The sequence below is a fragment of the Peromyscus leucopus genome, chromosome 8a (genome assembly GCF_004664715.2).
Source record: "Peromyscus leucopus breed LL Stock chromosome 8a, UCI_PerLeu_2.1, whole genome shotgun sequence".
NCBI lineage: Eukaryota > Metazoa > Chordata > Mammalia > Rodentia > Cricetidae > Peromyscus > Peromyscus leucopus.
This window is the reverse complement of record NC_051085.1, coordinates 3,693,007-3,765,095: the sequence shown is the minus strand read 5'-3', so window position 1 is coordinate 3,765,095 and position 72,089 is coordinate 3,693,007. Positions and strand designations below refer to the sequence as shown.

The following is a 72,089-nucleotide window of genomic DNA, read 5'->3' as shown; positions in this document are numbered from 1 at the left end:
ACAGTCGGGAGTATCTGGGAGGAATTGGAGGACATGAACACATGCTCAAAATGTATGGTATGAAAAAAATAATTCTGCTGTGGATATTGCTTTGTATAAATAAAATGCTGATTGGCCAGTAGCCAGGTAGGAAGTATAGGCAGGACAAGCAGAGAAGAGAATTCTGAGAAGTGGAAGGCTGAGGCAGAGAGACACTGCCAGCTGCCACCATGAGAAGATGTTAAGATACTGGTAAGCCACAAGCCACGTGGCAACTTATAGATTAATAAAAATGAGTTGATTTAAGATACAAGAACAGTTAGCAAAAAGCCTGCCATGGCCATACAGTTTATAAGTAATATAAGTCTCTGTGTGTTTACTTGGTTGGGTCTGAGCAGCTGTGGAACTAGCAGGTGAGAGATTTGTCCTGACTGTGGGCCAGGCAGGAAAACTCTAGCTACATAATTCAAATAAAACATTCACAAAATTTCACATTCAAAGATATTTTGTTACAATAGAAGCACAGATGTTATTGGACTAACCAACCACTTTGTAATTAGGTTTAAGGACCTCCTCCATGAAATGGAACCCATACTTAACTCTGCTAAAGTGGCCAAGAACCTGAAACTAGGTAGGTCATTGACCTAAGGAGAAATCTAAAATCTATTACCATTTTTCATCTAAAGGGACATAGCCACAAAATGACTCTTAATGGCATATGCTATACCCAGAAAACAAAGCATCACTCAGCCTTCAACAGAGAAGCTTCTTATTTCAGTAGATGGTGATTAACAAAGAGGTTCACAACTGGACAATGTGTGGAGAGTGAGAAACTTTGCTGCTCTCATTCCTAAATGTCTTTATCAAACCCTGCCCAAGAAGGCTCAGTGATCTATGCAGAAGAGGAAGGGTAAAGATTTTAAGATTCAGAGGTGGTGAGTCACTTGAAGGAAGCATGTATTTTAAGATATAACAGGAATGAACCCACAGAGACCATGACATAGCATGCATACGACCCATTCAAGTTCAATCAGACAAAATTCCAGCACTAAGAGAGAGAAGTAGACACAAAGTCCTACTGCTAACCAAGAAGCTCTTTGCAATTGATATCTGCTGGGAAAGGGAGATTTGTTTGTCTCCAATAGAGTGTCACTGGGAACACCAACCACACTCAAGGGCAGGCCCAGTGCCCAGAAACATCTGGCCAACTGAAAACAGACTATGTTGTGTTTTGTTTGGTGTGCGTGTGTGTGTCCATGTGTGTATGTGTGTCCGTGTGTGTGTGTGTGTGTGTGTGTGTGTGTGTGTTTGTATGTATAGGTGTGTCTGTCTGTGTCTTTCTCTTTGTGTGTATACGTGTGTGTGTGTGTGTGTGTGTGTGTGTGTGTGTGTGTGTGTGCTGGTTTGAATAGAAATGGCCCCCATAGGTTCATACATTTGAAACCTTGGTCACCAGGCAATTGACCAAAGCTTGGCAGGGATTAGATGTGGTCATGCTGTAGGTATGGCCCTGTTGAAGGAAGTGTGTCACTGTGAGTGGGCTTCTAAGTTTCAAAAGCTCAAGCCAGGCCCTGTGTCTCTCTCTTCCTACTGCCTATGGATCTGGATATAGACCTCTCAACTTCTTCTCCAGCACCATGTCTGCCTGTGTGCCAGCGTGCATGTTGTCAAGGTGATAATAGACTAAACCTCTGAAACTGTAAGCAAGCCCCAACTAAATGCTTTTTTTTATATATAAGAACTGCTGTGGTCATGGTGTGGAGCACAAATTCACAAAAAAGCTGCATGCCTGTGTCCTTGAAGTCCTTGGCTCAGGCCCGAGCTTCATACAGCCAGAATCTCCACCCCACTTGGGCTGGACTCCCTAACCTGCTGCTAAGTTTTTGTTGAAGCCTCTCTACAGCAAAATTCATAGGTTTGGGGGCTCAAAAAACAGCAGGACCTAGCCACTTGGATGGATCTTTTGTTTCTTTTCTCTCTTGGTGGGTTTTGGCTTTCTCTGGGCCCCCTCCTCAGGGTGCTACCACACTGTCATCTGAATCGTCACTGTCAGCTGATTTGGTGAGTCAAGTGGGATTTCTTAAAGGGAGGAATTAGTTAAAAAAAGTTTTTTCCCACTGTAAAAAATGGTAAATGTTTTTACAATGGAAGGCATTTGGTTTCTGTTTGACTATACATTAAATGGTCTGAAATGGAACAATTAAATGAGAGGATAATTAATGTTGATGGAATAGATATAATGTCAATTATAAATATTACTTGTTTAATCATTTTTGTTTCATCATTTTAAAAGTTGGTTAATATGAGTGCCTAGATAAAAGTTTTGGAAAAACTTGTTAAAACAGATCATAGGGATATTCACCTATAACAGAAGAATTTAAAGGAGAACCAACCTTAACATTGCATTATAAAGTTACAGAGGAACAGCCTAAGGCTTTCAAACAGTCAACCTTAATTTATCTAGTAACCATACAGGAACTGCCAAATGATAGATATCCCCAAGACAGGATACAAGCTGATTGGACTCCTATGCAAATGTTAGGTTTGAGGAGAGACAAAGAAGCAATAATCTCAAATGGCATCCACTCATTTTTTATGAAGAAGATGTTAAACTCATTGTCAACTTGTAATAGAATTATCCTTCAAGACTAGAGAGATTTGGTTACAGCTGTCTTAGAGGCTGGTTCCCAATTACAATGGAGGTTCTGGTGGAAAGATGAGGCTAAGACCATTGAACAATGGAGTAGGGCTACAGATATTGAAATTTGCCAAAAATCAACTTCTTGGAGAAAGCGATATGCTGATATACAAAGTCAATCTTTATATGATGACCACACCCTGGCTTTGTGCTGCATGGCAGCCTTGAATGCTTGGGACAGAATTGAAGAAGTAGGAAAGAAAATTCACTTATTTACTAAAGTTATACATTCCCCCAAAGAAACCTTCACTGATTTCTTACAAAGATTGACTTCAACAGTAAATTCCGAAGCTGGACAGATAATAATTGAATCTCTGGCTTTTGAAACTGCTAATGCACAATGCAAAAGGGTAGTTAAGCTGTTAAAGATGAGATCAGCACCCTTGGAGGAATGGATCCAAGATCAATTAATATTGAATCTCATGATCATGATAATGCTTGGATAGGAGAGGTGATGTCCAGAGGTTTGTAGAACAATAGTAATGTCAAATGTTTCAGTTGTGGTAAATGAGGTCACCTAAAAAGGGATTGCAAACAGGGCACTCTGAGCAACAATGTTTTTGCTAAGAATAATCCCAACAGAATGCCCCTCACTTCTGGATTATGCAGAAGGTATGGCAAACACAGACATTGGACTAAGAATGTAGATCAACAAAGGATGGACAAAGTAATCCTTTGCCTTTGCCATCAGGAAACTCCCTGAAGGGCTCTCATAGGCCTCCATGACAAATTTTATTCAGTCCTTTCCTGCCATCATGGAAGAAACTCCTTCCCAGCAATTAAAGAACCTAATGCCTATTGTTAAAAAACAAAACAAAAAAACTTGCTTCTTTGGATGATAGAACAGCTATAAAAGAGAGAACAAAAATTTCAAGAAAAAATATATATCAAAATTGATAAAGATTAGATTTGGAAACTCCGCAAAGTTAGGGTTAGGGAAGAGTTTTGTTTCTGTCTTTTCAGAAAAATAAAAAGAACAATTTTGAAGAATTTAAAGACCTTTAGACAAATAAGCATCCAAAGAAGAAGGGGGAGCTACCCTGAAAAAATTACCAAGAAAAGAAACAATCTGACCTAATGTGATCTTTAAAGTCTCCAAAAGGATGATGGGATGCCACAACAACAATTCCATATGGACTATGATAAAGCCACTAAACTGACAATCACCACCCAAAGATCAGCTTTGGACTACAAACTGCTCAGGACAATTTTGAAATGGCTAACTGAAATGATGCAGCCTCACCGAGTACTCTAGCCAAGACTTGAGACAATCTCTGTACTTTCACATTATGCAGAGACTGGACAACAAATGATACAGCTACCTCTCTCAGAACTTGACAATTAATCCAAAATTTTTCTTTTCAGGATCCCCTAAACATGCCTTCACCCCCAAACAGCAGGAAGTAATTTCAAGAACACAACACCCACATTCCCAAGAGGTAGAGTGGGTGGTTTTTTGGTCATTCAATGAGTTAATGGATAATTGTCATTGTTTAGGATGGTTGGTTCCAAGTTGCTATTGGTAATGGTCAGGAAAAAAGCTAAACAAAGAAGATTAGGTTCAGGGTTCTTGTTTGAAAATGAAAAAGAGAGAAATAGAAATAATAAGATAAAAGGATAGATTATTGAATCAACTCTGAAAAAAAGGAGAATATGGATACAATAAGATAAAAGGGTAGATTATTGAATCTACTTTTAAAATATCTTACATTGGATTGGATTTTTGTATGTTGTATATAAATTTTGTATACTGATTAAAAACTTGAGATTAATTTTGTTAGAATATACTGTACACATATTTCTAATTTTGTTCAAGGTATTGTGCCTATACAGCTCATTTAACAATGAAATGCAAATTGCTAGTCCTTAAAAGTTATTATTACCAACTAATCAGTATATAAAGGAATGCAAGTTAGTAATTAGTCATTACAGCTGAACTTTTAGTCAGGTTAGGTATGTTTTCAAGGTCAAACAGAGATATATTTTAGATAGACAGGTCATCTTCCAACACTTCAGAGATCTACAAAATATGGCATTTGAGATGATTTAATAACATAGATTCATTTTTTATGACAATGAGACATGTCGGCTCCTGGCAGCACCAATCTACTTTAGAGAAGATATGGGCATCAAAGAAACTCCATATGGAGTTTATTTTCTTTGTGGCAAAATTAGCCACTGGGCAAGAGAGTGCCCTTGCCTTGACTGCTAACAGTATGTTGTCCAAATGGACAAGCCAGGCACAAAAAAAAAAAAAAAAAAAAGGATTGCCAAACCTTGCCAACACAGGTAGGAAGGCCTATTAGAAAATCCTGCTTCACAGAAAAGTCTGTCAGGTATGCTAGGACTGTATGCCAAAGATGGATGCCCCAATATTTCAGAGGAACCTTGGGTGACTGTCCAGGCAGCCAGCTGTTTCTGTCATTTCTCACATTTTTTGGAAGTTGCTTGTTTGCACTTCCTGATTACTCAGTTAATATTATTTCCTTCTCAGTTCTCTGAGGGTGTTGAAGATGAGATAGTTATAATTATAGTTTTCTTTGCTAACAATTTCAGAAAAGACACTCACTAAATAGGTGTAAAGTAAATAAGTTTGAAAGACATCAAAAGATAGTTTGGGGTTGCTAATACAAGTTAGGATAGAAAGTGAATTAGGTACAACACTTTGGACTCACCAAAATAGGATAGATAATGGAGTATTTTCTCTAAATTTGTCAAATGTTTATGGAGTGGACATTGTTAATGTAATTCTTGACTATATATATTGTATATACTTATTGTACTTATTATATAGAGTTTTTCCTTACATTAGTTATAATCTTTTATTATTCTAGACAAAAAAAAAAGGAAATGTGCTGATATATTGTGTACCCTAATAAAATTTGCCTAAAGATCAGAGAACAGAACAAGCCACTAAATTAAACATGGAGGCCAGGCAGTGGTAGCACACATCTTTAATCCTAGCACTTGGGAGGCAGAGATCCATCTGGATATCTGTAAGTTCAAAGCACCCTGGAATGAGATTGACTCAGTCTAGGAAAGAAACAGAATCAGGCAGTGGTGGCACACACCTTTAATCCCAGCACTTGAGATATCACACCTTTGCTTGGGAAGCACACAAGGCTTTCATCCCAGCACTAGAGAAGTTGAGACAGGAAGTGATATGGCTGTGTAGATAAGGCATATGGAGACAGGAACTAGATGCTTTTCAGATTGAGGAGTCCTAGAGGTAAGAGGTGGCTTGTTCCTTTGTCTCCCTGACCTTTTAGCATTTACACCAATATCTGGTACTGGGTTGTTTATTAAAATACTTTTTAAGATTTGTATTACACCCACCCCTAACCAAGAAGCTCTTTGCAATTGACATCTGCTGGGAAAGGGAGATTTGTTTGTCTCCAATAGAGTGTCACTGGGAACACCAACCACACTCAAGGGCAGGCCAACGAAAAGTATCGGGCCAACTGAAAACAGACTCTATGTTTTATTTTGTTTGGGGTGTGTGTGTGTGTGTGTGTCTGTGTGTGTGTGTGTGTGTGTGTGTGTGTGTGTGTGTCTCTGTGTGTGTCTGTGTCTGTCTGTCAGTTTGAATAGACATGGCCCCCATGGGTTCATATATTTGAATGCTTGGTCACCAGGGAGTGGCACTACTTGACAGGGATTAGATGTGGTCATGCTGTAGGTATGGCCCTGTTGAAGGAAGTGTGTCACTGTGGGTGGGCTTTGGGGTTTCAAAAGCTCAAGCCAGGCCCTGTGTCTCTCTCTTCCTACTGCCTATGGATCTGGATATAGACCTCTCAACTTCTTCTCCAGCACCATGTCTGCCTGTGTGCCATTTGCATGCTGCCAAGGTGATAGTGGACTAAACCTCCGAAACTGTAAGAGAGCCCCAACTAAATGCTTTCTTTTATAAGACTTACTGTGGTCATGGTGTCTCTTCACAGCAATAGAACATTGACTAAGACAGTGTGTGTGTGTGTGTGTGTGTGTGTGTGTGTGTGTGTGTGTGCATTTTTTGTTTTGGTTTGCCTTTTTTTTTAATTTTTGCTTTCCTATATATCTTAGTTACTGTTCTATTGCTGTGAAGAGACACTGGGACCAAGGCAACTTTCAAAAGAAAGCACTTAATTGGGGCTTGCTTACAGTTTCGGAAAGCAATCCATTACAATCATGATAAGAAGCGCGGTGGCAGTCAGGCATGGCATTGGAGCCGTAGCTGAGGGTTCACATCTGATCTGCGCAGTTGTAGGCAGAGGGTGGGGAGAGACTGGGGGTGGTATGGGCTTTTGAAACCTCAGAGTCCACTCCTTGTGACACACCCCCTCCAACAAGTCACATCACACTTCCTAAATAGTCCACCAACCAGGAAACATTCAAATATATGAGCCTGTGATGCTATTCACATCCAAATCACCACAGCGTAGTTTCATGTAATTGAACTCATATATGAACATTCACAGAATGATCGCCTTCTTTGGCTCAGCCGATGGTTTTAAGAGAAATGTGGTTTTAAGTGGAAAGGTTCTTAGTTTCTCTCTCTTTCTGTTTCCCATCAGGTGGATCTATCCACTCTATGTGACTGGTTGTTTTCAGCCTGTCACACTAGCCAGTGGACTCGGTGCTTCCTGCTTTATTGACAGCTGCTGAATGTTGATTAGATGAGTCCAAGTGACACCACTCTGAAAATGTCCAGATGGCTGCACTGGCTACAGTGTTGATTAAACTGGCAAATAAAAAGTGACATTTAAAAACTCACAGTAATTGGGTAAAGTTGGACATGGTGTGACAGTCGGAGCCAGCAGTGTGCTACCACTGTTACGGCAGGTGCACTGTCTCCAGAATTCTTCTTATGAAAGCCATTCCATTTCCCCTCACAGATAAATTTTTCTCTTGCGTATTTTTCATGCTGCATTGGTGAATACAAAGTGATGGTAATGTCACCTCTGGCTTTTAAATTCTTCCTGGCCTTTACAGGTGGCGTGATACTTCCATGTTCTTGGGGACATGAGATTTTTTTTTTTATTAAAACAACAACAACAAAAATTCTTTCGTATTTGCTTGCTCTCCTCCAGCTCTGATCTAAGAGGATGACATTTGTGTTGTTTTTCCATTGGCTTAGCGGCTACACCTGAATCTACTGATATTTTAACTACCGTCCGTGCCTCCCCACGGCCATGGCCCCACGGTCAGTGCCCTGCCACTCAGGTCGCTGCCCGGCAGGACTTGATTCCCCCAGCACTGGCTCTGGTGCTGCCACCAAATGTCATTTCTCACTGTCTCCATTGTTCTATTTGCCAACTAATACTCAGGAGTCAGACATTGGGGTGAAAACCTACTAGCTCAGAGAGGCCAAGAAGCAACCAGCTGACCTTCCTTGTTTGGCTGGAGACCCAGCAAGAGATGGTCTCTCCAGCCGTGCCAAACCAAAAGACAGCAACATTCAAAGTCCCTCCCTCCTCCTTCCTGTGTGTCTCTATCCATCTTCCTGGGTCCTCTGTACTCTCTATGACTAACTCCTGTCAGCTAGCTGCTGGCTCTGCCCTGATCCGAGGTTGATTTTATTAACACAGTCTCCAGTTTCACAGTGTGATCAAATATCCCACAAGTTTGGTTTTAAGTCTGCTGGATGAGTTGGAAATTAGGTGTTATAGATTATAGCTTTTCAAATTAGCATTCTGAGTGGGTTTTTTTTTCATTTTTTATTTTCTTTTTAAAATGTTTCATGTATTTAATCTTTTAAATATCTCAACCAATAATTAAATCTGAAGATGGGAAAGGTTTGCTTTGGCTCATGGTTTCAGAGAGGCTCCAATCTGTTGTGGCAAGAGCTCTCAGTTGGTATCATGGGGAGCTGCTAGTGTTGACTGCTCACACGGCACAGACCAGGGGCAGACAGGCTGGGCCAGAAACAGATTCAAAGGTTCATCCCGAGTGTCTCACTTTCATCACCGAGCACCCACCTCTCAAAGGCTCCTCAGCCTTCAAAACAGTGCCACAAGCTAGGGACTGAGTAAGCATCCAAAGTGCAAGCCTCACCCCTCTCCACAGTCCTGCTCTCCCTCACCCCAGGTACCCGCTGTGGGACCGTGCACTGCCACAGAGGGGTCGCAGTGGAGCCCACTACTGCCTTTCTCTGCGCTGTCTTAGGATCTGCATTGACAAATGGCAGGAAGATGAATGAATGCCTCAGGCCTCTGACCACTGCTGGGGCTGCTGTCTCAGAAGCCCTTACAATGCAGATCCAGAATCAACAGCTTCTGACAGAAGATGCATTGCTCAGCAGGGGGCCACCAAGCCCATTGTGGGGATAGTCGCATGGTGAGGGTCCCACACCTACATCTCCCTGCCCGGCATGGAGCTTGACTGCTACTGCCCTCATTCCTGTGCTGCAGGGTGGGTCTCTCCAGCCTTCAGTCACAGTCAAAGAACCATCAGAAGACACAGAGCTGGGAACCAAGGCAACACTGCACAACGAGGTAAGGCAAGAAGATACATCTTTGCAAGAAAATTTGCTTACTAAGAAAGCCACCCTAGGGAAGTGGTAGAGATCCCTGATCCAGAAGCATGATGGATATGAAAAAAAAGCAATAAAGTGATTCTCCAGCAATGGATCCCAAAGAAATCAACAAGGATAAAGTGTCTGATGAAGAACTTAATTAAAAGGCTAAATGAGAGCCTAAGGAATATAGAGGATTCAAAGGGAACCAGCAATATCATGCAGGACACTAATAATAAATTTGGTATGAAATACAAATTTGGACAAAGAACCAAATACAGCTGAAATGAAAAATTTAGTAAATGGTCAGGGAAGGAGATGCCACAAAGTCAATCAAGCAAGAGAAAGGAAATATGAATGTAACAACAGGCCTTTTTCAAAAGACAGCTCTTTTAAAATGTCTCAGTCAGGCAAAATTAAAAAATAAATAAATAAATAAAGGACACATTTGAGATCTTTGGGACACCATTTAAAACAAGATACATGCCTGTGTGTTTCAACATCCACAGAGAAACACACATGTCCAGATTAGTGTAAGAGTATTTGTAATAGCCAAGATGTCCATTAACAGAAGTGTCCACTAACATAAAGTGGGCTGGAGAGTTGGCTCAGTTAATAAAGTGCTTGCTGCCCAAGCACAAGGACCTGAATTCAGTCCCCCAGAACCTACATAACAGAGCTGAGATGCTGTGGAGTGTTTCTTTCTTTCTTTTTTTTTTTTTATTTATTTATTTTTTTTGGTTTTTCGAGACAGGGTTTCTCTGCGTAGCTTTGCGCCTTTCCTGGAGCTCACTTGGTAGCCCAGGCTGGCCTCGAACTCACAGAGATCCTCCTGCCTCTGCCTCCCGAGTGCTGGGATTAAAGGCGTGCGCCACCACCGCCCGGCTGGAGTGTTTCTTTAACTAGGCAAGATTTGTTTAACTATGTAAAGATGTATAACATTTGTTTATGCTGCATTTGCTTAGCTATGTAAAGATGTGTTACATTTGTTTATGCTGCATTTGCTTAGCTATGTAAAGATGTGTTACATTTGTTTATGCTGCGTTTGCTTAGCTATGTAAAGATGTGTTACATTTGTTTTGCTGTTTTTGCTTGTGATGTTTTTTTTTTTTTTTTTATTTATGTGTTATTTGTTTTTGTTTGCTTCTATGTAATGTTTTTTTTTTTTTTTTTTATGTAAAGATGTGTTACATTTGTTTTCTGTTTCTTAGCTATGTGTTTTACATTTGTTTATGCTGCATTTGTTTAACTATGTAAAGATGTGTTACATTTGTTTATGCTGCATTTGTTTAACTATGTAAAGATGTGTTACATTTGTTTATGCTGCATTTGTTTAACTATGTAAAGATGTGTTGCTGTTTCACCTTTCCTGCCTAAGGCATCTGATTGGTCTAATAAAAAGCTGAACATCAAATAGCTAGGCAATACAGGGATAGGTGGAGTTGGTGGACAGAGAGGATAAGTAGGAGGAATCTAGGCTTAGAAGAAGAAAGAGAAGAAAACAAGGGAGGAAGAGAGAGAGAGACACCCAGGGGCCAGCTAGCCAGGCAGCCTTTAGCTAGCCAGATATGGAGTAGGACACACAGAATGAAAGAAAGGTAAAAAGCCACGAAGCAAAATGTAGTTGAAGAGAAACTGATTAAAATAAGTTATAAGAGCTAGTGAGACAAGGATAAGATAAGGCCAAGCATTCATAATTAATATTAATTCTCTATGTCATGATTTGGGAGCTGGATGGTGGCCCCAAGGAAAGCATGCCATACTGAGCAGTGCAGCATGCACCGCTAACCCCAGTACTGGAGAGGTGGAGACAGGTGAAATCCGGCTTGCTGAGAAGTCTAGTTCAATCAGCCCTGGGTTCAGCAAGAGACTGTCTCAAAAAAATAAGGAGGCGAGTGATTAAGAAGACACCCAACATCTACCTCTGGCTTATACACACACACACACACACACACACACACACACACACACACACACACACACACCTTCCCACTCTTTCCCATCTGTACATACATGTAAACATACACAAGCACATGCATACACACAAAAAAATACATAAAGAAAGTGGAGCTTTATGTTTGACTATGAAGAATGGAATCCTGCCATTTGCAGCAAAATGGATGAAGAGGACATTCTCATCTTACATGAACTAGTCCAGCCTCAAAATAACACGGACCCCATTTTCTGTCACAGGAGTAACTAAAGAAAGGTGACCTGAGAATAAACAGTGATTGCCAGAGGGTGGGAGCCGTGTAATGGTGGAAGCCAGACTGACTCGCTCACGCCACAGGCAGGTGGGGAAATGTCATGCCGAACTTCATTAATACTCAGAATTTTAAAATCTCAGTAGAGGGAACGCTATACAATACCTGATTAGTAGTACTCTGCAGTGCCACAGGAAGTCCGGGGAGGGGTCCCAGCAAGCAGACACCTGCAATGTGACCAATGGAAGTGCTGAAAGGGGGCGTAAGATAAAAACTTAGAAAATCTGAACAAAGAACATGGACTCCAGTTAATGCAGGGCTCGTTATTTCTGACTATTGTCAACTGTCGGGGGAAGTAGAGCTGGACTGGGCAGGACCTCTGCCTACCTTTACAACCTTTCTGTGCGCCTCAAACCATTTTAAAAGTACGTTCATTTTAAAAGGAGGAAGTCTGACGACTTAGAAAAGGAGATCACTAAAAATCAAGCACCAGGGCACACATGGCTTCTGCAGTCCTGGACGCTTGGCACAATGAGGCATGAGGATGGCAGGAGCCAGGAGTTTAAAGCTAGCCTGGGCAACACAGCAAAAAGCCAACTCCAAAATAAATAAAATAAAGACAGGAAGAGACAGGAGTGTGTGCCCTGACCACCAGGCCCTGGCTGGTAAGGATTCCCTTTCCCGTGCTGGTCTCTAGAGAAGAATTTTCTCATTTTCAATAATTCACTTAAATTTGATCAAAAATCCTGAGTCTTTAGTCTACTTTTCCTAAAGCTCAGTTTTTCATCGGTATACCTAAAGTGATGACAGATGGCATATGAAAAATACCTCACGCAATGATGAACACGACAGATTAGGTGTGGGGAGTGGCCTCCTGAGCTTGTGCTGTGGCGTTCACGTGCAGAAGCTTGATCTCCAGTGTAGATATACTGGAAGGTGGAAAAGCCTTAAATAGACAGGGCCTAGTGAGGGGTAACCAGGTCACGGGGCATTACACTTGAAAGGCATCGATGCTGGCCTCACACGGGGAGCGAGGTCCTGGGATTGTGGCTCGTTATAAAAAGCAATCCTGGGCCCTGCATCTCCATGACTTTGCATCTCACTTCACCACCTCCACCAGAACACACTATTTTTTTTTTTATTTAACATGTATGAGTGCTTTGCCTGCACATAAGTCTGTGCACCACAGGCATGCATGGCCCCCATGGAATCCAGAAGAGGGTATTGGTTCCCCTGGAATTGGAGTTACAGACAGTTGTGAGCTGCCATGTGGGTGCTGGGAACTGAACTTGGTGGTCCTCTGAAAGAGCAACCAGTGCTTTTAACTACTGAGGCTTTTCTCCTGCCCTACTATGACAACATCCACCATGTTGTGACACAGCCAGAGGCCCTCAACAGAGCCAGTAGATGGTGATCCCAGCTCTTAAATCTCTCTAGACTAAGTGCACTTTTCTATCAAAGCAAGAAAAATGTGTTAAACAACAGGGTCGTTACTGGTACACTAAAACTTCAACAGTGATGGGCAAAATGGATGTCCAGACACATCTTTTTCTTTTTAATTTCATTATTTGAGTATGTCTGGTTTTGCCTGTGTGGATATCAATGTACCATATGTGTGTACTGCTCGGTGGGTGTCCAATACCCTGGGGCTGTAGTTGCAGGTGGTTGAGCGCCTCAGTGTGATCCTGGGAATCAAACCTGAGTCCTCTGGAAGAACAGCCAGTGCTCTCCGAGACTGAGCCATCACTCCAGCCCCTGTCCACGCTTTTCACAGAAAGCCTAAACTGACCTGCAGCTGAGCACTTCCTTTGTTAGAGATCCCACCCTGTCTACTGGCAACTTGAGTCTTCCAGACAACATCGGTATTCTATAAGAAGGGCTCCCAGAACTGCTGCAGAGCCTTGTGAGGGAATCGTCAGCTCATCTGGGGGACACAGAGCTTTTTATCCTTGACAGTGTCATGGAAGGTAAATGGAAAAAAATCCATGAGTGGCAGGGGGAGAGAAGCAGAAAAATGTCAAACTAGCACCAAGAACGCTTAGAAAGGGCTTATTGTCTCCCTGCCTTGGACAACTTTCAGTGTGGATTCATCTTCTGTGGCTAGGAGACAGCTTGCAATTCATCAAGCACACAGATGAAAAGCCGTCCTGCCTCACTTTGTTTCCTTAGGAAATGAATCCTAACAGACCACGCTGAGGTAGGAGAATAACAAGGACGGGGGTGTGCACCTGCCGCAGCCCGAGGAAGCAAATATAGCAGCTAAAGGGACTCCAAGGTGTGAGTTTGGAAAAGAGAGATTAGAGAGAGCCAGAGACAGTGAGGGAGGGGGTAAACGGCAGTCCTGGCTGTTAGAAATTTATGAACTAATCAAAAATAACACACTAGAGAGATCCAGAACAATGCACATCCAAGTGTAGAAGAAAATGGCCTGAAATGTATGCAAATTTGAGAAGGAATTCAATAGCTTCTTTACCTGAGGGTTGTTGCATTCACTCTCCAGCATCGAGACAATGTCCAGGGTCTGCAGAAATCCCCACTAAAGGAGCTGTGGTCACAAGTGAAACCAGGGAGTTGAGCTGAGACACATTCTCATAGAGTCCATTTGTAGTTAGCGGCCTCAGAATTCAGTGGCTACATAAGCACCTGTGGGCTGCAAACAATGGGGAAGCAGAGGAGGAGACATGGAAAACCTGTCTGTGGCAATGGCTTCCAGGTCTAAGAACTGTGGCAGAACGGTGCCGCTCTGGAGTGTTGTCCAGAGCACCAGTTGGAGAGTACAGTTCAGTCCTCGGGGCTGTGGCCTCCCTGAACTAACTTTGTGCTAGAACTTAGATGTTTAGGACCCAAATCTTTCTGTATTTCTCACAATGAATTTCTGTTTAAATTAAAAAGCTCAGTTTTTCCATCCTAATACAGGGATGGCTCTAGGCAATGGAGCCCTGAGAGAAACGGCGAGAAATCTGAGGCTGCTCCCTTGACTGGTTGAGGTAAAAGGCAGCAAAGTAGGAGAGGGGAACTCAGTCCTCTCCAGACCAGCAGAGGTGAGACAGTCGACTTCTTGGCTTCCCTTGGTCATCAGATGACTTGTACCCTGAAGGTCTCATCAACCTGGGCTCTACTGACGGACATCCTGTGTGGTGGGGTTGCCCTGTGCATTGTGGGATGTTTAGCAACGATCCTGGCTTTGACCTGTAGGTGCCAATAGCTCCCTTCCTATCCTCACACAGTTATGATAGCCAGTAACACCAAATGTGCCCCTGGTTCAAAACGACTGCCGAGAAGAGAGAAGGAAACCGGTGACTCACAGGACTTTAGGGTGTGTAAGTTAGCACAGGATAACAGCTCTCCCATACTAGTCCAAGAGACAAAGACAGCCAGGGACTGAACTTGACTTTGCTAAATCCCTTTATCTCCCCGTGTACCTAGCTGTAACAGCCAAAGGCCCACCTCTCGTTTGAACCCGGCTCCCAACCCAGCGGAGCCTGTGGTATGCAAACCGCTGCAAACCAGGGCAGCTCTAACTGGTGGCAGGCGGTCCTTGAGAACTACTGCACACTTGTAGGGGGTGTGCCCAGCTCTGTTCAGCCATCCAGTCTCTTCGGAATCGCCACCACTCGAGGTGAGACCTAACAAGACACCCAGTGTCTGCCGACATAGCAGTTCAGGTGTCTGGACACTGCCTTCGAACTCCGGACATTTTAAAAAGGCTGCCCCAGCCTCTCAGCTCTTTGTGGATTCAGGTAAGGCCTTGCTCAATTGCGTTGCAGCTACAGGTGTGTTGGTAATCGAACTCTCGGGAAGAGGAGGGAAATTGATTTACAGTGTTCACTACTCTCAATACAAGCTAGCTCCAGTATGCCATGTACTGAACCTATCTCTCAGGCCCTCTCCACTTTCCTCCCTTCTCTTCTATGGGATTTTATCAGAGCATGCCCTAATAAATCCCTCCTTCCCAATCTCTGTCTCAGGGTCTGCGTCTAAGGGAATCCAACCAGCAATGCACATAGACTCAAAGTGGCTGAGTTCCGAGAGTGGGGGATCTTCCACTGAGTGGGGACTTCCCAGTTGATGTTCTTGCTGGGAAAACCCTTCTTGGGCACTCCAAGTCTTTAGAATTTGTCTTACAGATGACGAAGGAACAGTAAAAGGTTTAGAGCAGATACATGGAACACTGAGCACATTTTAGGATGATTTCTTGGAAGCAGAACACAGAATAAATTGGAACACCAAGAGACTGTTCACATAGTCCAGCTGGGACTCGGTACTCTGGGGAGACATGGTGGCTAGTTAGACACAGGGATGCAGGAGAGGCGGCTAGTTAGACACAGGGATGCAGGAGAGGCGGCTAGTTAGACACAGGGATGCAGGAGAGGCGGCTAGTTAGACAGGGATGCAGGAGAGGCGGCTAGTTAGACACAGGGATGGAGGAGGGGTGGCTAGTTAGACACAGGGATGGAGGAGAGGCGGCTAGTTAGACACAGGGATGCAGGAGAGGTGACTAGTTAGACACAGGGATGCAGGAGGCGGCAGAGACAGGATGAGGAGAGGCGTAGTTAGACACAGGGGAGTGCCAGGCAGGAGAGGCGGCTAGTTAGACACAGGCAGGAGATGGCAGGAGAGGCGGCTAGTTAAACAACAGGAGGTATGCAGGAGCAGAGGCGGCTAGTTAGACAGGGATGCAGGATGGGGAGACGAGAGAAGAGATGCCCAGCATTGCAATTAACTACTACTTTGGGAGGCTGACTTTATTAGTTCATGTCGGACAATTAGAAGAAAGATGGACTTTGATAATGACAAGTTTAAAGCACACCCACGTGGACTTTCAAAGGGAGATAAGCAGCAGGGATGCATTTGGGTAAATATGTTACATCATGTTACTTATACCCTGAGCAACTCTAAAGTAAAGCTATATAAGTAAAGTACGATATGATAAAAAGATAAAACTTTCAGTTTAAGGGGATCTCGAGAGACATTGGAGGGAAACTAACCAACAACTGCAGAGCCGGCCCCAAACCTGCCAGAACTTGTCAGCACCAAGCAGAGGGGATTGCTGTGATTTCCATCATCGTGGTTTCTTTCTACCCTGCCCTCAAGCCAGTCGGCCCAGGGACTACGGTTATTAAGAGAGCTCTTGGGTACTGTGGACTGGCTCATTTAAAGGAAACTTCTGCACAGGAAGGGAAACTCAGTTTATTCGGATCTATTGTTGGCTGTTAGGCATTCCTGGTTGGCAGCTGCAGAGTGAGTTAGGCTGGGGCCAGTGGCAGGACCATCAGACTCACTGAGGGGGAGCTTTAAACAACTTATAAGCTGGTAGTGCTGACCTGTAATCTCAACACTGAGAGAGCTGAGGCAGGAGGATCTTGAATTCCAGGCCATCCTGGGCTACAGAGCAAGTTTTAGGCTAGCCTGGATCACATATCAAGACCCTGTCTCAAACAACATCAAGAAACAAAAAAGTTAAGTAAACAACTTGGTGTCCAGCCTAAAAATGCATGTCGAGGCAGCAGTGTTCTGCAAGTCTGAGAGAGACACAAGCCCAAACTTCACTGAGCCTGTATTCAGCAGGAGCAACAGCTTGGAGAATCACCTGTTCTCTGCCATGAGCTCAGGGCAAGCATCTTCCAGGTGAATCAGCTGCTAGAAGGTCTGAAACAGGGACGGAGTCAAAGGGCACAGGGTGTGATGATGGTGATCACCAGGAGAGTGTCTAATGGGCAGAAAAGGACCACAGGTGCTACCCCAAGGAAGATGCTCTTTCAAAGGAGACCTGGGAAGGAGGGGAAGAGGAGTGGGGATCTGAGACCACACAGAGAATCATGGATGAAGGAATTGCAGATATTGTTCAGGAGTACCTGCATTTGCAGGTACTTATAATTCTGTTGTCTATGGAAATGACAGCAGCAGCCATAGTCCTGAGGCGGGGGGGGGGGGGGGGGGGGGCCGGGGGACACTACTGACTGACAGCCTTCAAATGTTTGACTGGGGGCAGGAAAAGCTCAGCCATCTTCCTTTCTCATCAGAGGCAGGACCACTTACCAGGCTCATTAACATAACCCAAATGTAAAGGACTATGAGGGCCTATCGGTGATAAGGCAATATAACTAGAAATACATTGGCAGATCGTCTCTGCAAGATATTACTAATAGTTCCTAACTCAACTCTAAAATAGAAGACATAATTCAGAAGTGATCAAAGCTTCAAGGGATATATGAATATAGATTTGGAGAGTTTTGTTTTTGGAGAGTGTCAGATGTAGTCATAGCTGGCCTCAAACTTGCTCTGTAGCTGAGGATGCCCTTGAACCCCTGACCCTCTCTCTTTCTTCCATTTCCTGAGTCCTGAGATCAGAGGCAGATCTCAGAAAAGATCATATTTTTTAAAACAAGTGTCTCTAATCATCCTTTCTTAAGAACATAAAAGTTTTGTTCATTGGTTTTATTTGCAAAGGGTTTTATTTCCCTCTCTATCACAGCAGACATATCACTAGGCTTATCTGTGGATTAGCTGATAAATGAAATCAGGTTGTCTGTGCCCTGAAGAAACTCCAGAGCTGCATGATCTCATGAGAAGGCAGGCTTGAAGGAATGAGTTCAGGAGGTCATGGCGGGCACTGCTTTCCTTCAGGGTATAGGGAAGACATGAAATACCCTGAGACACACAAGAATAATGCAAACAGAAATGCCCATATCTCCCAAATCCAAGCGCTATCTGATAAGTCTTTAATAGAAATGCCATGAAGAAAATCTACTGTTTTACCTTTGATTTTGAAAGGAAATAGAGAATAGAAGTAGGTACATCCTGTGAGAGAGGAAGGAACAGATGTGAACAGGCAACCACATGGGCAGCCCATTAGGAGAACTAGATGATTAATACACTACAAACAAGTTGGGACAGCATGATTTATCTCCATCTCAGAATGGAAACCCATGAAGCAGAAAATGAGGTTAAAATGAAAAATGTAGGAATCTTGACAAACAGCAGAATAATGGATAATCTATGTTTAAAGTAAGGACATAAATTAAGAGAAAGAACCAAAAGTCTCATAAAGAATTCAGGAATCCTCTAAAAAAATTTTCACAAGCAAGCAAGCAGAGGTTGAACACCTTCTCAGAAAATGAAGTCTTTCTTAGCACCAGTAGCCCCAGAAGGGAACAATCGATACCCTGCACTGCTCCGTAAGATGATGCTTTACTAGACAAGGAGTCAGGCAGGAAATGGAAGCCACTAAGACTTTCTTTATGGGAGACATGGGAATGTTCAGTGTTCCAAGAAAAGTTACACTTGGCCAGTGAGTCATGACAGAAACTAAGTAAAAGTAAATTAGGACCAAATTTGCAAGTTATCAATATTCTGATATCAATATTAATGATCAAAACCAAGGATTGCTTGCCCAGAGCCAGAGCAGTATGTATGCACCTGCAATGATTTTTGGCTTAGTGATATCTTGACTTCACAAGACACCAGGGCAATAGGTGTTCGGTTGAACTTTGGTCTTTCCTAGGCCAGAAATAGGTGTCACTCTTTGAACAGGAATGGCCCCCATAGACTCAGATATTTGAATGCTTGGTCATTAGGGAGCGGCACTATTAGGAGGTGTGGCCTTGTTAGAGGAAGAGTGTCACTGGGGGGAAGGCTTTAAGGTTTCAGAAGCTCAAGCTTGGCCCAGTGTCACTTTCTCTTCCTGGTGCCTGCCGATCCAGATGTTGAACTCTCAGCTCCTTCTCCAGCACCAAGTCTGCTTGCATGCCGCCATGCTTCCCCCCATGATGGTAATGGACTAAACCTCTGAACTACAAGCCAGACCCGATTAAATGTTTTCCTTTATAGGAGTTGCTATGGTCATTTCTTCATAGCAATGAAGCCCTAACTAAGACAGAAGTTGGTACCAGGGACTGGGGTATTGCTGTGACAGGCCAGGCCAGGCCATGCCTTTGTTTGGAGGAATAGGGACTTTGGATTAGAAAAGCAGTTGAATGCTTGAAGTGGGGCTTAATGGGAACATGGAAGACAGTGGTGCTGAGGGTGATTTGAACTGTGAGGGGGGGCTCGGCTCAAAAGGTTTCAGAGGGTGATACTATTAGTATGTGGCCTAGAGACTATACTTGTGGTGAAGAAGTGAAGTATTTTGGTGAAGAATGTGGCTGCTTTCTGCCCTTTTCAAAAAAAAAAAAAAAATCTGCCTAAAGCTAAACTGAAGAGTTATGGATTAACAGCTTTGGAAGAGGAGATTTCCAGCCAGCCTAGTATTGACTGTGTTGCTTGGTTATTAGTGCCCATGCTTTCGCAGATCTATAATGAAAAAGAACAAGCTGAGCAAGGAAAAACACAAATGTACAGGAGAAAGGAGGCATGAGAGAATGCAAAGGAACTAAGTCCTATGTTCAAGGAGATAAAAAGAGTAAAGAAAAGCCTGATTTTTTTCTGTTGCTTTTCTTTAATGGAATGAAGGGAGTGGTGACCTCAGGGCAAGATTCTATCCAGATTGTAAAAAGGAATTAAAGGATAGTTTAGGGCCAGGTGTGGTGCACGCCTTTAATCCCAGCACTCCAGAGGCAGAGGCAAGTGGATCTCTGAGACTGAGGCAGCCTGGTCTATAGAGCACGTTCTAGGACATCCAAACTTAAGTAGTGAAGGAAACCATTAAAAGCAGAAAGTTGATGAAAATATATTTGAATGAGGGAGGTCATGTTCCAACCCCAGCAAGCAACTGAACTTGGCAGCTTTGGCTACATGGTTCCAGCTTTAGAGTCAAGGATACAAGATATGGGTTATTGAATATCCCTCCATGACTAAGGAAAGCCTCTGGGGCCAGGCATATAGCCCTGCATGGAGGCCAAAAAAGGCCATTGTATGAAGCTGTGAAGGTGAAGCCTGGATTGTGTTAAAGACCCCAAGATGTTGGAGATGCCAGATTTGTGGGATACCTGCTGAGGAAAGCTGCTAACAGGGAGTGGAACCAGCCCAAGAGAGAGAAGTGTGCTGCAGTCAACAAAGCTGAAAGGAGTTGGAGATCTGAAGAATGCTTTGACATCAGACAAGGAGATGCAGACTTTGAAGTTTGCCCAGCTGGTTTTCAGTCTTGCTTTGGTCCAGTATTTCCTCACTATGCTCCTTTCCCTCCCTTTCTGAATGGTAATGTATTTTCAATGCCACTGTATATTGGAGATACATGATCTACTTTGATTTTGATTTTATCAGAGGTTACAGTTAAGAGATTGCATGAGTCTCAGAAGAGACTTTTTAAAAACAGAGTTGAGACTGATAGATTATGGGGACTTATGAAATTGGACTAAATGCATTTCTGCGTTAGGATGTGGGTAGAAGCCTTTGGGAGTCAGGGAGTAGAATGTGGTAGTTTGAATAGGAATAGTCCTCATAGGCTCATATATTTGAATGCTCATTAAGAAATGGCACTATTAAGAGGTGTGGCCTTGTTGGAGTAGGTGAGGCCTTGTTGGAGGAAGTGTGTCACTGGGGTTGAGCTTTGAGGGTTTTAAGTACATGTGTGCAAAATTGTATCTAATGTATAAATCTAGGAATAGAACTATTAATACATATTGATCAACAATTCAGTGTTTTAATCATTAACTCAATTTCTTTGTGACTTATTAAATACTTCATTTCTTTCTGAATCAATTTTTATTATCATGTACACATTGTCAGGAAATCATAACTTATAGTTAAAAATTGACCACAATTGATGGGGCTGGATAATGATGGGGGTGTTTATATGATTTGTTTCATTGCTATAAATGTTTGCAATTTTTCTCAACATTTTTAAGCTGCTAGAGGTGAAAACCATGACCTGCATATATTTTATTAATATATTTTCATCTATCCACTTTTATCTTAAAAAATTAATAAGTGAAAGCATCGTCACTAACATAAGTGAACACACTTAATCACTTGGGTACTGTTCATACCTGTGTTTGAAGGGAAATGTGCTCCAATTTTATCTTTGAAGACACTTCAAATGCTTTTTAGAATATAGTGGCTGTGAAGAAAAATACTTATGCTAATTGCTCAAACATATAACATTTTAAAAGTATAAAAAGCACCAGACTTTCTCACCTTCTTAAAAGATCAAATCTTTAAATTCTTTTCTTTAAATTCAGCCAGTTTCCAGCTGAGCAGACATCAGCACTCACAATAATCTCATGTTCCATTTCCTGCCTCGCTTCCAATGCTATGCACCACTAGAATGCATGGCACCCCCATCAGAACGTGGGTTCCCTGGGATTTACCTTGGGCTCAGGAAGCTAGCCAAATGCTGGCACGTGATTTGCACCCAATAAAGAGAAGGGTAATGCACTGCATTACACCAGTTACTACTCCGTCTCTAACTTGTGAGGCTTAAAAAGTCAAAGCCTTGAACAGTGAGTATCTGCTTGGTTGATCCTCTACCCCAGGCAATAAATAAGCTGTTCTCATCTCTTTTCCGAGAAATGGTTCTTTTTCCTCCTCTTCTCTTTTTGAGACAGGGACTCACTATAAAGCCCAAGCTGGCCTTGGAGTTACAGTCTTCCTGCCTTACTTTCCCAAACAAACCACCTCAGCCAGCTCTGAAAAAAAGCTTCCTGAAGTGAAGGAGCGGTCTTCACACACACACACACACACACACACACACACACACACACACACACACACGGGTACAGTCTGTTTTTGCCTCACAACTGAGGTAGGCCGGTCCTGAAAGTAAGGAAGAGGTTGGAGTCAGGAGGTACAAAGGAAGCCGGGGCTTGCCGCCATTCACAGCATCTTTCTTGGGAGGATATTCTAACTGAAACTCTGGCACTTTCGTTAACTGGAGAGAAAGATTGGGAACTGCATGGTGAGGTGCACCACGTTGTAGCTAAAAAACACAGAAGGATGAATCTGTTCTGGATTACTCTGTGTGGCCTTCCTTAACCTAGGGCATCTTCTTAAGTAGTTCACATCCTAATTGGAAAGACTACGAATCCCATGCTCCTGTCTCTCTCCTCTCTAGACAATGAGAGGAATTTTAGAGGTCACTTATTATTTCTGTAGTTTTCCCCACCTCCCTAGTGTTGTGGTTTGCATGCGAAACCTCCCCCATAGGCTCGTGTGTTTGGATCCTTAGTCCCCTGTTGGTGGCGCTGTCTGAGAGGTTGGTGGTGGAACCTATAGGAAGGGGAGCCTTGCTGGAGGGCAGACAGCGTGGTTTATAGCTGGTCTCCCTCCTTGCTTTCTCTCTGGCTCCTGACCACTAACTCATGGGATGAACTGGCTCCACACTCAGACTGCCACTTCTCCCTGCCCTGGCCTTATCTGCTGAGAATGTAAGTTGGAAGAAACCCTCTCTTCTCTAGGTTGCTTTGATCAGGTAATATGTAGCAGCAACGTGTAACAAAGACACATAGTAAGATAAAACATGAATGTATGAAACAATTAAATCCATTACATTAACAAGCACAAAAAAATACAATTGGTAGAAGTATAGAAATACTTAAGTTAAACTTGAGCTTGGTATTTAATGTCAGTTCATTATTTAAGTTGATCTTTCTGTGCAAGTCAAGAAAGTCTTCAGAATGGATCTCAATGGAACTCAACAGTTGCCAATACAGGGTGGATTTCTAAACGCCACTTAGAAGAGGCAGCCATTGGTCTAGGGTTGGCTCAATGAGTTTTTATGACCTCCTTTGTCTAGTAGATTCTTGCCTTCATATATGCTATAAGATGAGTGAATTCTGTGGTTTCATACCCAGAACCAGCTGAGGAGGAATTTTAGATTTTACTGTATTTAAGGTCCTACATCCACATCTGTCCATGCTACTACAGTGACACTTCTCTCTCTCTCTCTCTCTCTCTCTCTCTCTCTCTCTCTCTCTCTCTCTCTCTCTCTCTCTCTCTCTCTTGGTTTTTTGAGACAGGGTTTCTCTGTGTAGCTTTGGTGCCTGTCCTGGATCTTGTTCTGTAGACCAGGCTGGCTCTGCCACCTGAGTGCTGGGATTAAAGGCGTGCACCACCACCGCCCGGCTCACTTCTCACAGTTTACTGTGTGACTCTGACCAAGTTTCCCTATCCTGCAGGACCACAAGGGTACACATCAGTAAACCCTAGTGCAGAGAAGCCAATAACCAGTTCAGCCCTGCGGCTCAGAATGGAGAGGACCTCCTAACCCCCCATTGCCAAAATCAATTTACCATTTAGATCAATGGTCTCAGTTCCACAGGACTCATGCTCCAGACCCACCTCATATAATTTACCTCACCACCAAGGTGTTTTATAGGGAGTGTATCAGGGGCTGCCTACCTGTTGACGGGCTCCTTCCTTGTTCAGTAGGGAATTGGTGCTTCAGGGCTGTCCTCTGCCATCCCTCCCCCGACATCTCTGCTTCTAGGTCTCCTTTGTCAGCTCAGGGCTGGCAGAGAATTACCACAATCACGACAAACACAACACCTGACTGGTCTGCTGCTGCTGCTGCTGCTGCTGCGCCTCTCAGATGGAGAAGAGGGAACCTTCCAGACTAAGACCAGCTCATGTGAGTCTTCCTTCAGACACGGGATGACTCCTTTGTATTTTCATCTCTCTGTCACCCACTTTGGTCAGTGATCAGAATGTCACACAAGGAAAAATTCCTAAGTCCTAACATGGTGCGTGAATGTTTATGTTGCATGCTGTTGTGCATATGTGTTTAGATAATTTAGAAAAGCATACTGTCCTGGAAAGATGGGCCAGTAAGTACCTGGGAGAGATGTCTCATAATTCTGCTTCCTGTTGTGTTGAACATTTATTCCAATCACAGCTTGTCAGTGGCCAACAGAATTCAGAAACCAAGAATGCAAGGAACAGGCTATTGCGGTCCTTTCCAGACCTAGGAACAGCTTGGGGTGGCTGTTTCAGCAAAGGAAGCCTGGCTCCAGTGGAAGACTAGCCTGCTCATTCTGCTGATGAATTAGTTGTATTAGCATGCCAGAAACAAAACAACAATCTGGGGATGATTTCTATAAAACTTGATATTTCAGCCAAATGTGATTAACGTAGCCAAGGATTTCTGCCCTTGCTACTGTGAAAGAACTCGGAGCCACAGGCTGAGTTAATCAGGGCTAATTTTTTTGTTCGCCATTGCCGAGCACTGCAGTTGATTTTCCTTCCTTTCTGGATATCAGTGTTTGAAAGAATCATAAATAAGCCTCTTGTTTTTCCAGCCAGAAGTTTGTTTTTTTGTGTGTGTGAGATTCAGATCATGGAGTCTGCCGGGCAGAAGTTCATCTGGGGTTGCAGACTTCTCAGGAGAACTACCCAAACTTTTGTAATGGAATACAGATTAGATGGCTACTGGCCTTCAAGCTGCCAGGGGACAGGCCAGGTGCGGTAAACACAAGCTCGTCTTTAAAGCCTGGGAATCCATGGAGAAGCGTGGCTAGACGTGCACAGGGCATCAGCATGAGCCTGGTTCAATGGTCTTCCTTCAGGTTGTGCTGGAGGCTATACCTAGTCACTAGAGACTGCCTGTATGTCCATTTCCCATCAAACAACCTCAAAGTAGCACGAAGTAACCGCTCAACAAATGATGGCCATTGTTACTAGCTGCTTACGTCTCAAATCCTTCAGATGGTAATGAAGACAATGCCTCCAACTGGAAGGAAAGCTGAGAATTTATCTCATTTCAATTAGTGGTTAGTGTTAGCACACTGACCAGTTTTCTTCATAATTCAGACTGCCTTATTTATGCATACTTAGATTGAAAATTTTAAATTATCACTTACGGGCTGGTGAGATGGTGCAGTGGGGTAAAGGGGCTTGCCACAAAGCCAGACAACCCAAGTTTGACCCCAGGAACCACGTGGTGGAAGAGAAGAACTAACGCTTGCAACTTGTCCTCTGGCCTGGATGCATGTGCTGTGGCTGGCACACACACACACACACACACACACACACACACACACACACACACACACACACACACACGGCAGTGTTTTCATAAAATAATTAAAAAAAAATAAAACCACATACTGCATCTGAGACAGCTGGTCTCCAGGAAGCTTTCTGAACGCATGAGGATCCGGTGACAGGGCTGTGAGTCAGAAGGCGGCGAACAACTCAGTGTTTGGGTACAGAGTATGATTTCTATTTCAGACTCCCTAGGCATTCAGACCCCGGGTTCTTCACCAGCCGGGGTTTGAGATGAAAGGAGCAGGCGCGGTACCTGACTGTCCCGACTCTCTGTTAGGCGGTGGAGCCAGTAGTCAAGAGGGACTGAGAAGAGAGGGATTGAGAAGAGACAGTGGAGCCGGGAGAGGGAGAAGAGTGTCTCGGCGCGTGTGAATATGACCAAAGCACATTGTGCATATATAGAAACGTCATCATAAAAACCACCCTTTTGTACAACTAAAATATGTTTTAAAAATGATGAGTCATTTAGATACCAAAATATAATCCAGGGCAGCAGCACAGATGTGGGCTGTTTGAGCGCCTGAGTGGAACTCCACTGAGCTCCGGAACCCTGGGAGTCAACCCTTCCCGCCCGGGCTTCTTTATGTGGGAGACAGAGACGGGAGCAATAACTGCTCTCAACGTCCTCGGAAGATCAATGTCTTTATTCCGGGGGCCTGCTGACAGCCCTGCCCAGGCTACTGGGAGCAGTGGTGACTGCTACTTCACGTGTGGGAAACAGTCTAGGTTTTGTTTGTTTGTCTCTTTTTTTTTTGGAGCTGAGGACCGAACCCAGGGCCTTGTGCTTGCTAGGCAAGCGCTCTACCACTGAGCTAAATCCCCAACCCCTGTTTGTTTGTCTCTTGTTTGTGATACATTTACTTTGTAAATTTGGTCCTAACAGGTCTGAGTGTGCGCCTTTTATTTATTTTTTTTAACTTTCCACTTCAAAGAAATTTCTAGAGAAAGAAAAAGATATTTCTAAATCAAGACTATAAATATTAAATTATTTATCTTTGGGAGCAATGTATCCTGATTCATTTAGCTTTTTTTTTTTTAAATGAGTTCTAGAAAGAGTTTCATAAACCACTAAGATTGTAAGATTTAAGGTACACTCTTACCCAGGGAAATTGGTTCTGATCATGGATCTAAACTCAGCATCTAAGAGAAAAATTAAAGATAGTCAAATTGCCCTGGAAAGTTACAGTTCAGGAGAGCTGTTTTATATCAAGCCCACTAAAGCCGTTTCCTCTCCTGCCTGGATATCCTATCTTTTCTAGTGAGCATCCATTTAAAGTGTCTGGTTTGCATGGAGGACCTTTGTATAAAAAATAAGTACAACATAAATCCAGCACTTAAAAAACAAAAAACAAACCCAGCATTTCACTTACTACCCACAGTGGCCTTATTATGGGTTCTTGATCCCTTCTTACCCACCAATGATGGGAACAAAGCAGCAGAGTGTTGATCTCGGTTCTCTGGATGCCAAAGCCCTTATTTTCTCTTCACGTGTTTCCTCCACTTAGATCCACTATGACACAGCATTGAGGGACCCAGACTGGCCCTGGCCTGAGACTCTTCAGTGCCTCTCAGAGGAAAGTGACTTTAGAGTACCTCCCCTTCAATAAATGTGAAGGCATTGGAGACAGGCCAGTGAAGACCAAGAAGCCAGCTGAAGATGCCTGGGGGGAGATTTAGAGAGGGAGAGGACATTATTGCCTCTGCTGGGGCTTAAAGCCATAAATAAGTGATGGTGAACAGCCTGGAAGAATCAGTCATCCTTAAAGATGGAGCTGGGTGGATGCCTTCGAGATACTTTATATCTTACAGTTCTAGGAACCCACCCTGCCATCACTAATGGGGCACAGTGAGAGACCTGCACCATGCGAAGATTCTCAGAATGCCTCTGTAAGGGGAAACAGTCATGACTGCTGGACTCAACTTAAGATGAGGAAAGGAAACCCAGGGAGATGATTCACAGGAAGTGACTGTCAATGAGTGGGCAGCTCCAGAGGACCAGCTCATGTATCAGTTTCCCATGTATGACATCATTGAGAGAGGACACCACTTACTGTGTATGAAAGCGCTCAAGTCTATCACCTGGGCAGGAGGAGGGCATCACTTAGTGACTCCCAACTGGCAGGTTGGTGTGATCAGAGGGAAAGGCTGTCCAGTGTGCTGATGGCCGGTGTCACCTACCTGTGGCAATCTGAGTAGCCCACCTCCTCTCTACAGAGAAGCTTCTCAGAGTAGCTGGTCCACACTAAAGACAAGGTCCCCTACTTACCTTGTTCTTGCTAAAGAGTCCTTGGTTTAGTTGCTTTTTAAAAATCACAGTGCAATATATAAAAGAGAAAATGTGAGATAAACATCATGTCTACTAAAAAAAATCATACGTTCATTATATATATCCTTTTAAAAATATATGTTTAAGGATTTTGTGGGATGTGTGAGTGTGTGTGTGGGGGGGATGCCTGCAGAGGCCAGACGAGGTGTCAGATCCCTTGGAGTTGAGCCCCCTCATGTGGGTGCTAGGAACTAAGTCCTTCAGCAAGAGCAGCAAGCGCTCTCCTCTACTAAGCCATCTCTCTAGCCCATATATATAGTGATATGTATATATCACTACAAAATTCCCACATGTGCGAACCATAGTAACAATGACGATGGTGGCACAGTTTATGTCCCAGACTGAAGTGTTCAAGTCACTGAACAGTCCGAGAGAGAAATGCTGTACCTTCAAGGAGTCACAGACTTTCTTTTCTTTCCTTTAAAAAACCTAAAACATGGAATGATACTTAACACCTGAATTATCTGAATTATAGCCTCAGAGTTAGGGCCAACTGTGGAGAAGCAGTGAAGATTAACTCCAGTGATCCACCCCTAGCTTGCACTAGCCTGAAAATCTGATCATGGAGACCACACCAGGCCCAAGGTAGAATGGACAGCGCCATCACAGGACTAATGAGAGCCTCACCTTGGCCACGCCTGGTCTACTGACTCACAGCGAGAACTTCCTGGGGCAGCTCTGTGGCAGCAGGCTCCTGGCTATTAAAGATGATTCAGACACAAACACTTCACTGATATTTTTGAAAGCATAATTTTTCAAAGGTGAACGTGTCTGAAAAATAAAAGTTTCTTTTAACTGCAGTTTTTAACAGAATTTTGTTTAAAATATAGTGTAATATTGAACAATAATCAATAAAAATTTTAAAATCCATATGGAAAATCCATATGTTTCCATCTTCATGATTTCTCTTCACCTAATTGGTATATTTTTCAATTTTCCAGAAACTTTACACTTCTTGATTATCACTAACTTCCCATTAATTCTCCTTTCTGAACACAGATAATTTATGATTTAAAAGTCCTTCAAGGGCACTGAATTTACAAATGTACTTTCTATCAGCAACATTAGCAATAGTTCTTACTAAAAAGGCTTACTGTTATGAGCTGGGTTTGCATATTTTTGGTCTTCATTGTATCCCATTTCCAACTTCTCTGTAAGACAGAAAATGAGATGTGGGAAGATTTTTCTGTCCTGCCAGCCATCTCCCAAATATCTACACAGAGACTTTTTATTAATTATGAAAGCTTAGCTGATAGCTTAGGCTTGTTTCTAACTAGCTCTTATAACTTAACCCATTTCTAATAATTTATGTGCTTCCCTGAGGCTCGTTGACCTCATCTACATATTGTCCATGCTGACTGTTCTGTCTTCCAACATCTCCTTGCGACCTTGCCCTTCTTCTTCCCAGCATTCTCTCTGCCCCAAGAATCCAGCTAAGCTATTTTCCATTCAGCTTTTTCGTAAACCAATCTAAGTGACACATATTCACAGTGTCCAAAATGATTACTCCACAACAATGAGACACTTTGTGTCCACTCTTCCCCTGTGTAGAAATAGCTCTATCGTCACTTGGGGATTGGGTTTGATGTATGAGATGTCCGACAGTTCTAAGGCTAATCTGCTCTCGTTCTTGAATCTGTTTTCCTTGCACTGGTGTTTTAGGATGAGCTTCCAATCTCATGCTCGCAGCACGCTGTTGCAATGGCGGGGTTTGGGGGAAAGCAGATTTTCCTGTGAGCCAAGGCAAGAGACCCCCAAATCTTCCCAGGACCCATGAATGGTGGCGTCACCTCTCAGAGGGCTTCAGAGACAGGCTGTCGTTGAGGTTTTGCTGTGGAGCACAGGGAAGCCTCTTCACAAATGCTGGCTGACAAGGATCTTTTATGGTGAGCCTCTGCATTTTTTTTATAAGAACTTCTTTGATGTAAGTTAAAGAAAAGCTTGTTCCATGGTAGTTCTTTCTCCACTGATTTTTTGTTTTCTGAAAGAACGATTACTTAATATGGCATAAGCGTTAAGACTGTGTCCAAGTAGCAGCTACTTAGGTAATCCTCTTAATAAGATGGCACAAAGTGTGTTTTTCGGGTGGTTACAACACTATGTAAAAAGAGTTTAAGGGGCTGCTCAGAGTGCTCTGTGATTAGGAATACTTGTTGCTGTTGCAGAGGACCACGGTTCGATCCCCAGCACCCATAAGACAGCTCACAACAAGCTGTAATTCTAGTTTCAGGGGATCTGATAACCTTTTCTGACCTCAATGCCCACCAGGCATACATGTGGTGCACACAAATCTACAAAAATTAAAATGTGTTTAAATGTGCACTCACAAAACATTTGCACACCATAGTTTAAATGCACCATCAGTGAACTTCTGAATAAATTTCTTTACGGTTATGCTTCACTCACAGCATACTTTGTATTGACAATTGAAAGTTTCTTTACATCAGCTTTGTATTTGCTCACGTAGAATAAGAACCTTTCATATTCAATTCTTTTTGGCATTCTCATAGACCAGTGTTATCTGCCATCCATTCTCCCCACAATGATATTGTCTAGTGGTAACTATTTATATCAATCCATTGTATTTACCATTTTAAGAAAGAACTATTATTCAGCTGTATACTGAATTTCTTGAACTTTGGTCTTATTTAGCTCAAAATTTATGTAAAATGAATGATTGCATAATTGTGATGTAAAAATATAGGTATATATGGGGATTTATTTACCAGGCAACTCCATGTAGTTAAAAAGGAGGTTTATTTTGGGATAACTTACAGCCAGTAAAGGGGTTGGTTACAGGATCCGGGCGAGTGAGGTGCAGTCCAGCAGGGTTCTCTGGAGAACTATGACTCGGTCTGCCATCCAGCATCCAGGATCACCAGGAACCAAGGCACCTGGCACATCTGTATTTCGGGTCTTAAGGGCTCCCGTCTCTGCCCCACCCCAGGGGCAGGTCATAGGTAAGCGTGACAGTTACCAGAAGCCTCACTAGGGGTAGTACTTCCTGCTCAAATCCCCACATTACACATATACCTATATTTTTACATCACAATTATGCAATCATTCATTTTACATAAATTTTGAGCTAAATAAGACCAAAGTTCAAGAAATTCGGTATACAGGTGAATAATAGCACCGACTACACACGTGCTAGTTCAAGTGCTCTAACTTAAATCTGTTTCCGCTTGCATCAGGTAGCATGAGGCTATAAGAAGGGATGAAGCATGAATGAACATTCTGGAACTCACTGGGATGCTCCGAAGTTCTGGGTCCATCTTTCAGCAATCGTCTTAAGATGGATGTTGAAAAGTAGTAAAATTCAAAACCAATCATAGGCACATAAAATCCCCTACAACCCTGAACCTTCCATCTCCTATACATTCTGAATGCCTCTACGATGCCCTAGCCAACTCCCAGGGCTGTGCCTGCTGTTAAACAGAAAAGCTAAGGGCTGTGGGTGCGAGAGAGGAGAAGATGTCTTCCCTTGGGTGTCACGTCACATGAGACCTGGGAGTTCTCAGTCCTCTCAAAGGGCAGGATAACATGAAACAATCTCAAAAGGCAATGGGAGGCCCTGGAGAGATGGCTCAGTGGTTAACAGCACTGGCTGCTCTTCCAGAGGACTGGGGTTCAATTCCCAGCACCCAAACGATAGCTCACAACCATCTGTAACTCAAATTCCAGGGTATCGGATACCCTCTCTGACCCCTGTCTGCACCAGGAACAAATGCAGTGCACAGATATACGTAAAGGCATAACATCCATAAACACAAAAAAATAATAAAATGTTCTTAAAGGCAGTGGGAAACCAATGATGGGGGAGGGACAGACAAAGAACAGTGTAGAAACAAAATACAAACATGCTTCAGAGAGCAGTAGGAATGACTGTGGGTTCCCAGCTGCTGCTGGGGACAGACAAGCAGGCCGCTCTCCTGCACTGCAATCCTGAGCTGTCCTTGCCATGATGCTGCACTTGGTAGCATACTTGGCATTTATGTGGAAAATGTCAGCTTCTAAAACAAAATTGAAAAATTAAGGAAAAGGACAAAGGTGTTGTAGAATATTGTTTTAAGATGTGTTACACTTGTTTATGCTGTGGAACATTTGTTTAATGATGCAAAGATGTGTTTCATTCTTTTATGTTGCATTTGTTTAACTGTGAAGCTGTGTTTGTCTAAAACACCTGATTGGTCTAATAAAAAGCTGAACAGTTAATAGCAAGGCAGGAGAAAGGATAGGCAGGGCTGGCAGGCAGAGGCAATAAACAGAAGGAGAAGAAGAGAGAAGAGAGATCAAGGAATGAGAAAGGAGGAGGACACCAGGGACGAGCCATCCAGCCACACAGCCAGCACAGAAATAAGAGTGAAAGTAAGATTACAGAAGTAAGAGAAGGAAAAAGCCCAGAGGCAAGAGGTAGATGGGATAATTTAAGAAAAGCTGGCAAGAAACAAGCTAAGCTAAGGCTGGGCATTTATAATTAAGAATAAGCCTCCATGTGTTTATCTGGGAGCTGGGTGGCGAGCCCCTCAAAAGAACAAAGAGCAAAGAGTAAAAACAACCAACAACACAAAGGATAGTGAGGTGAACAAAAGTCACCCCTGAGGAGTAAATTTGCCTAAGTACAAGATTCATAAACTGAAAATGATGGAACACTGCAGAAAGAAATTACGAATGACCCAAAGAAGCCACCCATGTTCGTTCTTCTATTGGAAGACTCACTATCATGAAGGTGCCATCTCTGCGTGGGCGGGTCTGGGCTGTATGAGAAAGCTAGCACAACATGAGCCTGGGAGCAGCCAGGAGAGGCGTCTCTTCAGGATCTCTGCTTCAGTTCCTGCCCTGGCTTCCCCAGATGACAGACTATAACCTACAACCCAAACAAACTCTTCACCGCCCACCACAAAAAAAAAAGACGATGACATTACCAAATCACAATCCAACAACATAATCAAAACATAACAGCCATTCTGCAGAGATGGAAGACAAGAGAGAAAACAGAGTGGTAAGGCTCACAACCACTGATTTCGAACATTAAAAACAAACAAAAGCACCCGGCATCAAAACAGTGTGGCCCTGCCGTAAAAGATCCACACCTGGATAATAAAGATCCACACCTGCATCAGTAAAGAGCCACACCTGGATCAGTAAAGATCCACACCTGGATCAATAAAGATCCACACCTGGATCAGTAAAGATCCACACCTGGATCAATAAAGATCCACACCTGGATCAGTAAAGATCCACACCTGGATCAATAAAGATCCACACCTGGATCAGTAAAGATCCATACCTGGATCAGTAAAGATCCACACCTGGATCAGTAAAGATCCACACCTGGATCATAAAGAGCACACTGATCAGTAAAATCACACTGATCAGTAAAGATCCACACCTGGATCAGTAAAGAGCCACACCTGGATCAGTAAACATCCACACCTGGATCAGTAAAGATCCACACCTGGATCAGTAAAGATCCACACCTGGATCAGTAAAGAGCCACACCTGGATCAAAAATCACACTGATCAGTAAAGATCCACACCTGGATCAGTAAAGATCCACACCTGGATCAATAAAGAGCCACACCTGGATCAGTAAAGAGCCACACCTGGATCAGTAAAGATCCACACCTGGATCAATAAAGAGCCACACCTGGATCAACAGATGTAGTAAGACTGAACATCCTGATTCATCACTGACTCCAGAAAAAGTGGCGGACAACTCGGGGAGAACAGGGTATTCAAACACAACACTGGGACCACGGAGGTCTTCCTTAGAAAAGTGCAAGTGGCTTGCTACCTCACAAAAACTGAGGAAAGAGGCGGGCTGTTGCTTGCTGGCGGAGCACCTTCCAGTGTGTGCACGGCTCTGAGTTCCATCCTTAGCACCATCAAAAACAAAATTAATATAGACCAAAACCTGAACATAAAGGTTGAAACCACAAACCTCGAAACTCTTAAAACAAAACACATGGGTAAATCTTTATTACATTAGACTTTATAATAAATTCTTAGATATGACTCAAAAGAATAAAAGAAAAAAGCATGGGGAAAAACCTAGATAAATCAGATTTCAGTAAAATTTAAAACTTTCATGTATCTAACAACACTATAAAGAAAATGAAAACATGACACAGAATGAAGAAAATATTTGAAAATAAAAATAACCTGGTGTCCAAACTATGTAATGATATCCCTCCCCTCCTCCATGAGACAGGGTTTCCCTGTGCAGCCCTGGCTGTCCTGGAACTCACTCTGTAGACCAGGCTGGCCTCAAACTCAGAGATCTGCCTGCCTCCACCTCCTGAGTCCATGGATTAAAGGTGTGTGCCCCACCACCAGCACGTAAAGATAGATATTTTACAACCCAACAATAATAAACAAGCAAATGAAAATCCAGCAAAGGGTTTAAACAGTCATTTCTGCAGAGGAAATATACAAAATCCCAATTTAGCATATGAAAGCATATCATATAATGATTAATTACAGAGATGCAAATCATAATACCACCCATTCATATCTGCTAGGACAGCTTTCATGCTTTTAAAAGAGACTATAATGTGAGGTCCGGGATGCAGACAAATTAGAACCCTGCGTAAGCTGCTATAGAACAGACTGTGTGTCCAAAACAGTCAAGCATAGGTCTCCACTCGCACAACCATTGCTCTACCCCAAAGAATTGAACACTGGTATTCAATAAAAGCAGGTGTGTTCAAATGTTCACTAAGTGGACTAACAGAGTTTGAGCCACTATGAAATAGAATGTTACTCAGCTATAATAAATGAGTGAGGTTTTAGAGCTTCCTGTCCGTGAAAGGAACCAGATACACAGTGGCACATACCGTATGAGCCATTTATATGAAATGTTCAGAAGATTGGTGGTGGCCAGCGTCCGGGAGAGGGGGAAATAGGGAAACAAAGGCTTTAGGGCACAAAATCTCCTTCTATGGAGACTGAAAGTCTTACCACTACATAGTGGTGTGATGTTCGCACTAGTAGTTGTACTAATGTGTTATTCATGTCACAATCACCACATGGTTTGGTCACCCGAACAAAATTAAAACTTCATAGAGGCAAAAATGCAGTGGCAATTACTTTTAAATGCATATTTGCCTATTGAGATCATGTGGCATTTGTGTTTTAATTTTCTTTTATGATGATCTATATCCTGTATATGCTTGTTTTTTAACCTTTTTACCCACGAATAAACACTGCCCTTTCTCTGTCCTGTACTCTTATGTATCCCACTCCCCTCTGGTGATTTATCTTCTTTGGCGGGATGCAGTGTGGTGATAAGGTGGACAGCAGCTTTTCGTGCCGGTGCTCAGCTCCATCACTCTCTCCCTCTATGACCTGGCGTCTGGGCCGAAGGCAGGTACCCTGAGCTGAGCGCGTCTTTGCCAACTTAGGGCCTCGCGAGTCCTCCACGCCGGTGGCGCCCGCTCTGCCCGCGTGCCTCGGAGCGCGCGCCCGAGCCCGTCCCCGCCGCTGGGAGCGGCTCCGATCGGCTGCGCCCCGCACGGGCAGGCGCGGGAGGACGCGTCCGGGACCCAGGCGCGGCGGGCGGACGGGCAGCGAGGAGTGCCCGGGTCGGGCTCGGGCCCTCAGGGCCGCCGGGCCCTGCGCGCTCTGCCGGAAAGTTCTGCAGGCGCCATCGGGAGCGGCGCGAGGCTCGGAAGGTAAGCCGAGAGGCGGGGGCACGAGAGCCCGCCAGGCAACTTTGCGCGGCTGCGGGGAACAGGAACGGGGAGAGGGAGAGACCCCGGTGCGCGCCCCTCTACGCGCGCCCTGGAGCCGGGTACGCGCCCCGCAGCTCGCAGCTCCCGCCGGGGTCCGCAGGGGAGCGAGCGGTCGGCCCCTCAAGCCGCTAGCCCTGCGCTCCAGGTCCCTCGCGGGGCCCTAGACACCTGGCGCCCAAAGGCAAAGATTTCGGGTCGGGGGGAGCCGATCCCGGGGTCCTGGCAGGCGAGGGTTTCACCGTGGGCGAGTCGTGGCCCGCCGCACTTGACTTTCCCCGGACTAAAGGCCCGACTGGCGTCTGTGCCATTAGTGTCCAGGGCAGCTGGGCTTTGACCTGATCTCTGTACTTGAAGATCCCCTTGCCAGAGAAAGAGGGAAATTTATAAGCCCCAGATGCCCTCGCCAAGGTCGGTTACAGCGGTTTAGTTTTGAGAGACATTATTTTAGGAAAAGAGCAAAGGCACTGTATCAAAATGCCGTGCAAGGATCGAGGGGGGAAGCTTTAGCCAGGTAACATTTGGAAAAAGTAAAAAAAAAAAAAAGAAAGAAAGAAAGAAAAAAAAAAGAAAAAGAAATCTGTTAGTAAGTACTGAGAAGATGAAATTTAATAAATTACTGAAAGTAGATGTAGAATCCCATGTTTGAAGGAATACTGAATCAAAACAAAACAAAACTACCCACCTCCCGGGTGTTTCTTCTGTGTACTAAGTTCTTTTGAATCGCGCGCCTGCAAAGTTCAATTAAACTTCTTGACAACCTTGAAAAACATTGGTGTTGGATTTAGTGGCTATTTTGCTCCCCTGTTCGTTTTTTATTCTAAAGCCTGTCACATGAAAACACTCATTCCGTGCCAGTACAGTAACTTGCCGTTGTCCTCTGTAGAAGTAAAACCAAACAAAAAACAAACCAGAGCTACAGAATCGAGGAATTGGATCTCAGCTTCCCCATCTGCAAAATAAAGGGTTCATTAGTTGATTCCATCCCAAATAATCCGAGGTTCTTCTGTCCTGAAAAATCTGAGTGTGGTCTTCAAGAGTTTGGTAAACAAATCCAAATTGAAATCTACAGTAAGATGTTATTTGTTGTCAAAACTTTACAGTTTAATACGAGGTATTTGCTAGTTAAACTTATTAATCCAATTAGTCTCTCAAAATAGCTGAATCATTGTGTGGCCTGTGCTTGAGAACTGTTTCAGCCTGTGCTACTGAATACAAAGAAGTCTGGAGAACCAGAGATCCCAGAGTGCACATTGCCAGACTAACAAGGTAGACAGCCACAGCATCCGCGCCTGCTCCTTCTGAAAGTTGGCAGTGCAGAGCAGGAGCGTCAGGAAGCGTTTGCCACAGTGCAGGACAAGGAAGCAACAAAGCAGGAAATTTCAACCTGCTTTGGAAAATGTCTGTGATGGGCATGCAAGCCTGCAAACTGCAATTGAGGTAGCTTTTTTATAACTATACTGGTCAGCTAAGGGTTGTGAGTGATACAGAGTTTGACTTTACCTCTGGAATAAAGGAGCATATTGAGTCACTAATTACATTTTTTAAAGAGAGGGACTTCTTTTCCCCTTTTATAGAAAATGTATTAAAGTAAAAGTTACTATCGAGAGCTGACAGGTTAAATCACCCGCAGGCTCCTCCTCCAGGGCGGAGATTCCAGGATTAACTCACACAGACCTGCAATGATTGCTGACTTTTCACTTTCTGTTCTTCAACAGAGATAAGCTCCAAGGGGCTGTCACACTGAAAGTGGCCAGGATAGGACAACCAAGGAATGGGGTGTGATGAGTGACCCCCCCCCCCCAGCGTGTATACGAGAGTCCCTGGGACCAGTGTGCAGATACTCTGAAATCCAAACAGAAGAGTTACAAGTTGACTGCAATGAGAAAGGGCAGGCAAAAGCTCACCTCTGCGCATGTCAGTGATGGCATTCCGTGAGGCAGCTGCATCTTGAGGCTCTGACCTGATGAATCGATGAGCTCATCCCTGGATGGGCTCACTGTTGGCATTATTGGGAGGTGGTGAATGGTAGGAGATGGGCCGAGTGGGAGGAAGTATCGCTGGTGGTGTGTCCTTAGCGGCTGTGTCTTGTCCTGGCCTCTTCCTGTATTCCCCTTCCTTTGCACACTCCTCACCAGGACACACACTGCTTTGCCACGCCTCCTGTCGTGGCCTAACGCCTCTGAAAACATGAACCTGATACATTGTTTCTCCTTCAGGTTGTTCTCTCAGGTTGCTTCCATCACAGCTACATAGAAGGAGCGCAAACACTTCTGAAATTTGAAATCCTTGTAGTCTTAAGCATTCTAGACAAGGGACCCCGGATTGTAGGAATACTTGGATGATAGAACCGCTGATGCCTGGGGAGGCTGCTGCTTGAGATCTGACACCCACACTCAGCAGGACCGTTGTCTGCCCCGCGGCCTGTCTTCCTCCGAAGAAGGTGTTTGTCTCAGGAAATGCAGGCTAAATAATGAGTTCAGTGTTGCTTTTTCACAACTTGGTTGTGGAGACCTTGGTAGTTGTTGGATCTGGGTAATGGCTGTGTGGGGTCCTGGGTTTGATACATCTGTTTACTCTGTTTTCCCTTCCAGTGCTGGGAACCGAACCCAGGGCCTTTCACATTCTAGGCAAGCTCTCCACCACCTCAGCCCCTGTTTTAACTGTATAAAATTATTCGTCCAGGAGCTGCAGCGTTAAGTAGCTCAGTTAGTTGAGCTCCTGCCATATACGGATGAGGACTTGAGCTGAGGTCCCCAGTCTGTGAAGGGACCATCTGTAGCCCGACAGTGAGCACCAGTGGGGACAGGCCGGTCCCCGAGCTTCCTGGGCAGCCCAGGGTGAGCTCCAGGTCCAGCGTCAGATCATGTTTTAAAAGCTAGGGTAGAGAACAGTGGAGGAAGACAACTGCTATGGGACTCTAGTCTCCATGTGCATACACACATATGCAAACACACACATACAGACACTAAACACAAAACTTAAAAGTTATTTATCAAAAAAATTGAATTTGAAAAAATGAGGCATTTACTAACTCAGCATTTCATTTCAAATTATATAGGGATTTAAAATTGTATTTCAGGTATTTGAATGTAGATTAACATTCCTTATATATAGGGTATCTGCAGTCAGGGAAGGCATCGGAGTAAAAGCTGCTGGTGATCTTCAATGTTTTGTGGACTTAATGATGGAAAGATCTAAAGAAAATATGATAGCATTGACTTCTTTTAGTTCTGATTGCTGTGTTAATGCATTTTGCTATCTTTAAAATCTTCTAAATTATTTTTATATTTCATATAGTGTATGAGTATTTTGCCTGCATGTATGCATGTGAACCACATGCAAGCTTGGTGCCCATGGAGGTCAGAAAAAGCACATCAGGTCCTCTGGAACTAAAGTTGTGAACCACCGTGTGGGTGCTGGGAACAGAACCTGGGTCCTCTGAAAGAGCAGCAAGTGCTCTTAGCTGCTGAGCCATCTCTCCAGGCCCTGAGTTTATTTTAATGTAAAATCACCTTAGAGTTTTCTACATTATATAAAGAATAGAGAGTGCAGCTACTGCATCATAAAAGGGAAGAAAAGGTGTCCTGTCATGTGGGAATCTGCATTGTTACCATGGAGTGAAAGCTATCCTCTGAGTCTTTCTGTGCATTTATACAAATTGCATTCATAGAAGACAGAAACACTTTTAATTTAAAAAATGGTGTTTTTAAATAAACATGAGGCCACTAGTCTGAGTCCCGATGCCCTGCTTTGATTCTGTTATAACAAACTCAGCCTAACATCATAGTCAGTCAAATGGAAACCTAATTTACAAGAATGATTTCTGTAACAAATGGCCAGGTTTCAACCAGTCACAAGCAGCTGCGTTTCAGCCACCCATAGGCAGCCAGCTCACACCTCCATGAAAATGGCAGAGGCCTCAGTGGAACCAGCCAGGATGGAGAGTTTTTGTTTTATTCTTCTGTTTGGCATTTTAAAGGTTTATGGCTGAGTCTTGGCGGAGTCCTCTGAGTCCCTTCTGTTTTCAGTGCTGCCAGACTGACTGAGTTTCTTTGCTCACCTCTGTCAACTTGTCTAAAATTATCCTTCTCGTGAGATAATAATAGAGGTGGTTTGAATGAAAGTGGCCCCCATGGGCCCCTAGGGAGCGGCACTGTTAGGAGGTGTGGCCTTGTTGGAGGAAGTGTGTCACTGGGGGTGGGCTTTGAGATTTCAGCAGCTCAAACCAGGTCCAGTGTCTCTCTCTCTCTCTCTTCCTGCTGCCTGCCTATCCAGATGTAGAACTCTCAGCTTCCTCTCCAGCACCATGTCTGCCTGTGTGCTGCCATGCTTCCCACCATGATAATAGACTAAACCTCTGAACTTTGTAAGCCAGCCCCAGTTAAATGTTTTCCTTTATAAGAGTTGTTGTGGTCATGGTGTCTCTTCACAACAATAGAACACTAAGACATGTTTTTCTTTTAAAAAAAAAAAAAGTGATATTTCAACAGAAGAAAAGACTAGTTTTTTAGAATTTGACATCAGTATTGAGGTGGGCATGGTTGGTTGTATGTACCTGTAATCGCAGGGCCTAAGAGGCAGAAGAGGATCATGAATTTGAGGCCACATTGAGCTATATAGCAGAGCAAAGGGGTGAGGGGGAGAGGAGAAGAAAGCAGGAAAGGGAGATGAATGTTTTAATGTCCGGAGTGGTAACAGGTCCTTCCTAGTTGAAAAGGAGACGCATCTCCAGAGTAGACTGTGTGTGTGGCTCCCTGCTACTAGAAAGCAAGTCATTATGTGCTGGAAGTCCAAAGTCAGCATCCCAGTTTCCCCCAATGCAACTGACCTGCTTTTTCTGCCTATAGACCTGGTGTTTCCTTTCTATTCTTGAGATTGAGTAGTTCAGCTGGACTATGTCATGGTTAATATCTGTGTCAGTTTCTCATGGAACTTGTTGTGTTCTCTTTATTGGAATAATTTATTGTTCTTAATCTTGGGTGGTCTTATCATTATTGATATATTTCCCTGCATTTTGTAATTCTTTACTTTGGACATCAGTAATTCTTACAGTATCTTAACTTTGCCTTCCATATCAGTTATGCTGTTTATTTTTTTTTCTTGTTCTCTTCTATGTTCACTATGATTGTCTGAATGATTTAAAAATGTAACTCATTAAGAAGTGAAAATGAAGCATGGCAAAAGCAGTTGGTCTGGAGAGATGGTTCAGTGGGTAAAGCTTATTGCCGAGCATGATGATCTGAGTTCGGTCCCCGGGTCTCAGGCCAGGGTTGGAAGGAGAGAACGACTGCTCAGATTGTTCCCCGACCTCACACGCTACTGCAGCACGTGCACCGAACCCCAAATAAAGTGTAATGTAAAAGATGCGACAGTAGGTCACGAATGAGGATGTTAGGATGCTGACGTGGCCAAGTCACTTCTTCAGTGTGACACTGAGGAAAATAGTTGCCCCTCCCTCTTTCCCACAGTGTTCTTACATCTGTGACGATTCTGGCATAGAGTTCCTTATGTCAGATGTTAGCTGTCACTACTTATTATAGTCTCCACGCAGGAGAGGATGATGTAAAACTCAAGGTCCAATGTCTGTATGTTATGTTGTTATGTTGTGTTATGTTTGTTATGGTATGTTATGTTTGTTATATTGTGTTTGTTATGTTGTGTTGTGTTTGTTATATTTGCTATATTGTGTTATGTTGTGTTTGTTATGTTTGTTATATTGTGTTTGTTTTGTTATGTTTGTTATATTTGTTATATTGTGTCTGTTATGTTCTGTTTGTTATGTTATAATTGTTCTGGAAACTGCAGTACATGAGTAATGGTGCCCTTCTTCTGTTACAAAAGAAAATTGGGTTTCTATAGAAAAAGGAAAGAAAATACTTTAAGCCTTTTAGATTTTATCTTATAGAATCTAAGCTTTGCTTCTGTCCTTTGTGTTCATTTTAAAGTTGAAATGCTGGGGCTGGAGAGATGGCTCAGGGGTTAAGAGTACCGACTGCTCTCCTAGAGATCCTGAGTTCAATTCCAGCAACCACATGGTGGCTCACTACCATCTGTAATGAGATCTGGCTCCCTCTTCTGTAAAGTTGAAATGCAATCTTAGCAGCTAACCACAGCATTAACTAGTGGTCTGTCTTTGGCCAGTTCTTGGTCACATAGGCAAGGAGGGGTTAGTATGAAAATTCTGATTTCTTTGTCAAAGTCATTCCTGCCAAAGAAATTCTTCTTGGGAAATAAGAAAGCTAACCATAAAAAGATGTAAATTTAGCCATTCTGGTCTGGACTCACTCGACCCGATAGGGCCCTGTGCAGCTCTGAGCTGAGGCGGTAGACTGGCCACGTCTGACCTTCGGCGTTACGCCTTTTCAACTTTCTCTCTTGACAGGATTTATAAAACTATCACTTCACTAGCATTTCAGTGTCAGTGGAGTTCTCACAGATCTGGATTTCTGGCTGCTTTTGATCAGACAGTGATATGCCAGCACTAGGTTCCCTCACAGCCGTCAGCTGGAGCTAAGGAGGGTGCCCTGTGGATGTGGTGTGTGCAGGCCAAGGGCTCTCCTCACATTCCCAGGTTCACTCATGTACATTGGCTGTACAGTTGCTGAAGACGCCAGTGAGTATATCCCCTGACGAGTATACATATTAATCCTCATCTTTCAATCATTTTTATTGAATTTTTCATGCAATATATTGTGATCACTGTTTCCCTACTCCATCCCCTTTCAGCTCCTCCCCACTTCCTCACCTGCCCAAAGTCACACACCCCTTTCTTTCTCTCTCTTATTAGAATACCAACAGGCATCTAAAATAATAATAAACTAAGATAAGGTAAAATAAAGACAAACCAGAATAGGACAAAATGAACAAACAGGAAAAAAGAGACAAAGGAAAAAAACACAAGAAACATATAAGGACACTGAGACACACGGTCACACACAGAAAACCCAAAGAAATAAAATCAGAAGCCATAATATATAAGCAAAAGACCTGTAAGAACAAAATAAATGTCCAAACAAGGCATCATGAAACAAAACATCTCCAAAAATATCCCGTTTAAGCTGGCCGTCTACTTCTGAGCATGGGGCCCTTAGGTGTGGGTTGTGTACCCTGTGAGACTGCACTCGGGGAAACTGACCAGTCCTCAATTCAGGGAGCCCGCTGAGGCCCAGAGAAAAGTCTTGACAGAGTGAGGACTAGTACCCAGGTCCTTTAGTGTCTAGATCTCCTGTGCCTGCTGCCCACCGTTGATTACAACCTTAGCCTCACTAAGAAAAAGGGAGAGGATGTAATTTTCATATAAATGCCAGCCAACACCAGGAATTGGTTTCTGTGTAACCAAAAAGTCTAATAAAAGAAATACTTGACTATTAAGTACTAATATTATCTGAAATTTTGTGGGGGAGATGGGGAGATCAGGGGGTAAAATGTCACAATGTGAGAACCAATTTTAGATGCCCAGCACTCACAGAGAAAGCTGGGCACAGTTCTGTGTCCCTGCAATCCTGGTGCTGATGAACTGGATCCCTGAAGCCAATGACAGCCAGTCAAGCTGAATTAGTGAGCTGTAGGACCAGTGAGAGATCTTGTCTCAAAAAATAAAGTGGGCCAGTGTGGTGTGTACGCCTTTGATCCCAGCACTCTGGAGGAAGAAGCAGGAAGACCTCAGAGTTTGAGGCCAGCCTGGTCTATAAGGGCAGTTCCAGGACACCCAGGGCTACATAGTGAGGCTGTATCACAAACAAACAAAACAAAGGGGCTGGGAGATGGCTTAGCGGTTAAGAATACTTGTTCTCGCAGAGGCCCAGACTGGATTCCTAACTCACATGGCAGCTCGCAAGCACCCATAACTGCAGTTCCAGGGGCTCCAACATCTTCCTGCCTCCTTGGGCACCAAGCACATGTGAGCAAAACACTCATACACAAGTAAAATGAATAGAAAGAAGGTGATGAGCAGTTGCAGAAGACTCCCAATGTCAGCCTCTGGCCTCCATGTGCACATTCACACACACACAAATACACATGAGCACACATAACATACATACCGTGCACACATACACCAAGAGAAAAAGAGGAAAATCAACTCATTTGCTGACCCATTATACGTCAGTTTAAATTAATAGAAGATTTATGTCTTATTTATTCTGGCTGATATTTAACTAAGAAAAATACCCTTTCCAAGTTGGATGAGGTTCAGCAACAGTCACATTCATCTGGCCCAGAGTCTAACTCCCCTCAATAACTCTAATTTGAAAGTTAATTTCAGAAAATATGGTGGTAGAAGGACTGTGATTCTGTAGAATTGGGGAAGAGTTTCAGGAATAAGGGTCATGTATTTCCCCTACCCATCATGCCCAGCTGCTGGCTACTGATGAATTCCAAAAGGGGGAGTCACTGAGTTCCGTCATCTACCTCCTTGGGGACTTACCAGGCTCCAATGATCCTTCCAAACAGGTGGCCTTGGTTAAACTCGGTGATCACAAAACCAAACCAAAAGTCATGAATGTTGGAAAGGGACTGGGGGGAGGGGAGCAGGGACTAATAAGGATGAGAGGGAGATAAGAGAGTGTCGGGGAGAGAGTAAGCAGAATGCACTATATATACTGGATGACATCACGGAAGAAACATTTAAAAGTTTGGAACATTGTGGAACTGGGGCCTTAAAACATTGTTTAAAGCTATAGGTTTATCATAGCAAGTATTTTGAGTAGACATTGAATATTCATCGTAAAACGTGTGAGGCATTGTCAATGTGGTGAGGAAGGTGGGCATGCTGCTGACATGTCTTCATAGACCAGGTTAATAAATGGATAATAGTGCTGGTTATTGTTTAATTGTTTAATGAATACTTTAGTGAAATAGTGAATTTTTCAGTTTTGCATAACTTGTCTCTAAACTTGAGTCTGTGAGCAAAGGAGAGTCTTTACGATAGTATTTCTCTCAGGCATGACTTATCTGGTTGCTGTGGATGGGGGAGGTTAGGGGGAGACGAGGTCGACACAGTGTAGTTTAGCCCTGCGAAGCTTACCTGCCTGTGCTGTGCACACATTGTATTCCTCCCATAGCAGGCCCTGTCTTTCTAAAGGCAGTGGTCACTTAAAAATCAGTGTGTAAAGATTGACTCTAGAAGAGTCTCAAGGATTACTTGTACACATCTCATTTTAATTATGTAAATGGCCCTGTAATTTAGAAACTAGGTCTATATAGTGTCGACATTTGAATTTTAGTAAAATGCCAGCTTCCTGGGAGAAGGAATTTGAATTATTGCATATATCGATTTACTGGTTATTTGAGAGTTAATGCTATGATGCCCGTTTTGAACATAGGCCTTGTTCAAACACAACTGACATATTAAGGAACAACTTGAGCATATGCAACCCTCCTGCTTCCTTGTGGATGATTTATTACACAAGAAAGTGCTCGTGAATGCATTAGGCAGTGACCGGGTGACCTCAGCTATTGGGGGGGGACACACAAAACACCAACACACACATCAAATATGTACCAGCTGTTCTGACTTCATCACACATGGCCCTCCGATGTCAGGGTTTGCTGTCTTTTCACATGTTTGCCCTTTCCTGTATGAAAACATGTTCACCCAACATCCCAAACATACCCAAACAGCTCGGTCGAAAAGTGACAAATAGAGTTTGCTAATGGAAAGCCTTCGTATTGGAGAGAAGCTGGAAATAACGAAACACCTTCAAAGAGCCCAGGTACTAGGTGGCATCCCCTGAGGAAAAAGGGAATGGATGAATAATGCACTTTGCCAGTCATCAGAGCTGCCCAGAGAAAAGTCTGTGGCGGGGATAAAATGCAAGTCAGAGAAGAGGCTTAAAGAAGTCCAGGCGGAGAGAGCGTGGGGCACATGGGTGAAGGGAGAGAAGTCCAGGCGGAGAGAGCGTGGGGCACGCGGGTGGGAGAGAGTCCAGGCGGAGAGAGCGTGGGGCCGCGGGTGAGAGAGAGAAGTCCAGGCGGAGAGAGCGTGGGGCACGCGGGTGAAGAGAGAGAAGTCCAGGCGGAGAGAGCGTGGGGCACACGGGTGAAGGGAGAGAAGTCCAGGCGGAGAGAGCGTGGGGCACGCGGGTGAAGGGAGAGCACTAGCCATTTACAGACACCTTCAAAGGAGGCTGTTGCTTGCTACAAGAGGCTCTCTGATCATTAGCCGTGGCTGCCTTGAGGTTGCCAAATGCTGTTGGACAAAACCAAGAGTTCCCAGCCAGGACCTAGAAGCCAGTTGAGGAAAACTGCGCACTGGATCAAAAATGATTTTCTGACAAGACAGGCACTAATCTAAATGTATCCTTCCCCGGCTTACATTTTAAAGCAAAAAAGATCCTTCCAGGACTCATGGGAGATGGGTTCCTTCCAGCCGTCTTCCCTCAGCAACCCTTCCTGTGCATGCTACTTCCTGCCCCTCCAAGTATTTGGTTTTTATGTCATTTCTTTTAGAGTTTGGGGGCAGAGTGGTCTCACTACTGGGCAGGTTGAAGGTCTTCTTAGCAGTTAAAGCCCTATTTGTGTATTTTTAGCCACATTACATATATAAAATGATGCCATTATTTTTATTAAATTCCTATCCTTTTACAAAGGCCTGGTGAAGGTTTGGGGTGTTGCATCTCTAACTCCATTCCCCTCCCTGTGCTTCAGGTTGCAGTTTTGCATGGTACAATGATTTTTTTTTTTTTTTTTTTTTTTTTTAGGATCACATACATTGTGTTGTAGCAGAATTGACTCTAGTTGCTAAAAGTAGACTAGTAGTGTCTTGACATTTGATAAGGGTGACTCCTGGCATTTCCTATACTAAAGGTCCAGTTATGACCAAGGCTAAAAATGACTCCTCTGACCCAGGGGTATATGTACATATTCAGCTAGAAAAAGAAAAGATTATAGCCAACCAGCTGATCTTCTCAAAGCTATGAGAAAAAGGAAATTCATCTGGTCTGCAGAGGTCACTGGGAGCAAGAAGAAATGTCTGTGTGTGGAGGGGAGAAATTTATAGTTTAGAAAATAGGCCGTCTAATGGTCCAGCTTCTCTCCCTTCACCAGGAGTCGCCCTATGGCAAAACAGCTATGTGGCATGAGCAGGAAAGGAAGCGTTCCCATCTGCAGGGTGTAGGGAGCCAGAAGAGCAGCGGCTGTGAGTCAGGCACACAGCACAGTGAGGAAGGAGATCAGAGCAAATGGGCTTTTGTTGTGTTTTTTTAGTTAATTAGTGGACTGAATAACCGAACTTTTTTTTTGTTTTTTTTTTTTTTTTTTTTTTTTTTCGAGACAGGGTTTCTTTGTGTAGCTTTGCGCCTCTCCTGGAACTCACTTGTAGACCAGCTGGCCTCGAACTCACAGAGATCCGCCTGCCTCTGCCCCGAGTGCTGGATTAAGGCGTGCGCCACCACCGCCGGCTCGAACTTTTTTTTTTTTAATTACAAACTGTATGGCCTATGGCTTAGACTCAACACTAACTAGCTCGTACAACTTAACTCAACCCATCCCTGTTAATCTATGTTTTGCCACGTGGCTTCGTGGCCTTACCTGTTCTCTCATATCTTGCGTCTCCTCTGACCCTGCTTTTCTTCTCTCTGTGTCTCTCAAATAACTGAACTGTTGAGGCCCACCTCTCATCCTTTGTGGCTCAAAAACCATGGTTTCCTAACCAGACATTTAAAGTGCTCGCATCTAACCCTGAAGGGCACAAACAGGAAAGCTTTGGATTTAGCAAGTCCAAGGACACAGATTAAGATGATACACGGAGAGCTGTGTCGGGCAGGAGAAGAGACATCTGTGTAGGGTTGACTCAGGGCTCCATGGTTTGCACATCCTGAGGGAACCTGTTCACACTCTCACCTCAGCTTTCCCATATATGAAATGACAACAACAAAACTATCTACTTCAAGAAATCTTTTAGAGATTAATTAATATACTATTTTAAGATCCTTAAGTTCCTGACACACACACACAGTAAGCGCTGAATCAATGTGACGTGCTGTCAATAGCACCCAAGGGCAGAGAAGGGCGCTGGATCCTGCATTAGTTCCTCATTGGTCATCTGGCTTCATAATAATCCATTGTTTGGAGTCATACATGTTGAAGAATTACGGAGTTGTTGTTTTGTATCCTTATGGGCCAGATTTTGAGTGTTGGTCTCTGGGTGTGTATTGAACATCACGTATTTTTGCCTTATCTATATGGATGAGCTTTACAAGAACTGACTGAACTGAAAGCCATTCAAGAATTCAAGTCTTGAGTGGTATATGCACATCACAAGTATTCAACAGTGCAGGGCCTTCTGACCCCCTGAAGAGTGCTCGCTTTCATTTCTAGTGTCTCAGTGCCTCGTTTTCCAGATGCTTTGGAGGAAGAAAATATATATGTATATACATCATGCTAGATACTTTTCTACCACCTTGCCACAAGCTAGTCGTCTGAGAGGAGGGAACCTCAATTAAGAAAATGCCTCCATAAGATTCAGCTGTAGGGAGCACTTGTGTGGCCTGGGAAGGTGTCTCTATGACGGGTAAGGTGGTCTGCTGTTCCCACACAACCTAAGTCAGAAGCTCATTTAATAAAAAGGGGGACCTGTGGGCCCATGGCCCTGGCCCCGACTGGAGTGGCTGCGGCCTTGCTTGCTGACCTCGATCAGATGTCCTCCCTATTCAGATTCCCTGCCGGTATCCACCCTTCTGAATGCTTAAGGGAAGTTCCTTGTTGTGTATCCTGCATTTTGGGCGTTAACTACTTAGATGCAAGAATGTAGAACATTGGGTCTGGAATGTAGACCATTGACAGCGAACTTCTGCCCTCCGGGGGTTCCTCCATTTGTGCTGTAAGCCTGTATGTATTTAAGGTTTCTTCCCTCTTTCAATAAACGGCATTCGACATCCAATCGTACGGGAAAAAAAAAAAAATTCAGCTGTAGGGCATTTTCCTAATTAGTTATTGATGAGGGAGGGCCCAGCCCATGGTGGGTGGTGCCATCCCTAGACTGGTGCTCCTGGGTTTTATAAGAAAGCAGGATGGACAAGCCATGTGGAGCAAGCCAGTAAGCAGCACCCCTCCATGGCCTCTGCAAAAGCTCCTGTCTCCAGGTTCCTGCCCTGCTTGAATTCCTGACTTCCTTTGATGATGAACTGTGATGTGGAAGTATAACCTGAATAAACCCTTTCCTCCTCAGCTTGCTTTGTGTGTGTGTGTGTATACACATACATATAAGCAAAACCATAAGCTTACGGTCTTAGCCACACACTTATTATCTCAGTTTCTGTGGGTCAGGAGTTTAGGATGCTCAGCCCATGGCCTCACAGATCTGTAGTTCATAGGGCAAACACATTTCATTTCTCATTTGCAGTTTGCAGTCTTTCAAACTCTGAAGTAATTGGAGGATTTTGTTTCTCAGTGACTATAGGACTAAGGTCTTAATTACCTTACAGATTGTCTTGTTGGTTCAGGTCTTCTTTTATCTCATAGAGACCACTTGTCTTAGTTAGGGTTTTTATTGCTGTGAAGAGACACCATGACCACCGCAACTCTTATAAATAAAAACATTTAATTGGGATGGCTCACTTACAGTTCAGAGGTTCAGTCCATTAGCATCATGATGGGGAGCATGGCAGCATGCAGCCAGATGTGGTGCTGAGAGTCCTACACCTGCACTCAGAGGCAACAGGAAGTCCACTGGCTGTCACACCGAGGGAAGCTTGAGCAAAAGAGACCTCAGATCCTGCCCCCACAGTGACACTCGTCCTCCAACAAGGCCACACCTAATAGTGTCACTCCCTTCGGGGGCCATTTTCTTTCCAGCCACCACACCACTTGCAGTTCCTTTCCTTAGAGACTTCTCAGGTAGATCACAGCCTGGATGTTGCCTTTCTCTGGTTCTGCAGGAGCACAGCTCTGACCCGCACCCCTCCTAAATCCTCTAATCACGTCCCATATAACTTAACAGTCACAAGAGTGACCATTTCACCATCATTTCCCTTAGAATGTTGTCTAAGTACGGGACATTTATCTCATCCCGTTCACTCTGCTTCTCAACCTCCACAAGTGGGAATTATATAGATTTCCATAGCGGGAGCTACATAGAGAACACGCAGGGATGGGCAGGCTGAATGCTGAGGATTTATATAGTGGTGCTACATAGAGCACACACAGGAATGGGCAGGCTGAATGCTGAGGATTTATATAGTGGAGCTACATAGAGCACACAGGAATGGGAAGGCAGAATACTGAGGAATACCTTTGAAGTATGTGATAAAATGTGAGGACAGTTATGGCTCAGATACTCAGGGATGATGCCAACTGTGACATCGGGATCAGCGAAAGTATGGTGTTCTCAAGGGTACTCCACACTGTTTAGTAAGGAAGAGCAAAGGCACAGTCCAGCCTGCAGAAGAGCAGGACTTAAAGAGTCTCCTCCATGCCCTAAGTGAGATCCGTTGCTGGTGTGAACCCTCTGGAACTCAGAAAGGCACAGAGATGTCTGATTTCAGTATATTCATGCATTTGGTGAAGTATCATCAGAAGATGGGATAAAAGGATTAAGTCAAGTAATATAATTACTTGGGCGACTGAAACTCTCCTAATATAAAAGGAAAAATTATGTTTCCCTTGGTAGATTAGAGGGCCTCTGGCTGCAGGGTTGGCCATTCCTGGGGGCAGAAACTAGATGGCGACGTGAATTCTTTGAGTAGATCGCCTGTGGTGCATGATTATTGTAGCCAATATCTTCTACATTTGTGTCAACTCTCCGTTCACGATCTTGGGTAATTCTTGCATATTTATATGCTAATGCATTCATTATACATATGCATGGTTCCCCAGCATCTTGCCAAGTCTTTCTATCCCCTCTTCTTGCTTGAGAGATTCCCTACCAACATTGTTCAAAAGAAATGCAAAGCAAGAAAAACCATCATACGCATAAAATGAAAGAAAAAAATTAAAGACCATAAAAAAGCCACAACCTAGAAAGTGACTGTCAATTTACTTACTACAAAATCTCAAGTCTTAAGCTCTTTTAGAATGATCAGTGTGAGAAGAAAAAAAACACCTCCTTTCCTAAGCAAAGAAGTGAAATGCAAACACTTGTGTTAGCTTCCTTTTACTGTGACAGTTATGTGTCCAACTTACAAAGAGGGGTGTTAATTCACCACTTTGGAGAGTTCAGTCTGAGGTTGGTTTAGCCTTTTGTTTGTTTGTTTAATGGGGGGGGTGCTGGGTATGGTGGCTCATGCCTTTAATCCCAGCACTCAAGAGGCATAGGCAGGAAGAGCTATGTGAGTTTGAGGTCAGGCTGGTCTACACAGTCAGGTCAGGTCCAGGCCAGCCAGAACTACAAAATGAGACCCTGTCTCATTTTAAAAAGATTTATTTTATTTATGTCTGTGCTCATGTGTCTGTGTGTATATATCTCTGTGAGTGTGTGTATGAACATATGTGTGTCTGAAAGGAGTACCTGTGAAGACTGAAAGAACTTATGAGATCCCTCGATCTACAGTTACAGGCATTTGCATGCTGCCCAATGTCTTAGGGTTTTTATTGCTGTGAATAGACACCATGACCATGGCAACTCTTATAAAGAAAACATTTAATTGGGGTGGCTCGCTTACAGTTTCAGAGGTTCAGTCCATTATCCTCATGGAGAGGAGCATGGCTGCACGCAGGCATGTGGTGCTGGTTACATCTTGGCTTTCAGGCAACAGGAAGTCGACTGAGATACTGGGTGGTATCCTGAGCATAGGAAACCTCAAAGCCCACAGTATCACACTTCCTCCAACAAGGCCACACCCACTCCAACAAGGCCACACCTCCCAATAGTGCCACGCCCTATGAGATTATGAGGGCCAATTACATTCAAACTACCACACCCAATGTAGGCTCCAGGATGTAAACCTTGGCCCTGTGGTAGTTTGGATGAGAGTGGCCCCCATAGGCTTTTATGTTTGAAAACTTAGTCTCCAATTGGTGGAACTGTTGGGGAAGGATTAGGAAGTGTGGCCTTGTTGGAGAACATGTGTTTCCAAAGCTATTCCAGTCACCTGTCTCTGCTTCCTGATGTGAGCTCTCAGTTACTGCTCCAGCACCACACCTGCCTGCTTGCTGCCTTGCTTGCCACCATGATGGGCATGGGCTCCAACCCTCGGGAGCTGTGAGCCTGCCCCGCGGTAAACATTTTCTTTTATGAGTTGCCTTGGCTATGGTGTGTTATCGTGATGATAGAAAAGTAACCGGTACAGCCCTCATGATCGAGTAACAAGCAGTCTGAACTGCTGAATCATCTCTTTAGCTCCAGGCTGTTGCTGTTGGGTCTGCGGTGAAGCAGCATGGTAGGAGGTGTGTGCCAGTGTCCCTTTCTAGGGCACGCCCCTGATGACTGGGAGCTTCTAAGAAGTCCTACCTCTTGAAGGTCCAACCACCACCCTAGCAGTACCAAGCTGGGGACTTGGCCTTTGTGAGGACATTTCAGCATAGAAGGAGAGTATGTGCCTTGCCACTGCCTTTAAAACGAGGATTAAAATCCGAAGCTTGTTCTCTGAAAAATGTTCTGGTTCCCTCTCCTTTCCCTTAGATTAACCATAGATGTGTAATGTGTAACCAATTACACAACAAAATCCCAGGAAGTCTGTGAAAATGACCCTCAGCTGGAGCACACGACAGGCCTATTAACAGCCTTTGAAGTTGGCCCAAGCACAAACCTGGTGAGATCTTGAGTCTTGAGTCAGCTCTGCAAGTCAGTGCTACATTTTGACCAGTGTTTGGAATGATCTCATTCCACGTTACACCCAGTCACTTGTTTTAGATTACAGAGACTCATACTATGTTGCTCAATTCCTTGACTTATCAGCGGAAACCAAGGTTAAAATTGCATAGTACTTCTGATGAGCGGAAATGTACCCTGGCTGGCCCAGTCGCCATCCCCGGTAATCTTCCCACAGAGACACAGCTAGGGACCACAGAGCACAGCACCCAGTAGGCAGCATGGCGGGGCAGCAAGGATCCTCCTGGAGTGACCAAGCTGAGGTCAGCCAGATAAGCAAGGGTAATTCAGATGTCAATCATCAAACATTAGGGTGCCTAAAAGTCACCTGGGGGACTTGCTAGCAGGGGGTCTGTTGGCCAGTGAAGGGACAGAGTGGGGCAGTTGAGCTGCCAGGGTGACTCTGATATGAGTGATTTGGGAAGACTGCTAGGAATTACTGAACTAAGAGAGAAAACTTGCTGGCTTCCGGAGAGGGGCTCTCTGCCCTCTGGAAAGAAGGGTGGGCTAGTTATGGGTCCACAGGCTGAGTGAGGGGCCAGAACACAGGACAGAAGACAACAGCAAAGAGACCACTGTGGCAGATCTGCACCAACTCTACACTTATAATTAAAGATGGAGAGTAGACAGTGTGTTCCTGTCTTCAGGTGGAGTCCTCTAGGAAAAGATGGGTTTAAAAACTACACTAGTCCCAGTGGCCAGACTCTATAAAATACAAGCAATAAGTACAGTGGTGCTGTCTCTATATTTAAAATAATAATAATACGTGTGGGGAAACAGATTTCTTCACTTGAGCCATGTACTATTTATTTATTAACCGTTTAAGACACTATGCATTGACGTGTATGTAACGTATTCTGACCGCATGTGGTGGTTTGAATAGGAGTGGCCTCCCCTGACTCAGGTGTTTGAGTACTTGGTCCATAGGGAGTGGCACTATTAGAAGGTGTGGCCTTGTTGAAGGAAGTGTGTCACCGTGGGTCTGGGCTTTGAGGTCTCATACATGCTCAAGCTACACCCAGTGTCACAGTTCACTTCCTGTTGCCTGCGGATCAAGATGTAGAACTCTCAGCTCCTTCTCCAGCACCTTGTCTGCCTGCATGCCACCATGACAATAATGTACTAAACCTTGGAAACTGTAAGCCGGCCCCAATTAAATGTTTTCCTTTATAAGAGTTGCTGTGGTCATGGTGTCTCTTCACAGCAGCAGAAACTCTAACAAGACACCATATTTATCCCCTACTACCCTTTCTTATCCTCCCACAGGGAACCCCTCCTTCCCAACAAGTTCTCTTGTGTTCCTGTGTGTGCATGTGTGTGTCTCTGTGTATGTGCCTATGTGTGCATGCGTGCATGTGTGTGTGTGTGTGTGTGTGTGTGTGTGTGTGTTTAATCGGGGTTGATTGTATATGGGTGAAGGGTTGTTTGCTATAACATAGACAGCTTAACTTACTAGTGGCTACATCACTGACAAAATGATCAGCTGCCAATGCTACTCAGTTAGGAGTGGACCCTCAAGAGTCGCGTTCCTCGCCCATGATGGAATGTCTACGGGCCCAGTTTTGTGCAGCTAACTACAGCTGCAGTGATTTCACGAGAGCAAAGGCCATGCCATGCCTAGAAGACAAAATTTCTCAGCACTGTTCTCCAACTCTTACATCCCACAGTGTTCCATGAGCCTTGTGTGTGTGAGGGGTGGGGGGTGGTTGGGGGTGCATGGGTGTCCCATTTAGGGCTGAGCACTCAACAGTCACTAGTTCTCAGCACTCTGGTTCTAAGTCTTTGCATTAACCACTGCCCACTGTGAGGACAAGCTTCCTTGACCAAGGCTGAGAGCCTTAATCCATGGATATAAACATAATATTTAGAAGGCAGCTTGATAATATGTCCATTTAGTAAAACAACAGTTGTAGGTTTTCTTCTAGGTTTGTGTGTTTGCAGACACTGGGAAGCTGGAGGGGGCGGGGGCAGGGGGCTTGGTTTGGGCGACAGAACACATGCAATGTGAATGTAGACAAGAATACAAATGGTGGAAAGGTCTAAGTGGAGATAAGAGAGAGGGGGTTATAGTATACTATCCCAGGGGGCCTAGAAGAGACCCTACCAGTGGCACAGGAATGAATCTAAGCACACTGAGTTCTTTAGTCCATCACTTTGTTCTTCTAAGCCAATTTCATCCACAGTTTCAGTCCTGTCCTCACATTCAGCTCCTCTCTGTGCCCAGTTTTCCTGTCCTCATAGTTTTAGTAAACTCTTATGCTTTTGACCTGATCTTCCTCCTCTGTCCCTTCGTCCTCCGGCCCTTCACCCCTGGCCCTGATAAACTCTACAAGAGATCTGCTTTACCCTCCACTGAAGCTCTGTCTTCCTTTCCTCTCTCTGGTCATGTGGTTCTGTGTCCGATTTGCGCTCCAGTCCTTACTGCACCTGGTTATGTAAAATGCACTATTGTCCTCAGTTAGTCTCTCTGTCATGCCCTTAGGCATGGAGTAAGGGGATGGTCTGAGCTTCATTTGCACAAGAAACAAAGCTGTGCATCTCCAGCCAGCTTGTCTCCTAGGCTCAGCGAGGGAGTTAGTTACCTAGTTCAGCAGGTCTGAGGAGCTGAACAGTTTGCCAATTGGTCTGGGAATATTTGGGCACAAAAGAATTTCATAGCAGAAGACAGCTGAAATATTAAAAGCTGGATAACACCAAATATTCATAAGTGGCTTGCCTCTTGACAGACCCTTGGCCGGTCAAAGTACAGCTTTAATACACAGCTGAGTCTCTATGATATATTCTTGCGGCCTGCAAGAAGGGAGTGGGTGTAGGTCAGCCAAAACTAATGTATGAGAAAGAAATATGGAAACATAGTACTTTGTAGGCTAATGAAAAGATGTAATTTAAGAAAAGCAAGGGCTAGAGAAAAGACTCAGTGGGCAAAGCATTTATATGCAAGTATGAGGATTGAGCTTGTATCCGCAAAACTCAACTCATGCAAAGCCAGATGCATCTGTGTGTATCTGTAAAGCCACGGCTCCCCAAAACTCAACTCATGCAAAGCCAGATGCATCTGTGTGTATCTGTAAAGCATGGCCCTACAGTGGAGTGGGAGGCAGAGACAGAGTTCCCAGGAGCTCACAGGCCAGCCAGCCTGGTGTGTGCTGCAGAAAGCAGCAATGGGGGTCTGTTTCACACAAGGAGGTGAAGACCAAACCCTGAGGTTGTCCCCTAACTTCTGCACGTGTGCAGTGGTGCACGCAGGCACACACGCACGCACGCACACACAGTGAGAACAGAAGTACCCTGCATGGGTGGATAATGCTGTTCCTGAAGTTGTATGCTATTAAAGGAATATCCTAGAGCTATAGGTGACCAATCTTCCTGAGCTGTTGACCAGGGAGACCCCAGAAGCCCCCAAAACAATATGGGCTATTACCATTGCTCTTGGCTGTGCCCCAGGCCTCGATAACAAGACGCCCATGCTGGAGATGCCATACACTGTTGTTTCAGAACACAGTAAACTTAAGCGGAACTGAGCTGGAAGCTTCCTCCTGCTGGCCAGCTTTCATGGTACTGGAAGGGACTCTGCAGGCTGCTGGGGCAGAAGAGTCATCGGTTATCTTAGCCAGTTGTCAACACTGCAAGGTCAACACTGACCTGCCAAGCCAAATGTGCCCACTGGTACAATAGTGGCATTGCAGTTATGGGGGGTTAAGTGGCTGCTTTCTGATGATTTGAGATCTGCTTAGTAGGAGGGCATCCATGCCTAGTACTGCAAACCAGGTCACAAGCCCATGGCCCGGAGGTCATAAACAGACCCTGTGGGCAGCGGGGGTGGGGGGAGGGGGCGGTAGATACTACTGGTTGTTTATTTGCTATTTACTTTTTAGACCAGGTCCCACTAGGTAGCCTAGGCTAGGCTGGCCTCTAATTCGGCCTCCTGAGTGTTGGGATTTCTGGAGTGGCCACCTTACCCAGTTTCTGGTGCCGCTTTAAGTAGAAAGAACAGGTGGTGTTTCCCCTGCTTGTTGATGATTAAATGTTCCTAGGCTCCCATGGAGAACAGGAGGCAGAGTAAGAGCTGTGGCTTCTAAGTCTCAGTGATGTGTGGTGGAAGCAGATTAGTGCAGCAGAGAATACGGGTAACGTTTAAGCAGTTTGACCTTCAACAACTTATTTACCTTCTCTGAATTTCAAATTTCTCATCGGTAAACTTGACATAACATTACCTGCCTCACAGGGTTGTTCAGTGAGATAGTTTTAAAAATCTGCCTGGCACATAGGTACTCAGCAGTAAATATACCATCTCAAGGATAAGTAGGGGGAAAAAACAGCTCAAGAAAATGAGAACTTGGCATATGGAACACATACTGAAGTTGGGATCTGATTTTAATTAATGAGTTGAATATTGGAATTTTTAACTTGTGGGTTGCTTGGAAACCCAAACTAACTCAATAGCCTGGCACCAAACTAGTTGTTGTCTTAATCAAAGCAGTAATTAAATGTTCTTAAGCTCAAGGTTGTAGGTCAAGGATTCCCCTGTGAATTTGGCGTTGGTCCAGCCGTTTTGGGAAAAAAGAAAAGATTCCCCAAATCGTCAATGTATTTGTGCTGAAGTATCTCTGAGGTTTGGCTCTTTCCTGCATCTGTACCCCTAGAGCACCCAGAAGGTATTTCAACATCCCAGGTTAGGGTGGAATAGCCCAGCATATTCAACCAACACCCACTGAGTGCCAGGGGTCAGGAACACGGTAACATCCATCTCTTGCCCTCCTGCCCTTTAGAATTTCAGAACCTGGGGAAGAATCAGTCAGTGTTAAATAATACAGCAAACGGTTTCATGAGTGGCTGGCTGTGTCTCCAGAAATAGACTATTAGGAACTGAGCAGTACAGGCAGATAGAGCAGCTCTTACACATCCATTGAGAGCTGTTTTTAGTTTCCTGGCAAACCTGTTGCCCAATATTTTCACACTACCTGATCCGAAGCTTTGAGTCCTGGCCAGAGTGAAACTGGGCAGAGGGGCACTTGGGCATCCATGCTGCAGGATGTGACTAATTACCCTTTCACCAGCACCCAGGGACCTGAACAGCCTGTGCCCAGCTCCTCAGGGATTTCACCAGGCTGTGCCCAGCTCCCCAGGAATCCACCAGGCTGTGCCCAGCTCCCCAGGACTGCACCAGGCAGTACCCAGCTCCCCAGGACTGCACCAGGCAGTACCCAGCTCCCCATGTTTGGCATGATGACTTAGATTCTGCCTCCTTGGGCAGTGAGATAATAAACGAGATTGCTCTAAGCAGCTAAACACAGTCCTGGGCTAATCTTCATCAGTGTGCCACCAGAAGTGTGCTGCCTGCCACTGTGTACTTTTATCGTCATATGCATCTTATTCCTTTATAATTCACAGTCTTAAAGATTTAGGAGAAAAACTGGATAAACTTGGAGTGCTGTGTTAGTTGCTAGACTTTGTCTCCACTTGTAGCTCAGTGGGCAAGATCAGTTACTGCTGCGGGAAGGTGTCCACGGTGCTGCGTGGGCATCTCAGCAGATATTTACAAACAAAAATGCCAAGGCCTGGGGGTCTGTGAGGCAGGCAGCTGGTGGATGACTCATGTTCGGCCCTCAGAGCGATCGTGACACATGGCAGAGGCCCTTTCCTGCCCATCACCTGCTCCTGTCAGTTCTTCCTCCTCTAATAAAGTGCATCTGTTGTGGTGACTGAATACAAACACCAAGCTGGGTGTGGAGTAATTCAATCAGGGCAAGTCCACATGCTTGGCGGTACTGTGTCCAGGATGGAGAGAAGGCCGGTAGCAACTTGAGTGTAACAGAAGTAGGCCGGAAGCACAGTTCCTCCTAGGACTGCCCTGGATCACACTTCTGGAGCATAGAGGCCCCGACATACCCTCCAAATCAAGCATTTTAAGGGGACGATTCCCCTGTGCTCCCTTCTGAATCATCATAAACGTTTTATGTGGCCTTTCTCTTATCAGTATCATCTTAACATTTCACTGAGGATTATAAATTTTTAAGGGAGTTCAAACCAAAGTTCAGAGACATACTAGCAATTCTTTTCATATTGGTTTTTGTGGCTGTGTTGGGTATCCTGAAGAATTGATTGGTTAAAATGCCCCAGTTTCAAAAGTAAAACAGCAGGAGTGACATTTGCAGGCTGGTATTTGCAGTTCTCACTCATCCTTGCATTTTTAAGAGCCGTTCTTTGTTGTGAGAGACTAGTAGTACAGAATTTTGTGTGTTGTTTTTCCAAGAGCAGAAAGTGAGCATGCTCAGAATGCTAGTCTGCTTGAAGTGTGTGTGTCTCACAGACTGACTAGAATTAGGGATCTGCAAGATGCTTGAAACGTCTTTTAAAACAAGTAAAAATCACAGTAGCACTCTAAGTTGCATAACTAAGCCTTTTTTGTCCCTTCCCTCCTGTTCCCTTTCCTCTTTCTGATTCATCTGGCAGGGCTCTTGTTACTTGAGGAAAGGTGCATGAATGAGGAGCCTTCATTTCAGTCTCTGCTTCTGTGAGTGATGACCTGTGCCTTCCCACTCAGTAAGACATGTTCACTTCTGTGTGTGGAGTTTTATTTTTCTTTCTGAGACACTGCTGTGATACACGGTACTTTAACAGGTGTCCTGGAAGACAGTAAATACAGCATCCACATTCAAGGTCTTTGCATGTTAGTGTTCTTTAGGTCTCAACCTAAAGGACACTTCACAGTGAAACCACTGGTGGTGAGGAAGTGGTATGGGGAAAGGTGCACTGACCCTGGACCTCTGCCATCACAACCAGTTCTCTCCAGACCCAGGTAAAAATGTTAGCATTCTTATCACATTGTGGCAGGGTCCTGTGCTGTTGTTCCCTTTGGGGCTGGGTAAGTGCAGAGTCAGTGACACAGACTCTGGAGAATGTTGAAACAACAAGCTCAGTTTATTCAGCAAGAGGCAAGCCTTATATACCCTCCACCCCACCCTGGGGGAAGGTCTGATGAATATGCATCTGCTGGTGTGACATGGCTGCCTCTCCTTGGTCCAGGTCATCTCCAGATCATGTTTCAGCTGCTGTTGCTAAGACCCTTAGGCAGACCCAGGTTGGCTCTCAGAAAGTATCTTATTACTGGTTTGGGCTGCCTGACGCTCAGGCCTGTTAGGGATGAGTCATCCCACACCACATGGTTGAAAGAGTAGAGAATATATGAGCAGAGGTGCAGAGCCAATATTGTTGATCATCTGGTAAATATTTAAGAAACAGGAATTAATAAGTATGTTTATTTATATGGATTTGATATTAACCTGAACCACTGATATAGAAAATTATGCTATACTATACTATATATTTTCTTAAATTATCTGAATCTAACTTATTAAACATTTTCACAGACTATTATGTATTATGTAAGATCTGTCTCCTGGCCATGTGTTTCCTGATTTATTTAAGGTCCTTATAAAGTCAAGTTTAAACCATCTTCCATGAAAGACCGTGTGACTGGATCCAGCACATGGGCATTGGTGATGAAGCCCTGCTCTGCTTTGACTGTTGTATAGCTTGGATATATTCCTGGCTCCTCTGAGCCCCCATTTTTTCATCTATAAAGTGTAAATACTGTAGCATCAGACAGTGTCCCTCAAGAGAGGAGGAGCTTGGAAGGTCCACGGGTTCATCATAATTACATGGAGAGCTTGTTCAGGATACACATCCCTGGGATCTCACATATGTAACATGGGGACAGTCTGTGGCTCTCCATTTTTAGTCCTCATGTCATGTGATTCTGAGTTACACTGTACCACTGCTTTAGAGACGAGCAGACTTTAAAGGATTTAGTTACCCTGTGTCCTGGTTTGCTCTCTGTTGCTGTGACTGAAATTTGGGAGGAAAGGGTTGATTGCATCTTACAGATAGTGTCTGTCATTGAGGGAAGTCAGGCCCGGAGCTCAAGGCAGGAATCAGGAGGCAAGAGCTGAAGCGGAGACCATGGAGGAACGTGGCACTGACTTGCTCTCATGACTTCTCATGTAACTGCAGACCAGCGGCCCAGGGCTGCACCCTCCACGGTGGGCGGGCCCGTCCACATCCATCATTAACCAGGAAAATGCCCCACAAATTTGCCTTCCACAGTCTGAGGGAGGCAGTTACTCAACTGAAGTTCCTTCTCAGGTGACTCTAGTTTGTGTTAAAAAATTAACCTTCACACCCTGAAAAAGGAATAGCTAGCCAGGGCCGGAGAGATGGCCCAATGGTTAAGAGTACTGTCTGCTCTTCCAGAGGATCCGGGTTCAATTCTCAGCACCCACATGGCAGTTCACAGCTGTCTGCAATTCCAGTCACATGGTATCTAACAGCGTCACACAGATATAGAAGCAGGCAAAACACCAATGCACATAAAAGAAAAATACATGAATAAAAAAAGAAATAGCTAGCCAATTCTAGTAAATATGCTTTTATTAGAATTTTAAGTAATATTTGTGCCTGAAACATCCTGATTTCATAACAATGGGAAGTCAATTTGCATAAGTAGTGCTGTTGATTCATTAAGTTAAAGCACAATTCATTCCTTTTGCTGAATTAGATCCTCTGTCCCCTTTCTCTTACACAGGAAATAGCACAGTTTTTGAGGACTTGCCCTAACTCAGGAGCCTAGATGAGCTTAAAGACACTGGTGCTAAATCTGTAGTTTTTCGGCTCCATGCCCACTGAACCCCTGGTCATGCAGCTCCCGCGTGCCCTGGCCTGCGAGGAGTGAGCAGCAGTCGGTGATGGGAAAGCGAAGGACTCCAGGGCTGGCTTCGGTGTCATCTAAAGCAAACTGATAAAGGAAGCTGATAGTCCGGCCATGGAAAAGAACTCAAGTTTGTGGAGGAGCCTGGTGGGTGAACACCCAGTCTGCACGGCCTGGAAGGAAGAGGCGGAAGGCGCCATCTACCAGCTTGCCAGTATCTTGTTTGTAGTAGGTTTTATGGGCGGCAGTGGGTTCTTCGGGCTCCTGTACGTCTTCAGCTTGCTGGGGCTGGGGTTCCTGTGCTCCGCGGTCTGGGCGTGGGTAGATGTCTGCGCTGCTGACATATTCTCCTGGAACTTCGTGCTGTTTGTCATCTGCTTCATGCAGTTTGTTCACATTGCCTATCAAGTTCACAGCATCACGTTTGCCCGAGAGTTCCAGGTGCTGTACAGCTCCCTTTTCAAGCCCCTCGGGATCCCTGTGCCCGTCTTCAGAACAATCGCTCTGAGCTCCGAAGTGGTTTCTCTGGAAAAGGAGCACTGTTATGCCATGCAAGGCAAAACCTCCGTTGACAGACTCTCCCTGCTTGTGTCGGGAAGGTTTGTACCCTCGGCTGCCTGTCTGTCCCCTGAGGAGTTGTCCCTGTTTGTATTTTCCATCTTGGTGCAGCATAGGCCTGGGCGGCACTTAGCATCCTGAGACTTGGAGAAATCTTTGAGACAGGAATCATAGGTGTGGACATTTAGAAGACAGGGTATTGTTTACTTGAATCAGGAAATAATCTAGAGTCTTACTCTTTCCTCTTAGAAATAAAGTCCCCAGGCCTTAAAATGATGCATGAATTCAGTTCTGTGGATACAGTAACTGCATCGTAGCTAGTCACTGGATGTCGAGGAGGAGGAGGCAGCTTGAATGGGCACAACCTTCATTGGTATACAAAGGATTTTAGGCAGACTCTTCTGGCATTCTGTTACATGACTGGGAACTTCTAGTTTTATATTATCAAGTTTATGTAGTAAATTCTGTCATTTGCCCCCTCATGTGAAGTAGGAGTGAGGACTTCATGAGTAAATGGTACATATGTATAGACTCAAAACTTGGAACAGTTTGAGGGGGCAAACACTAATACGTTTTTCATGGAATTGAAAAGATTAAACCTGTAACTCACAGAGGTGCGTGTAGCAGATCTCCACCTGCTCTTAAACGCCCTCCCACATGATCAGAAAATCTGACTGAGTACACCAAGTCTTGTGCCAAAGCACAATAGACACACAGACTGGACTCACCTCATCCACGTTCAGCCTGATGACGTTTCGGCAGATTTCACTGACTGCTATTCCAGATGTTTAAGGGAGGAGTATCCGTGCACAAATCTCACAGGGTACTAAGGTAGTACGTGAATTCAATATTTTGTTCTTCAAAATTCAACAGGGCAGAAGTCACCAGAGGCCAGAAGGATATTCCCCCACAACATACCCCCAAATGTGCTCACACGTCCTTGTCCCTCACAGAAGATGCTCTTGTGTCTTGCTAGGATCCGAGTGACAGTTGATGGTGAATTCCTGCATTACATCCTCCCCTTTCAGTTCCTGGATTCTCCGGAGTGGGATTCACTGAGACCCACAGAGGAAGGCATTTTTCAGGTGAGGACCCAACAGGCTGCATGGTTAACACCCCAGTCTTCTGCACAGATGAATCTCAGTCCTGAAGCAGCAAGCATACCAACAGAGCAGCACACAGTGTGGCTTCAGTTTATATTTGACTTTGGGATGCAGTTTGTTTCATGCACGCTTCCCAGTTCTGAGTCCTGGGGACTGACGTTGCAGTCACAGAGAGAACTGGACAGATGTGGCAGGAAGGAGTCTGTGAATCCTCTCTGGACTTCCTGCATTGAACCTCCCATCTGGGGGGTTGATATGGAATAATAACTAAGATCTGACTTTGAACACTGTTGGCGGGTGTGATAGTTTAGAAAACGCCAAGAGAAGGAACTGCACTTACTACAGAAGAAATGGATTTTGAAATTTAAAATGCCGGCGGGCTTCCGTTTTCTCCAAACTTGCTGTCACTTCTGGCCGTCATGTAGAGGTGGTTTGAGGCAGTCATTTCAGTTGGTTCCATTTGTCATGCTGTTCTGTTTCCTATAAGTCAAAACGCACACGTATATGCAAATTCACGTAAGTGTGCAAAGGTGGTATTTGTAAATTCCATATTGTAGTAGAGAAACCAAGTTAGGGTTAAAAGCCCGCAATCTTCGTATTTAGGTATCTTTCTCTGCCATAGCCAGCTTTGCTCTTTCATTTTAATATCAAGTAGCTTTGCAAACTGCAAGACATAGTCAAGAGGAGCACTGAGATTAGATAAGTAAATTATGTCGTTTATTTTATTATTTAATATCTTAAGCTTTTACAGTATTTTTTAACATAAGAGGATAACAAGAAATTCAGTTGAAATTTGGGGCAGAAGAATGTGATTGAAGGAGCTGGAGAGATGGCTCAGTGGTTAAGAGCACTGGCTGCTCTTGCAGAGACATGGGTTCAGTTCCCACGCCACCCACATGGCAGCCCGCACCACCTGTAACTCCAGTTCCAGGGTATCTGGCGCCCTCTTCTGGCCTCTATGGGCACTGCACACATGTGGTGTATATACATACATGAAGGCCAAACACTCAAACACACAAAAATAAATCTTTAATAGCTGTGTTTGAGTTTCTTGCTTCCTAGTTTGATTTACGTGTCTCCGTGTTTTCAGGTGACTCTCACAGCAGAAACCGATTGCCGGTATGTGTCTTGGAGGAGAAAAAAATTGTACCTGCTCTTTGCACAGCACCGCTACATCTCCCGCCTCTTTTCCATCTTGATTGGCAGTGACATTGCAGATAAACTCTATGCCTTGAATGACAGGGTGTATACAGGGAAAAAACATCACTATGATATTCGGTTACCCAACTACTATCAAATGTCAAGTCCAGACTTGTCCAGATCACCCCTGACGGAACAGTTTCGGAATTCCAGACCACACTGTAACAAATGACATCACAACCTGAAGCTGTATGACGACTATGAAACAGACTTCATCATTCCCCAGACAAGTCAGCACACTGATATTTTTATAACTTAAATTCAGAGTCTAGATGCCATTGCCAGCTGTTTGATTCAATTTAACTTCTGCATTGCAAATAAAACTCACAAATTTTCCTGTATTCCTTGCTGTTATGATGGGATAGGAAGATGAATAATGATGGGCAGCTTGCCCTTTTTCTGCATCAGAACTGGGAGAATGTAATTTCTCATTTTCCAGTATTTTCTCAAACATGCTGTCTTGTGCTGTTAGCCCAGGAGAAGCAGTTAGAAATGATCTCAACATGAGAGCAGGTTGCTACTGTCCCATTTCTAGAATCTGCTTTTTTTGCGACAATCTCTGACAAATGTAAGTTCCACTGCTGGTGTGGGAAGCAGTTATTTCTTTTACATGTGAAGATCTTTGATGTGACTAAAAAGTAGAATAAATATGAGAAATGATAACACGCCGATTTGAAGGCTGCTTTCTTGCTACAAACAAGTCCTGCGCTTACGCTTTACAGTGACCATTTAAAAGAGGCAACTCTTAGAAAGCACAATTGCACATTAGTTGCCGAGTGAAAAGAACACCCACAAACAAATGGCAGAGTGCATGTCCTTTGAGCTCCCTGTGCTCAGCTGCAGAACTAGCCATTTGCCTGGGGCGGGGGGGGGGAACCCTGGAGGGGAGGTGGGGGGGGGAGAGCCCTGGAGGGGAGGTCACAGGGAGGGGGGGGGCGGGGCGGGGGAGCCCTGGAGGGGAGGTCACAGGGAGGGGGAGGGGAGCCCTGGAGGGGAGGTCACAGGGAGTTCTCAGCTCTGGAAGAAGCGCTTGAGAAAGAGATCCTTAGGTGCAGATCGGATCCCTATCTTTGGAAAACTGGCTTTCTGAAGCTCGTATGCAGTGGTCCTCGGTAGAAAGATCGGTTACAGATTTGACAAATAGGCCTTGTGCCTTGCTTGTGGCTCTGGGTTATAAATTGGGCCCTGATGATAGCTGTATCCAGTGGCAGAAGAGATTCATCCTTCACAGAGCTTACATCCTGGGGGCAAGAGAGAAGATAAACCAGAAAGCTTCTGGATACCTAGTGATGGGGTCGGGTCAAGGGAAACCAGAGGAAGCAGATGGGGGAGGGGTGCCGTGTTAGGGTGAAGGTCTCAGCAAGGAGGCCATGCTTCCTGAAGACCTGGAGGAGAAAGCCTTCTATTGCAGATGCCGAGGAAGGGTAGCACATGCAGGCTCCTAGGCAGAGCATGGCTGGCCAGGTCAGGGCCCGTGGGAAAGCCAGCATGCCTAGAGCAGAATGAGCACAAAGAGGAGAAGGTAACTGTAGGAAGGGTGGGTGGGGACGATCAGTCATGGGGACTTGGACTTGTATTCAGCAGCACTGTGGGGTTCGAAACAGTGATGTGTTCTGCCCTGTGATCACCTGATGACCTGCTGAGGACAGGGAAGATCAGGAGTGACAGTCAGATGCCCCGGAATCTGAGTCTGGACTCAAGGGATTGGTCTTGGCTAGAGATACTGCTCTGAGATGCTTAGCAGTGGATGGTATCTGAGCTCACCAGGAGATGCCAAGTGAGAGTGGATCAGGACAAAAGTGGCACCAGGATCTTACCTGTGAGATTTCCTTAGTGAACAGGGTAGGGACGTCAGCAGAGGGCATGGAGGAGCAGCTGGTGAAGCCGCAAGGACACCAAGGGAGCAGGAAGTTCCAGAGCCACGTGAAGACATTGGCCCACAGACCCATTTCTAGAATCCGCTTTTTTTTTGTGACAATCTCTGACAAATGTAAGTTCCACTGTTGGGTGTGGGGAGCAGTTATTTCTTTTACATGTGAAGCTCTTCGATGCGACTAAAAAGTAGAATAAATGTAAGAAATGATAACACACCAATTTGAAGGCTACTTTCTTGCTACAAACAAGTCCCGAGTTTTAATTTTAAAATTTCATTCCTGCTAATGTCTCACCTGGTGTTACATTACCACTTGGTCTTAACATCTGAAAGACACAGAGACCCGACTTCCCCCAGAGCCACTGTGCAGAAGGAACAATGAGGCGTCTTTAATGTGGCTGAGAGACTGCACAGTAGGAGGTCTGGAATAAACCAGTGAGCTGAGCAAGGAGGAAGGATGCTGAGAACTTCCCCAGGACACTGTGGTAGAGTGGTGACAGGTAAGAGCTGGGTGAAAATGCACCCAAGAGGAATGGGAGGCAAGACACAGGAAGAGCAGAAACAGATGGGCTCTCCAAGCACTTCTGATCTGAAGAGACACTGACATGGTCAGTCACCTGAGCAAGAAGTGGGGTTAGAAAGAGATGGTTATCGCTGATGAAGACATGAGAACAAGGCACCTGATGGAAATGGCGTGATCTCCAAGTGGGGTGCAGTGCTTGAGTGCTGCTCTTGAGTGGGTGAGTGAGGAAGGGGACCAGAGTCCTTAGACAGGACCGGAGCCGTCACAGACAGACAGGAGGCATGACTGACGGAGCACAGATGTCGGCAAGCGGGCGGGATAGGTGGTACAGGCCTGACATTCTGCTTCCTCAGACACCTCCAACGTAAAGCCAGGAAGGGGCTGGGGAGAAGTTCGCCAAGAGCAAGGTCTGTGTCACCCGTGGGAATGAGCTGCTGGATAGTGCAAGTCCAGCATGAACTAAGAACAGCATAGGATGCTCTCCTCTCTGGCCACACGTGGCCATGGCCGTTCTTAAGCAAACAGTCAGACACTGTGGCAGCCATGTTCTGCTGTAATCACACCTTCACCATAGCTCTGGGAGAAGTTCGGGTCTCTGTGTCTTTAAGACTTGGTTGCAGTTAAGCAACAAATTCCCGCCTTACATTAATCCCAGGCCATAATGTAATACCTTGGGTTACACCAGGTAATAATTTAGCAGGAATTAATTATCAGCTAGCCTTTTAACTACAAAACCACAACGATCAGATCACACAGCAGGAAGAGAACGAAATAGCTTATAGACGAGTTTCCCAGAAATCTGTTTTTATGAAAGGACACAAGGGAGCTGGAGAGATGGCTCAGAGGTTAAGAGCACTGGCTGTTCTTCCAGAGGTCATGAGTTCAATTCCCAGCAACCACATGGTGACTCACAACCATCCATAATAAGATCTGGTGCCTGCTTCTGGTGTGTAGGCAGAACACTGTATACATAATAAATAAATAAATAAATACATCTTTAAAAGAAAGAAAGAAAGAAAGGACACAAATGCAAGGGGATGGGGGGGTCTTAGAGGGAGAGAGGGACAGTGCAGGGACCCTCGCCACCTCCACTGTCACGGAGGGTTGGTACCAACCCTCGTACTGACACATGTGCTGTGATCCAACACATTCGTTTGTTTACAGGCTTTCTAACCTGGTAAAAAATAGAAGCAAAAGACTCCATGGTGACCCCTTGTAGCTGGAGTTTTCTCCAGTCCTGCCCAGCACCACGGACCCTGCAACCACTTACAAAATAATCACTAAGAAACTTACATTAATTAAACTGCTCGTCCATTAGCTCAGGCTAGCTCTTAGACTTAACACAGCCTACTTCTGTTAATCTATATGTCACCACGTGTTCCGTGGCTTTACCTGTGTGCCATTACATGCTGCTCCCCGGACGGCGGGGCTGGCGTCCTCCCGGCTTCCACCTCCCAGCCTCTCTTCTCTGTTTGTCCCCCATATCCCATACTTCCTGCCTGGCTGCTGTCCAATCAGTGTTTTATTTATTAATCCATCATAGCAACATATATTCACAACATACAGGACATCCCACAGCAACCCCCCTTGTAACTACACTGTGTGTCTAATAGGAAATGTCTAGAAAACAATATTGTACTATCTCAAAATATCCTGATCAGCGCAGATGGAAAGCAGAAGTGGGATCCTAGAAACTAGAGAAGCCCCCATGCACTGTGGTGCACAGAGAATTTAATTTCTATTAAAGCTGGGCGTCTTTTCACCTCTGTCTCCCATTGCTTGCAGTGAGAGGAGGCACAGAGTGTGCTCCCGTGTTAGAAAGGCCTTACAGCTGTGGGTAGAAGATCTGCGTGTGTGAAGATAAACGAAGCCCTTCTTCAAAAGGCAAGAAGAATTTCAAATCAACAGAGCGCTAAACAAGTTCGGGGCTTGCAAGCTGGAGACCCTCTGTAATCCCCCATGTCACATGCTCAGAAAGCCGGCGCTTGCCAAGCAAGGGTCAGCCCGACTCTAAAGAATTGGTGTGACTGCCTTAAGATTTTTCTGTCCTTCGTTTTGTGGCCAAGAGGGACTCTGAAGGGCAGTGAGAGGAAAAAGGAGAGCCGTGACACTAAGGGCCCAAACCACCACACCACGCTCGCTCGCCGGTGCAGCCCCGAGGCTGCAGGAGCCCCGAGGCTGCAGATCGTCTCACAGGCCCACTTCATTCCCGTTCCCCCAGAGCTGTTCGCGGGAACTGATCTGACCCGTGCGCCCCGACTCCATAGCCTTGGAACTTGCTCCCAAGATCGCTCTACTGTGAAGAACAGCAGCTGCATCTCTGAGCATTGGTGCTTTGTAGAAATCCTCTCCCCTCTTCAACGGTGGTGGGGCGAAGGGAAGTTTGTGCGCTGTCCTCGGGATGAGCCCGGGGTGGGCCAGGCTTACATCGCACACGCAGAAGGGCAGAACCAGTAAAGACGGCCCACCACCCCGATCTGTCCCTCCTTCCCTTTCAATCTGTGTTGAACCTTCTCTTGTGGTGGTTTATTCCCATAATCCCAGCACTTGAGAAACTGAGGGAGAAGAAGCATAAGCCTGGGCTGCACAGTGAATTTCAAGCTAGCCTGGGCTATGGAATGAGCTCTTGCCTACAAAACAACAACAACACACATACACACATACACATACACACACACACACATCACACATACACACACACATCACACACACACATCTCACACACACACACACATCACACACACATCACACACATATATCACACACATCTCACACACACATCACACACACACATCTCACACACACATCACACACACATATCACACACACACATCTCACACACACATCACACACACACTCACACACACACATCTCACACACACACATCACACACACACATCACACACACACACATACACACACACACACACACACATCACACACACACATCACACACACATCACACACACACATCACACACATCACACACACATACACACACATCATACACACACATCACACACATCACACACACACATACACACACATCATACACACACACACACACACACACATCACACACACACATCCACACACACACATCACACACACACATCACACACATCACACACACACATACACACACATCACACACACACATACACACACATCACACACACACATCACACACACATCACACACATCACACACACATACACACACACATACACACACATCATACACACACACACACACACACACACACACACGGGGTATGGGGGGAAGAACCAGCACTATTTGGGGATATAGCTCAGTGTTTGCCTAGCAAAGTCCTAAATTCAATCTCTGGTTCAAAAAAAAGCAAAACAACAACAACGACGACGACTCTCCTGGCTTAGCTAAGAAAAGCCCTAGGACAAACAAAACACTACAAAAGATGAGGGACGTGACAAGTTTGGTTTGACAGGGACACACATCGTCATGTGGGACTAGACAGTGTTTCCTGATGGGCTCCATGTTTCCACAGACAGTGAGCTGTTTAAAATATGAACCTTCAGCAGAGTATAGCAGTGCATGCCCTTGTTTCCAGCATTCAGGAAGCAGAGGCAGAGGCAGGCAGAGCTCCATGAGTTTGACACCAGCCTGGTCTACACAGCAAGTTCCAGGCCAGCCAGGGCTACACACAGAAACCCTGTTTAAACAACAACAACAAAAACCCTCCAGAGATGAAGTTCAAAATTAATACTGTTTTTATAAAAGATAGTTTTAGTATATTCTAAGCCCAATCGATTCTATTTTTTCATTCTACTAAAATGTTATTCATGTGTAAGCACAAATAAATATAGAGTTAATGTGATAGACCAACACCATATATTTATGAAAAGATGCAGCAAAATTGTAACATTAATAAATTTTTATCATCTACAATACCACTACCATTTTAATAACAGCCTGCATATTTGTATATATATCATCATGATCCGAGCATAATTTGAAGTTTTATTATCACGGTAACTTTGATTACCTTAAAAGCCTACTATCTATATTAAAGACTGACAGAGGATATCAGCAAAAGTACATGTAATTCCATTTGCTTGCTCCTTGAAAGAATACCATTTTATGTGTACAGGTCAGAGTCTGTGGGTAAATGGTAGCAGTCGAGCCTAATTCTTCTAGTCCTCCATTCTCCACAGTTTCCCTGACTTAGAGAGCATCAAAATGTCCCCAATCTGAATTGAAGAAAAAGTCAATGTCAAAATGCTAATAACACATCTTCTGAATTTGTCAGTGATTGCCAAAAGACGTCAGCCAACCAGGCGCCTTTCTCCTAAATCAGCAGCCCAGCTAGCTCCAGCTCAAATCAGTCTGCAAGTAAAATGCATAATAACAGAGAGTGCTACGGAGTTGGCCAGAATGAAAGAGCATGGCCAAGTTCTGTAAATTTGAGGTGGTCCGTTTTCACTTCAGATATTTCCAGGGCTCATGTGCGGCGTGTTTTCTAAGAGGCCTCCCTCGTCTCATGAATCAGCCTTTGCGTGCCACCCATCCCTCCCTTCGTAGAGAAAAATTCATTCAGTGTTTCTCATGGTTCTCTTTCCTTCCTCTTCTCTGGAGTAACACTTCATGCTCAATACAATTTTGTCAGCTGGAGCTTTTTCCAATAGGAGCTGGTGAGGGCTGCGAGACACAGCAGGTATTTTCAGTGTGTCACAAGCGGTTTCCAAGGAACAGGATGTTACAGAGATGGAGCTGTTTCCCTTGAGGCAAAGGTTCATCCAATGCACAGGCTTCACATCCCTGCTCCTGAGAAAGGGACCTCCCTTAATTTCCTCCCTGAGCCTCGGGGGAGTGGTACCTGGCACACGACGGCAGCTTTGCCAGCTCTCTGCCTCACAGAAGGAAAGCAACTGTACCTGCTCTTGCATCAAATCCTTCCCCAGTCAGACCTCAACTAAGCAGTGCCTCCGGCAGTTTCATCATTAAGTAAAATGGAAGGCCCGTGAAAATGCCGTTTACACACACCTTCCCCCCACTACCACGGTTGGTAGTTTGAACAATGTTTATTCTGAATGCGGAGCCCCGAAGCAGTTCCTGCATTCCAAGGTAGAAAACCTGAATACTGATTTGCTAAGAGATGTTTTGTGCTGGAAATATTAAAAAGATAAACATAGGCACATTGAAATTTTTGAAGAGTATTTGAGCAACTCCAGACCATAAGCAGTCCAGCCCTTCCCTGGGGCTGGGGCTGACAGAGGTGGAAGAGACAAATGGAAAGGATACAGGATTTGAGTGGTAAGTCCCTACTGCCTGTTAGCTGGTGGTGTCTGGCTGCATTGTGTACAGTGGCCTTTGATTTGCCACTAAGGAACTCAGGATCCTGGCATGCTCTCTGCCTAATGGCCTCCCAATTAATGTCTTCAAACAGAAACAGGCAATGGAGAATTATGCAAATTCTTCTGTTTTAAGTGATAATTAGTGTAATTGCTTGTTGTATTTTTCCCTAACAAATAGACAGTTTGGGGGACTCCTCTGACTTCACATTAAACCAGTCTCTATGCTGTTCCACTTATAAGCAACTTGTTCTGGCAAAAACTTACCTCTAATCTCATGGCTGGTACAGAGCAAATGCTCACTAAATTCTTATTTTAAAAAATGAACTGAGAAGACACCAATCCAGCATGCGCCATGGGCAAGCGCCTTTCCCCTAACCTGCCACTGACCTCATCCCACCGTGACCTCACACTCTCTCCCCAGTGAGGGCAGAAAACATTTTATCCTGTTACTTGAAAGAAGTTCCCAGCCAGGTGGTGGTGCATGCCTTTGATCCCAGCACTTGTGAGGCAGAGGTAGAGTCTCTGAGTTCGAGGTCAGCCTGGTCTACAAAGTGAGTTCCAGAATAGCCAGGACTACACAGAGAAACCCTGTCTCGAAAAACCAAAAAAGGAAAAAAGAAAGAAAGAAAAGAAGCATCCAATTTCAACAATAGTTTGTAAGGAACGCTGTTTTTGTTTTCTCTTTTGAT

General features: G+C 44.6%; 1 protein-coding gene across 4 annotated transcripts; it reads left to right on the top strand.

Annotated features, from left to right (window-relative positions):
* The first annotated feature begins 35,162 nt into the window (after positions 1-35,162).
* On the top strand, positions 35,163-64,337 carry Popdc3 (popeye domain containing 3). 4 transcript variants are annotated; one of them, XM_028861761.2, is made up of 4 exons: positions 35,163-35,296; positions 60,688-61,409; positions 62,345-62,453; positions 63,562-64,337. In XM_028861761.2, exons 2-4 carry the CDS (start codon positions 60,925-60,927, stop codon positions 63,841-63,843), a joined length of 876 nt encoding a protein of 291 aa, XP_028717594.1. In that variant the 5' UTR covers positions 35,163-35,296; positions 60,688-60,924; the 3' UTR covers positions 63,844-64,337. The 4 variants fall into 4 exon arrangements, with proteins under 4 accessions (XP_028717594.1, XP_028717595.1, XP_037056243.1 ...); XM_028861762.2 differs by lacking the exon at positions 35,163-35,296 and adding an exon at positions 36,550-36,793; XM_037200348.1 differs by lacking the exon at positions 35,163-35,296 and adding an exon at positions 58,344-58,646.
* Positions 64,338-72,089: the final 7,752 nt, after the last annotated feature.

Excerpts from the sequence above, each read along its gene's own strand:
- Popdc3 (XM_028861761.2), top strand. The coding sequence starts at position 60,925 with ATGGAAAAGAACTCAAGTTTGTGGAGGAGCCTGGTGGGTGAACACCCA. Across the intron at positions 61,410-62,344 it reads TCCCTGCTTGTGTCGGGAAG|GATCCGAGTGACAGTTGATG; the intron begins GTTTGTACCCTC and ends GTGTCTTGCTAG. Across the intron at positions 62,454-63,561 it reads CAGAGGAAGGCATTTTTCAG|GTGACTCTCACAGCAGAAAC; the intron begins GTGAGGACCCAA and ends CCGTGTTTTCAG.